The sequence below is a fragment of the Ricinus communis genome, chromosome 8 (assembly GCF_019578655.1).
Source record: "Ricinus communis isolate WT05 ecotype wild-type chromosome 8, ASM1957865v1, whole genome shotgun sequence".
Classification (NCBI taxonomy): Eukaryota; Viridiplantae; Streptophyta; class Magnoliopsida; order Malpighiales; family Euphorbiaceae; genus Ricinus; species Ricinus communis.
Genome location: NC_063263.1, coordinates 3,469,805 through 3,541,893, shown reverse-complemented (window position 1 = coordinate 3,541,893; position 72,089 = coordinate 3,469,805). Strand labels below are relative to the sequence as shown.

General features: G+C 31.2%; 2 protein-coding genes and 1 non-coding gene across 4 annotated transcripts; 2 read left to right on the top strand and 1 right to left on the bottom strand.

Annotated features, from left to right (window-relative positions):
* The first annotated feature begins 43,297 nt into the window (after nucleotides 1–43,297).
* LOC112535232 lies at nucleotides 43,298–43,404 on the top strand. Its single transcript, XR_003079405.1, has one exon. It is a non-coding gene; the product is annotated as a small nucleolar RNA R71 (small nucleolar RNA).
* A 2,076-nt stretch (nucleotides 43,405–45,480) lies between these two features.
* LOC125370899 lies at nucleotides 45,481–47,603 on the bottom strand. Its single transcript, XM_048378328.1, has 3 exons — nucleotides 47,367–47,603; nucleotides 46,961–47,085; nucleotides 45,481–45,763 (listed from the first exon to the last, which is right to left on the bottom strand). Exons 1-3 carry the CDS (start codon nucleotides 47,601–47,603, stop codon nucleotides 45,481–45,483), a joined length of 645 nt encoding a protein of 214 aa, XP_048234285.1.
* Nucleotides 47,604–51,676: 4,073 nt separating this feature from the next.
* LOC8283661 lies at nucleotides 51,677–57,456 on the top strand. Of its 2 annotated transcripts, none has more exons than XM_015720571.3 (13): nucleotides 51,677–52,167; nucleotides 52,278–52,341; nucleotides 52,509–52,615; nucleotides 52,805–52,873; nucleotides 52,987–53,041; nucleotides 53,416–53,463; nucleotides 53,571–53,728; nucleotides 54,930–55,168; nucleotides 55,389–55,479; nucleotides 56,069–56,197; nucleotides 56,310–56,463; nucleotides 56,731–56,912; nucleotides 57,005–57,456. In XM_015720571.3, the coding sequence occupies exons 1-13, from the start codon at nucleotides 51,967–51,969 to the stop codon at nucleotides 57,185–57,187; spliced, it is 1,680 nt and encodes a 559-aa protein (XP_015576057.1). In that variant the 5' UTR covers nucleotides 51,677–51,966; the 3' UTR covers nucleotides 57,188–57,456. The 2 variants fall into 2 exon arrangements, with proteins under 2 accessions (XP_015576057.1, XP_002521265.1); XM_002521219.4 differs by having other exon boundaries at nucleotides 51,680–52,167; nucleotides 56,818–56,912.
* The last annotated feature ends 14,633 nt before the right edge of the window (nucleotides 57,457–72,089 follow it).

Sequence of the window (72,089 nt, the reverse complement as noted above, 5' to 3'; positions counted from 1 at the left end):
CAACTATGTCGTATGCTCAATTGAGGAATCAAACAATATCGACACACTCACAATTGATGAGCTTCAGAGCAGTCTGCTCATTCATGAGAAAAGGATGAAAATTTCTTTGGAGGAAGGACACGCACTCAAGGTCTCACATGATGATAGAAGTTATCGAGGACGAGGGAGAGGAGTATTTCGAGGAGGAAAGAGTCGAGGCAGAGGGAGATTTTCATACGGCTCAAGCAAGGCAATGCTGGAATGCTACAAATGTCATAAATTAGAACATTTTTAGCATGAATGTCCTAGTTGGGAAAGAAGGGCCAACTATGCCGAAATAGAAGAAGAAGATGAGATGCTACTCATGGCTTATGTTAACTCTATAGAAGCTAGCAAAGAAGGGACTTGGTACCTGGACTCGGGGTGCTCAAACCACATGATTGGAAATAAGGGATGGTTTGGCAAGCTTGATGAAAAATTCAAGCATTCTGTGAAGCTTGGCAATGACTACAGAATGGCAGTGCTTGGGAAAGGTAACATTAAAATTGAGGTAGAAGGAATGGCTCGTACCATTAAAGATGTATATTATGTTCCAGATTTGAAGAACAATCTCTTAAGCATGGGGCAACTACAGGAAAAGGGAATGGTCATTATCATTAAGCATGGTGTCTGCAAAGTCTATCACCCACACCATAGATGTATCATTGTGAGCAGAATGACTACTAACAAAATGTTTATGGTGGTAGCCAACATAGTCATCAATGTAGTAGCATGTTACAACATTGAAGCTGAAAATCTGGGAGACTTGTGGCACAGAAGACTCGGGCATTTGAGTTCTCAGGGCATGAAACAAATGATGCAGAAAGATATGGTCAGAGGCATTCCAAAGTCCGTCACATCAAGTGACATATGTGATAGCTGCATGAAGGGAAAACAACACAGAAAGATCATACCAAAAAGGAGCGAATGGAGAGCAAGCAAGCCTCTTCAACTCATCCACTCTGATATTTGTGGACCAGTCTCTCCCAAATCTTACAGCAACAAAAGGTATATCTTGACTTTCATTGATGATTTCAGTAGAAAGTTATGGATTTATATATTGAATGTGAAGAGTGAAGCCTTCACCACATTCAAATGTTTTAAATCACAAGTTGAGAAGGAGAAATGAATGAGCATTGGTGGATTAAGAACAGATAGGGGAGGTGAATTCACTTCAACTGAATTCATGGAGTATTGCAGAATACATGGAATCAAAAGGCTGCTCACCACAACATACACTCCACATCAAAGCGGGGTAGCTGAATGAAAGAATCGTTCAATACTTAAAATGGTGAGATGCATTCTAAAGGAGAAAAAGATGCCAAAGGCTTTCTGGCCAGATGCAGCTAAATGGACCTGCCATGTGCTGAATAGATGTCCAACATCAGCACTGAAAAACAAGACTTCTGAAGAATGCTGGAGTGGATCAAAGCCAAATGTAGAATACTTTAAAGTATTTGGATGCATAGGATATGTTCATGTACCAGAAGCTCAAAGACTAAAGCTGGATGCAAGGAGTAGAAAATGTGTGCTCATTGGATACAGTGATGAATCCAAGGGGTACAAAATGTATGATCCAGCAGAAAGAAAAGCGCTAGTCAGTAAGGATGTGGTATTTGAGGAGAAGAGCTACTGGAATTGGGGAGAAAGTGAATCAGACAGTAGAGAGGAGGCACTAGGTTAGGGAGAAGCAGAAGATGAAGAGGAAATAAAAGTGAACACAAGTTCTAACAGTTCACTATCACCTGGAGAAGAACAAGTTATAGAAGTACCAGAAATGCTTCCACTTGCCACTAGAAGAATCACAAGAGCACCAAGCTATCTACAAGACTATGTCAGTGGTGAAGGACTTTCAGAGGAAGAAGAGGTACAAAATTTTATTTTCTTTACAACTCATGATGATCCAATTTATTTTGAAGATGCTGTAAAGAACAAAAACTAGAGAGATGCCATGGATGCATAAATAGGAGCCATTGTCAAGAACAACACTTGGGAGCTAGGAAAAGCACCAAAAGAAGTTAAAATCATTGAAATAAAGTGGATCTTTCGTACCAAGCTTAATGAAAATGGAAATGTTGACAAATGCAAAGCAAGACTAGTTGCAAAAGGTTATGCACAGGAGAAGGGGGTTGACTACAATGAAGTTTTTGGTCCAATAGCTCGTTAGGATACAATTAGAATAGTAATTGCTCTAGCTGCCAGAAATGGATGGATGTTGTACCAACTGGACGTGAAAAGTGCATTTTTGCATGGAGAACTCATTGAAGATGTCGACATTGTACAACCACAAGGATATGTTGCTAAAGGAGAAGAAGATAAAGTGCACAAACTGAAAAAGGCATTGATGATCTTGTGTTTACTAGTAATGATGATAATATGTTAAGATGTTTTAAAGACTCCATGAAGAAGGAGTTTGAAATGACTAATTTGGGGGAGATGAAATATTTTCTGGGGGTAGAAGTAAATCAAGGTGCAGAAGGAATACATATTTATCAAAGAAAATATGCTGAAGATATTCTGGCTAGATTTGGTATGGCTGAGTGCAATGGTGTAAAGAATCCTATGGTTCCAGGCAACAAACTGTCAAAACAGGAAGAAGGGAGAGAAGCAGACTCTACTTTGTTCAAGCAAATTGTGGGCAATCTTATGTACATCATAGCTACAAGGCCTAACTTGATGTATAGTGTGTATTTGATTAGCAGGTTTATGTCTAAACCTATGGAGATCCATATCTTGCAGCAAAGAGGATATTGAGGTATATAAGGCACACGACCAAGCTGGGAATTTTCTATAAGAAGGGAAGCAAGAATAAGCTCACTGCCTACACTGACAGTGATTATGCAAGGGACAACACAGATTTTAAAAGTACTTCTAGCTACACTTGTATGATGAGTGGTGGAGCAGTAGCTTGGATGTCCAAGAAACAACCCATTGTTACACTTTCAAGCATTGAGGCAGAATATGTTGTAGCTACAACTTGTGCATGTCAATGTGTGTGGATGCGAGCTATCTTAAAGCAAACTGGAGAAGATGATAGCAAGGCAGTTACAGTTCTATGTGATAATTTTTCAACCATTAAGCTTGCCAAAAATCTAGTGTTTCATGGAAGGACTAAACACATTGGTGTTAGGTATCATTTCCTGAGAGATCTTGTTAAGGATGGAGTGGTGTTAATGATTCATTGTGGAACTGATGAGCAAATTGCAGACATCATGACCAAGCCATTGCGACTGGAAGTGTTTGAAAGACTTAGGACACAGCACTTGGAGTTTGTCCTTTAAACTAAAATTTGGCTACGGCCCAAATTTTGGTTTAGGGGAGAGATTGTTAGAAGTAATGGATGATGACAATGTTTTTTATTATTATTTCAAGTTATTCCTCTCAGGTTTATCCTAACGTGTTATCTATTTCTGTTAATAATTGTCCTATGTTTTAGGATATGCATTAGACCTATTCCTATGCAACTACCTCATGATCTTTAGGTCTGTTAGAGACGTGAGGAGTGCTTAGAGTAGTACTACATTGTTGCCGCAGCTTCTGTTTCACATTTGTAAGGCTATTTAATAGCCAAACTTTATCAATTCAAAGTGTGGTTGTCATTCTATACTTCTTTATTCAACACATGAAACATCCTTTAACATACATATCAGAAAATTTAATATATATATATATATATATATATAAAGATAAAATTAGTAAATAATAAGTTCAAAAGAAATTTCTCTCCAATTATTATAATAAAAGTCATGGTATAAATATATAATATAAGATTTATTACAAATATTTAATTATTTTATAGATATTTTATTTTATCGTATAGTAAAAACTCATAAAAATATATAAAAATATATTAACCATATAAAGTAATTTATTTACAATAATTCACTAATAAAGTATTATAATAATAATAAAAATATAAATTATTATATTAATAAAATAAAATTAAAAGTATCATATCTTTTTATTTTTTGACTTCTTGTTTTCTATTTTTATAAAAAATTATATTGAGTTATTTAAATTTCATTATAAGTATATATAAATGTAAGTAATTCATCAATTTCTTATAAGATTAGGAATGTATGTGAACTTATGATATGATTAGGACTTGATTAGGTTAATCACTAATAAATTCTCTAGAATCAAAAAAATAAGAGTTTGGAGCATTAAACAGCTTGTATCCATAAAACATCTGGCGTAACATAGATAATAAATAAATAGGAGTTAATATCATTCCAACTGCCATTCCAAAAGTAATTACTATTTTTGACATTAAAAGATATTTTTGGCTGGTAATTATTCCAAAAAATACTACCAATTTCGTAAAAAAACCGCACATTATAGTACTTGTATGCTTCTAGCCGAAATCTTATAAAAAATAGGGGCATATGGGTTGGTTCGAATCAATATGGAATTATTACCCCATGCTCATTCTATCTTTTCTCCCTGGTTGATAATAGTAGGCGTCATGCAAATAATCTATGCAGTTTCAACGTCTCCTGGTCAACGAAATTTAAAAAAAAGAATAGCCTATTCTTCTGTATCTCATATGGGTTTCATAATTATAGGAATTTGCTTTATAAGTGATATGGGACTCAATGGAGCCATTTTACAAATAATATCACATGGGTTTATTGGCGCTGCACTTTTTTTCTTAGCAAGAACGGGTTATGATAGAATACGTCGTGTGTATCTTGATGAAATGGGCGGAATGGCTACACTAATGCCAAAAATATTCATGACATTCAGTATCTTATCACTAGCTTCCCGTGCTACAAGATCTCGTACATTGGAACCCATGGTTATGGACCCCTATCAATTAGTATTACACAGAAGAAATCAATTATAGACACTAATATAATTAGATCTGCTCTTCATAAACAAACTTGGGATTTGCGATCCCAGGTAAGATCGGTTCAGGATCATGGGATCCTTTTCTATCAGATAGGACGGGCTGTTACACAAAATGTATTTCTAAGTAATTGCCCCATAGATCCTATATCTATCTATATGAAGAAGAAATCTTGTAACGAAGGGGATTCTTATTTGTACAAGCAGTGACAATTGCCTTATGAAGACTCGCTTTCGCTACGGCTCCGGTGGGTTCCCTTAACCAAGCCACTGCCTATGAGTCGCCGGCTCATTCTTCAACAGGGAAATGAAAACTATTCACCCCACACGAGGTTTGTGAATAAGTGGTTGTTTGATAATAAGCAAGGAATATCCGTCTTTCTGCTAAACAGGGTGTATTGAACTCATAATTCATTAGATACTTTTTATGAATGTCAACTAAGTATCGTAAATAAATTGCTCCCAGCTCTTCAATCACTTGATAACCAGAGTCATTCTTTGATAAATGATCACTATGAGTCAGACTCAATAGAATTTGATCAATCCTTTATTTTGTCGTTAAGGTGGAGAACTGAACCAAGAATTCTCTTTCTTTATCATCAATCGAATCACTTTTTTGAGAAATACGAGACAACTAAGTCATACAAGTAAAGAGATTTATTTATTGATAAGAAAAAGAAAAAACGTGAACGGTGATTGGATTGATGATAAAATAGAATCCTTGGTCGCGAACGCCAAGTGGCTCTAGATTCAGGGGTTCCGGCTATAGCCGAACACAAAGGAAAGATAATTTATACTGATATTGACAAGATTATTTTATCGGGCAATGGGGATACTCTACGCATTCCATTAGTTATGTATCAACGTTCCAACAAAAATACTTGTATGCATCAAAAACCCCAGGTTCCGTGGGGTAAATGCATTAAAAAGGCACAAGTTTTAGCGGATGGTGCCGCTACAATTGGTGGCGAACTCGCCTTGGGCAAAAACGTATTAGTGGCTTATATGCCGTGGGAAGGTTACAATTTTGAGGATGCGGTATTTCATTAGCGCATATATATATATATATATATATATATATATATATATATATATATATATATATATATATATATATATATATATATATATATATAAGATGGTTTAATATAACAAGATTTAATTAGATTTTATCCTAATAATAGAATTGTAATTAATTCTAATGACTAATTTAATAAAAATCACAATATTCAATATATACACATTAATATAAATATTTATAATAAGCAATATAATAATAAATTTAAATGCTTAATTGAAAAGAGATAAAACTAAAAGTAAATAAATAAAAATTATCAGATTAATTTAAGAAGCTAATTTAGACAAGAGATAAAAAGGAAAGATACAAAAACTCAGCACACTTTATTTATTTAAAATATACTTACAGAACTAATGATCCACTATTAGTTGGTACAAAGAAAATAAACGCACTGTTTAAAGGTACATTGGAAATTATTCTATAGAGGGAGAGTAGTAGAATATTCTTTCAGAGGTTTTTTCTTGAAAGATGTGTTCTTTTTGTTGTTACAAGAGGAGCCTCTTTAAATTGTGCATTAAGTTTCTTTGACGTGTTTTCTTTTCTTCTTCTTTTTTTTCTTTTTATGAAATGTATCATTGACTATTGTTCTTTTTTTATTTTTTTATTTTCATATTAAAGCTACCTATTTTTTTTTAAAAAGCCACCAAGAGCCATCAATTTAGTATCCAAATATCGAGGCTTGTTTGCTTGGCTTGTCTTTACCTTTCTTCTAACCAAATACCAAAGCCTATATCTTTCTCTTTTTCTCAAAATTTCTTTTCATATATCTTCAAGTGGGATGGTTTTTGCTTCTTGTTTTGTTTTTTTTTCTTTCTCTTTATTTTTGTAATATATAAACTTTATAATTTATATATAATTTATACCTACTAAATAAGTAGGGTTATACTTGCTTCATTGCTAAAATCTTTATCTACAAGTGTACAAGGTAATTATAGTATAAAATAGTGAATCAAGGTCAATATCAATTGATATTTGCTAAAAACTTGTGTAAACTAAAAGAATCAAATTGTAAAGATTGAGAATTGAAATAATAAAATAAATTAATAAAAAGATGGAACTTTAATAATTAAAAACACTAGAAATCCGGATTTCATTTAATGGCAATCATCATGGAAATCATATCAAGTTCTCAATTCTTAAATGCAATTGTTCTTATTTCAAACTATTAGATTATATTCAATTAAGATATTCTTGATTCTCAAGGGTAATAAATATAATCAAACCCATTAAGCAACAATTCAAGCATCATAGTCTATTAGATATATTTCTTTACCTAAAATTACTATGTTTAACCCCTTAGATATAGATCTATACTTCTTCTTTCAGTCTATTGTACAAACCTTAGAATAAAAATATTATAGTGTGATCAATCATAATATCCACAATAAGCACAAGAAGACTAAATCAAGAACTAAATTGAATTATCATTGAAATCCAATTAAAAATCTATTAAACTACTTCCTTCACTCTAGTAGAGAGATTAGTTACTCATACTAGATACAAAATAAATACAATAAATAACTAAAGAAAACATAATTAAAATTGAGAGTTAGAGAAAACACTACTTTAATCTCCAAGGAATTATGAAATCTCCCTTCAATCTTGTGGTAATCTCCACTTTCTCTCTCTAAAACTAATAATAGCCCTCTAATCCTAGGTTATAATGATGTATTTATAGGACATACAAAGAAAACCTAAACATAACTCTTAAGTGTTTCTTTTTCTATGTTTTTATATTTCAGGCTATTTAGGACCTTATATAAATCAAATTAGAACTTGAGTTTCACATAAAAATTGTAGTTTTTGAAGACTAGATCATTTTAGATTTTTGAATCACCTTAATCGAGCCTCTATAGCTCTAGATTAGGTCCAAACACTGAGACTGACCCAAACAGAAACAGACAGCATAATATCTAACTTCGACCTAAATTTTCTCATCCTTAGCAATCTGATATGAAGTTGAACTTTTCATGAGAATCATATCTTAGGAAGTTCTCTATAAAATTTATGAAGACCACTTTTTAATTTTGGACCTTTATGATCACAAAAAATCTCACTGAAGCTAATGCGACCAATATTGAAATTCATCGTTTTCTTCATAAACTCCTTTCTCAACATGAACCGGTACTCCATCCGGTCCTGATCCTTTTTAAGCACCTGAATCAGTCGTAGAACCGGTTCATAATAAAAGATCAAGTGTTCTTCAAGGTTTAATCGGTCCTTCAACCAGTTCTGGCTCTATTTCTTCCTCCGAACCGGCTGGTGAGCCAGTCCAACTTAAAACTTCAATTTTTGTGACTCAAGTCACTCCTCCAGCATTTGAAACTCTCTTAAATCCATCTAAGAGTCAATTTATGTTAGAAAAGGCTTCAGATTCTTGATATTGCTAAAATACCTTAAACACACATAAATAACAATTAAGTAACTAAATTATATTACAACTCTATAAATTATAAGCATATTGCCTAATAAACACACCATAAACCCATAATTATGTGCTTATAAAATAGAGTTATCAAACTCCCCCACACTTGGTTTGTTACTTGTCCTTAAGTAATAATTACCCAAAAAATTAAAATAACTCTAAATATTATTTGAAAATATTAGTCAACCAATTTTTAGAATAACAATCTCATAATTGCCAACCAACAATTGAACAAGAAAAGCGGAAACAATTATCCAAATCAAGTTTAGCAATTGAATTGAGCTCAAAGTGTATGTGTGTGAAACCTTAAAGCACATTCAACATAAAAAAATCAATTCAACTACTTATGAAATCATTCTTCACATTTGCCCAGGTCTTGAATATCATCATTTACTCATGCTCTTCAATTTTCACCTAAGACATTTTTAACTTTATGCTATTTTTTATCTTTTTCTTCATTCATTCTTTGAATAATTCTTTTTCTCACTTCGAATGAACACACTTTTTTTCTATAGTCGTTCACAGCCTTTTGACGCGAATACTAATACTTGTGATGAAAGCACTCGGTTACTCAACTTATAATATACTAAGAAAGGTTTGTTTACTCATAATGCTCAATCACTGTTTGATGCGAAGATCAATAATTTTTATGAAGACTCTCGATTACTAAGCGACTAAAAACTCCAAGAGTATAAAGTTAACTCAAAATCTCATTCAATCACTAGCAATAAATAAAGACATAAGCACAAAACAACAATCAATTTTCCAAAACAACAATCAATTTTTCAAAACCATTGATAAAATGACAACCTATAATTTCCTCAACTATCTATATTAATCATGCCAAGGTCTTATGTACAATAGTTATAAAATTTATGCTACATAATGATGGAAAACTATATCAACCTTCTAGATTAAAAGTTGGCTACAATATGTTCATCATAGATTTTCAAGGGAATCAATTAAGAAGCAATCCGAGTAATAGATAAGATACTTAGAGATAAAAGAAAACAACACAAAATTAAAATCTAGCAAAATTTTAGCTTTGTTTCCCTACCCCTACTTAATATTGACATTGTCCCCAATGTTAAATTATTTAATCATACACAAATAAAATAGAAGAAAACTCCTCTAATTTAAGCACATCCACCTTCATTATATGATCCTTTCCTGTCTTTCGAATCATCATCAAATTACAATTGTGTAGACTTTTCTTAATTTAGGATCTATTGATTGAGTGGACTATTATCTTACCTTGTTTTATTCCTAAGAATGAAGAAAATACTACAAAAATAATAAAAAAATAAAAGAAAATAATACTAAAGTTAAATTAACTAAAAAGAAAAATACTTGGGTTGCCTCCCAAGAAACGCTTGTTTATAATCCATAGCTTGACTTTGGCCTAGCTTTTCCTTTATTCAAGGTGGTTCGTTCAACTTCTTTCATACCTTGCTAACAACTCTTTGAAAGTCCCAAGAACTAGCATTCTATTTTTTTTAGCAATTTATCTTCTTCTGTAATAGTTAACTAAGCAGAAATAATTAAAGCAGAAGAATCATTGGCACCTAAAAGTTTAGATGTAAGATGAGATGAGAGTTGTTAAAATTCAGATTTAGGTGATGTTTTGATTGTATGATATAGTTTTAGTTTCCCTTGACCAAGATTCTCTAATCTCAATTATGCTTTTTCGTTCTAACACCCTCTTCATTTAACCTTAAAACACACTCAATAATCTTTTCATTATCATTTATCTCATTCAAGTTTAATGCTAGACATGCCTCTAATGGTTCTTGATATGATTCATTTTTAAAAATTATTTCAACTAAAGGGTCAATCACATCAATTATAAAATAAGGATCATTTACATAGGGGTTTTTTTAACGTTTTAATAATGTCAAATTCTTCTTTTTCACTCTCTACCTTAAATATCAACTTGCTCATTGGCACATCTATCAAAACCCCTCATGTGGCTAAAAATGGTCTACTCAAGATGATAGACACATCTACTTCATCTTCTATCCAAAACAAGAAAAGAATCAGCAGGCAAACAAAACTTTCCCATTTTCACTAACAAATCCTTAACTATCCATATAGGATATTTAATAGATCTATTAGCCAACTGCAGTAAAACAGTAGTTGGTTTCATTTCAGTTATTTTAAATTTTTTAACAAGTGCTAAAGGAATCAAATTAATACTAACACCTAAATCACATAAGCAATTTTGAATACTAATTTCACCAATAGAACAAAGAATTAAAAAAACTCTTTGGATCCTTCAGCTTAGGAGGTAGCTTCTTTTGTAGGATGGCACTGTATTCCTTTGTCAATAAGATTGTAGCATATTCCTCAAACCTGTTCTTGTTAGAAATAATTTCCTTCAAGAATTTAACATAAGATGGCATTTGAGCAAGAGCTTCAGTAGAAGAAATTAATTTGAATTTTCTTGAAGATGTCAAATTTTTTTGATAGTTATTCTCTTTATTTATCTTTCTAAGCCTTTCTGGGTATAGGATTAGTGGAACATAAGGCTTTACCAAAAATGAATCGTATTCCTTCTTTTCCTTTTCCTTGCTTATCTTTTCTTGCTCTTCGTCTTCACTTGACTTTTTTCATCATCAGCTTTTTTTTTCAACTACTACCTTCTTCTTCTTAACCATAAGTTGAAGTGATAAGTAATGGCCATAAATGTTTCCTTGGTAATCACTTTGGTGTCATTAGGAAGTCTCCCTTGCCCTCTTTCAGCAATTTTCTTAGCCAATTGCTCCACTTGCAACTCTAGATTATGGATCACTGCTTGATTGGTTTGCACAATTTGATCAATCTTTGCATCAAGTTTCTTAAATGTAATATCCTGAGAAGCCATATATTGCATCCTCATGTCCTCCAATGAAGGTTTCTTTTCCTGAGGTTGTTGTTGTTGAAATCGTTATCCATGTTATTGAAATCCAATGTTCTCATAGGCTTTGCAGCTTATTAGTCTCTCCAAGAAAAGTTTAGGTGATTTCTCCATCCTCGATTGTAAGTGTTTGAAGATGGGTCATTCTTTGGTTGCTTATAGATCCCCATGTAATTCACCATTTCATATGCAGCCATTGGCATGTCAATATTTATATATGTATTAGATATATGCCCACACATACCATAATAAGCACATACCTCCCTGTTGGAAGTCTCCTTGTTAAGCAATAACTTCACTTGCTTAGTCAAATCAGCTACTTGCATCGACATATCACTCCAGGCATTAATCTCATAAATTCTTTTCCTTCCTCTAATAGCCTTTTGCTAAGAATTCATTGCTAAAATCTTATAAATTTGTCCCACTGCTTTAGTAGTCTTGTCTCTATAGTAACCATCATAAGCTGTATCAACCAAGGTTTGACAGTTTGCAGTCAGTCCATCATAGTAAAACTGCACCAATAAAGTAAGAGGGAAGTTGTAATGCAGTCATTGAATCAAATAAATCTTGAATCTTTTCTAACCATCATAGAAAGACTCCTTTTTGAGTGAAACTGCATATTCTAGACCTAAAATCCAAGGTCTTCTGAGGTGAATAATATTTCTTCATAAAAGCATCATACACCTCAACCAAGTTAGTTAAGGACCCTTTAGGCAAATTCAGCAACCATGTGCTAGCAGAGTTCTTCACACAGTAAGGAAAATACTTTTTCCTTAGCTCTCCTTCAGTTACATTACTAAGAAGGAAACTCTACACCATACTATAAAATTCCTTCATGAATGATAATGGTCTTCAGTACCCACTCCTTCAAAACATGGTAGCATTGTTAAGTGAATAGTTTTCAACTCATAATTCCTCATATTCATAGACAGTTGAATGTAGGACGGGTCTGCATTGATCTTAGGCCTTTGGAGATCCCTAAACCTAGGGAGAATCCCTTTTGTTGCCACAACTGCATTCCTCTCATTTGCCATCTATTTTTTCTATTTTTCTTATTAGCTTAGATCGTTTCGATCTCAAAATCAAATGGGATGATTATGGCTCGCTCTGCACTCTTAGATCTTCTCAAATGCATAAACTACCTATAAAAGCAAGAGAAAAAGAAAGAAAGAAAAAAAAAAAAAACAAACACAAGATTTGAACAAATAACAATTAGAAACCATTGTCCCCGACAACGACTTTAAAAACTTGATCATGAAAATCTTCACCTGCAAGTTTACGTGGTAATTGTAGTATAGAATAGTGAATCAAGGTCGATCTCATAGGGACAACTCAATTGATATTTGCTAGAAACTTGTGTAAACTAAAAAAAATCAAATTGTAAGGATTGGAAATGAAAATAATAAAAGAAATTCATAAAAGGATGGAACTTTAATAGTTAAAACCACTAGAGATCCATATTTCATTTAATGGCAATCGTCATGGAAGTCAAATCAAATTCTCAATTCTTAAATACATTGTTCTTAAGATATTCCAATACTCTTTCAAGATATTACCGACTCTCAAGGGCAATAAACATAACCAAACCCATTAAGCAACAGTTCAAGCATCATCGTCTATTAGATATATTTCTGAACTAAAATTACTATATTTAACCTTCTAAATTTAGATCTATACTTCTCCTTTCAGTCCATCATACAAACCCTAGAATAAAAATACTATGGTGATTAGTCTTAATATCCATAATAAGCACAACAAGATTAAATCAAGAACTAAAGAGAATTATCATTGAAATCCAATCAAAAATCTATTAAACTACATCCTTCACTCTAGTAGAGAGATTAGTTACTCATACTAGATAAACAATAAACATAATAAATAACTAAAGAAAACATTATTAAGATTGAGAGTTAGAGAAAATACTATTTTAATATATAAGGAATTATGAAATCTCCATTCAATCCTATAACAATCTCCATTTTCTCTCTTTAAAAAGTGTTTTTCTCTCTAAAACTAATACTAGCTTCCTAACCCTAAGTTATAATGATGTATTTATGGAGAAATACAAAGAAAACCTAAACATAACTCTTAAATATGTCTTTTTCTATTTTTTTACATTACAGGCTATTTAGGATCTTATATAATTCAACTTAAAACTTGAGTTGTACATAGAAGTTGTAGTTTTTGAAGAATAGATCATTTTAGGCTTTTAAATCACCTCAATCGGGCCTCTGTAGCTCTAGATAAGATCTAAATACTAAGATTGATCCAAACAAAAAGAGACATCACAATATCTGATTTCGATCTAAGTTTTCTCATCTTTAGCAATTTGATATGAAGTTAAACTCTTCTTGAGAATTATAGCTTAAGAAGTTCTCTACAAAGTTGATGAAGACCACTTTATAATTATGGACCTTTACAATCACGAAAAACCTCATCGAAGCTAATACAACTAATGTTGAAATTTGTCATTTTCTTCATAAACTCCTTTCTCGACATGAATCGGTTCTGCATCCGGTCCTGATCCTTTTTAAGCACATGAACCAGTTTAGAATAGAAGATCAAGTTTTCTTCAAGGTATAACCGGTCCTTCGACCAATTCCGACCCAATTTCTTCCTCTAAATCAGTTTGTGAGCTGGTTCAACTTAAAACTTCAATTTTTACGACTCAAGTCACTCCTCCAATACTTGACACTCTCCTTCCGATCTAATGTCGATTTATATTTAAAAAGGCTTCAGGATATTGCCAAAATATTTTGAAAATACATAAAAAATAATTAAATAACTAAATCATATTATAACTCTATAAATTATAAGCATATTGCTTAATAAATATACTGTAAAGCCATAATTATGTGCTTCTAAAATAAAGTTATCAATGCTCACTATCTGTATGCATATTACCACACATATCTTTATTTTTTTTATGCCAAATCTTGGGATGACACTGAGAATTCTTTCTCAACTGAATCATCATCATGATCAAGGACTGCTAAAATTTATTTTCTGAATTCTTCTGTGATATATTGGAATATTAGTCTTTTATTAAGTTTAATTGAGAATTGATAAGTTTTAGTGGGGATAATGGCGAGGCTGGTATTTCTGATAAGCATATCTTACTATTTAATGATATGGTGGGAATATCCATGCTGGTATGAAATTAGAACACCTCAAATTTTTCTTACCATTTTATCGATATAATTCTTTCTAAATATAGAATATAATAATAATCATAATCCTCTTTGTCTTTTGGTTGGACCGCATAATCCTATCGTACAACCCATGGTATCTAAAAATAAAGTACAAAATATAATATCGCTCCATCCAAGTGATATTTTGATTTATATTATAAAATTTTATAAAATTTCCTTCATAAGGGGGGAAACAATCTCTTTAGATAATCTTCATGTTTGTAACTAGTATTTAAACCAGTTTGGTACTGCTCTAAAATCTCTTAGTTGTATAAACCAAGAGTGAGTATATTTATCATTTTGGCAATATAATACTTGATCCCATGCTTCTTTATAGTAATGGTAGGTGTATACTTAGAGTTACATATTTATATTTTTAAAAGGTCTTATTTTTTGTGGATCTATATCCCAATCTTTATAAGAGATGATATTTAATATAATTATTTTAAAAAATTCTAATATAAAATTTCTAGAGTCTTTGAAATTATGCACTACAAGTGCAGAGTCTGTTTCTATAAGTATGGCTTTGTAATATTTTCTTGTTTTTCTAGTAAGTATTTCTATAGGATGCATGTGATTTATGATGTATTCCTTTAGTATTTGGATAAGATCTTTAGCTAAATCTTCATTTTCATTTTCTATGTATTCCTTCAGTATTTGAAATTAGACCGTACTGGATGCGGGATAATATATAGTGTTATAGTATTATGTTAAGGTTATAGTGTTATAGAATGATATAAATTCTATGGTGTTATATTGTAAGATGACTGCTGGGAAGTTGATGATGATAGTGTGATTAACCTTGGATTATATGTCGGCTTCATTTTTTCCCTGCAAGAATTCTCTAGTTTAGAAAATCAGGCAATGAATAACTTTTACCTTTTTATATATTATGTAGTAAAATCAAATGCTAATAATATGGCTTGCCAACGAGCAAATATTTATTTAGAAGCTAGATTTTTGACATTTTTCTGATACTTTACAATCAATTCTTAATAAGAATTCTTGATTGATTAAATCTCTCTCAAATTTTGTTATTGCTAAAACTATAGCTAGGATTTGTCTTTTTATAGTATAATATTTTTTCTGAGCATCATTCTATATCCTAGAAATGTATCTAACTAACTGTCATATTTTTTTTATCCTTTGTTTTAATATACCACCATAACTTAATTCAGAGGCATCTGTCTCAATTATTTTATATGCAAAAGGATTTGCAATACTTATACAAGGTATTTCTTTAACTTTTCTTTTTATTATTTGTATAGCTTGAGTATGATTGATGATCATCCGTCTATTTTGGAGGATTATTCTGTAACCCGTTATATAGGAGTTTGCAATCATTTGCTAAATTTTTATAAAAATTTGTTATATAAATTAAATTTTCTAAAAATATTTGTAATTTCTTTTTATCAATAATTCTATCAGAAAATTTATCAACAAAAGTAATTGATCTTTCTATTAATATTGTCGTGCCTTTATATATATTGTGACCAAGAAATCTAACTTTTATGGTAAATAGCTCCATTTTTGTAGCAGAAACTACTAATCTAGCTTTAGTGATAATTTTTTTAAATATATTCAAATGTTTCTATCTGTAGAGGATGAGTATCATAGTACATTAACAATATGGATAATTATAAAATCGCTATAAGGATTAAATATAACATTCATAATATTTTGAAATTCATATGGTGCATTAGCAGCAGCGCTTGAAAGAGAGGAAAAATCAGACTGAAACTTCCTGATGCTCCAGCATGGAAAGGATTTCAAATTAAGAGCAAACAATTTCCATCTCCATTTTATTTTTCCTTAATTATCAACCTAGAAAGAGTAGTAGGCCTAGGCTTAACATACGCGCTAAGACAAATCCCCTTGTCCGCCCCAACGTTTATACAAAGGATTACGTCCAAATGGGACATTAAATGCAGTTATATTTATCATTCTTAGCTATCTGAATTTGCCAATGTCCATACATCATATCAAACTTAAAAAATATTGATGCATTATATAAATGACCTATAAGATCTTTTTGATTAAGGATAGGATATCTAACCTATCTTAAAGCTTTATTTAATGGTTTACAATTTATAACAAGTCGAGGAACTCTTCTTCATATTTCTGCATTTTTATTTACATAAAAAGTAGAGAAACTCTAAGAAGAATAATCTTTTCTTATTAATTTTTTACTTTGTAAATATGATATTTCTTTTTTATAATATTCCATTAATTCTTTTTTCATTTGAATAGTTCTTGCTTTAGTAAGAATCATTATTTCATCGTAATTAGCTTCATATGGGAGTTCTACTATGTATCTTTTCCATTTCCAAAAAGTATTCAAAAGATTATCATATATTTCTTTTTCTAGAATAACTTTAAATAATTATATTTCTCTTTGTAATTAGGAACTCTTTAATTTCTCCTCTATAAATTTATGATGTAGTTCTGTTTTAAGAGTCATCACAAAATTTTCTTTTAATGAAAGTTGAGCTTTTAGTTGATTTATGGAGGTTTGTTGTGGTTCGTCTATAAAGTTAAAAATAATAGGTGTTCCAAACTTATTTGTACTTATACTATTTTCATCAAGCCTTTCTATCGGATAAATACTACATAAGAAAGGATTTCCTAATATGATTGCTTGACCAATATCTTTTATCATTATAAACGACTGAGTTATACATATATTATTATTATATAATGCAACACTAGATAATTTATATTTAATTGTTAATTTTTATTGATTAGCTGCTCTAAAGACTTGGGTAATTTTCTCAAAGTAGTTGGAAGGCACTAACCATTTTTGTATGCAATTAAGGCCGGCTTCTGCATCAATAAAGGCTATACATAAAAATATATATTCTTCATTTACAATAATTGTTAAAGGATTATATCACTTATGAGATAGTACCTTAGTTAAAGAATTTAAAATCTTATTATCAAAATCTTATTGTTGCCCTAATAACTCATTAAATTCTTGAGATATTTACTCATCGTCTTGTCATCCTTCTGAATATATTATCTGTAATTCTATAATAAGAATTTTAATTTTAAGTTCTTTAATTTATTTTTTCATTTTATTTACCTCATGTCTTAATTAATGTAAGGTAATATATTTTTTAGAATTATTGCATTTTATTCTGTCTATTATAGTTTTAAAATTATATAGAAAATGCTTTATCATTTTCTCTATTCCCATGTTTTTATCCTTTTTAAAGATTTGAATCATTTCTATATACTTAAAGAAAATATCTTTCTTTTTCAGGATTCTTTATTTTATCTATAGTTTCTAATATGAAATTTTCTTCTCTAGTTAAAACATATAAACTAAGTGAGTGTAGATGTTTAAATTACATTATCACAATGAAAATTTCCATCATATGATACTGTCAGTATCTAATTCTGAACTCTCATCATCAAGTTCAATTTTATTTAATCCTCTATTTTTTTCGAGTTCTTCTTTGGAAGACTCTAACATTATTTTTAGTAATTGTTGTTTGATCCTTCATCTATATTGAGTTTATTTACTTTTTTCTTATTTCTACATTTATTACTGTAATATCATACTTTTCAACATTTAGACTAAATACGTGGTCTTTTCTTAGATTTTGAAGTTTCTGATTTGAAATTCTTATTTTGTAATGAAATCTATTTTGCTTAAAATATCTTTTATAAAGACGTTTTCTAGTAATCCTATTTTGTTTAATTGAAATTTTCTTTCTAGGATAAGAAATTGTACTATTATAATCAAATTGTTCACAAAATTGTCCCAATTCTATTTTATTATTTATATTTTCTTTTTTAATTTATTTTTATAATTTAAAATTTTTACATATTTCTATACCTTCAATATTTATTTCAGATATTAATTCTCCACAAGTATATTTATTCTAACTTTCTCACCAAATAATATAGGTAACCTAGATAATAATTTTTCTTTCCGGAATAGACTATTATAATATGTTCTATTCATTACTCTAGCTAAAAGTATATCTTTACACCATTGAAAATTTATTATAGTTTGACATTTTATATTTAATAATAATTCATTATTTCTATCAATCATAACATTCATGCTTCTTACAAAATGTTAGAATATAGTTATTAATAACGTATTAATTGCATTAGACTCATATTTTTTATATTGCACTTTGCACTTCTCTCGTAGTAGACGATGATGATTCTTATTGTTCATATAGTACTTTCTCCTATTTTTGTCACATTATAAACATGGATGGCTAACAATGTTTGGGTAGTTATAATTTCCTTTTTGGTATTATATTTCTTCCTTCAAGAGTTAAGTAATTGCCCTACCAGCCTCTAAGTTGACTAGTAAATCCTATAGTTGTTGGTTCATATACTTGTTTATTAGTATTGTTTGTGGCTTTTTAAGCCACAAGCGTACATTACCATATATTTTAAAATATTTAAAATTTAGTAATCAGAAAAATCATCTATGTTCTATTCTCTTAAATTGTATCTATCATACTCGGCAAATGTTTCATTTGGATTCCTTTCTAATCTTAAATTTATTGGTGAGGCTCTCATATAATAATTTATTATTGGGTAAATTGGTATAGGCCTAAAATTCTTGTTTTCAAAATTCTTATTATTTCGGAAGTTTGATATTTTATTTAGTTCAATTGTGAACATATTTTTTAATTATTCCCGTTGGTGTTCATCCAATTCTTCTAATTGATTCATATCATCTATTTGTTTAGAGAGAACATTCACTTGAGGTATTTTTTCTGTTATACTTGTCTTAGCTATCTGATTTATCAGTTCTCCTATGAATTCATCTCCATTTCCTAATTTAAAAGGATGATTCTTAGGCCCGTATGGATATAATTTGTCCATTTATTTTTGGATTTATTCGGAATAGTTTTAAATAACATAATTTCTAATTTCTCCATTTTTGATTCAATTCTATTTATTTGTCTCCCTATGGTTTGTAAATGTAAATTAGTATAATTATTCTGGTCTATTAGAGTACCTACAGATTTTAAAGTAATAGTTTATCTAAGGGTCTAGTTTTGAATAAGACTGTTTTAGAATTTTCACTAATTTCTATTGTATTATTGGGAGGATGTATGAATTGTTCTATTCTTCCATTAAAGCATTAATATGGTGTAAATACTTTATCTAGAACATTAATATTTTTATTATCTAAATTATCATATGTGCTTTAATATACTAACTTCTACATATATCTAAGAACTAGTTAAGGAAACTAATATTCACTTTTTAAGTGTTTAAATCTCTGTACTATTTTTATTTAATAATTTTTCTTTCCTTTTCACTAAAAGTCTCAAATAACCATTATCTCTTATTATTATTTTCTTTATAATAGAACTCAATATTAAAACCTATTGTATTTATTGTAAATTCATTTTCTAAAACATTTATCTTATATTCTACATCTGAGAATATGGGTTCATCATCCTGGTATTTTTTGACTGATGTAGGAGTCTCTATTCTATAATATGAATGGCTAATTTGTTTACTAGACTGTCTGATTCCATCAAGAAAAATATTTCTAGGAATTTTCTCATATTTTTTTGAGGTAAGAAAGAGCATGATGTCCTTCTAAGTGTTATTGTTTTGTATGCTATATTTGTTGACGGTTTTTTTTTCTAATTTAGAAATATTAATTTTTAAAAATCTTTGTGATGTAAATCTTATTTCTACCTCTCCATCTACATATTTGATTACCCTATCTAGTACTTTATTTTCTGTTAACTTTAAAGATACTTCGTTATGAAAATCCAATTTTCTAGAAATATTACCTCATTCCATTTTATAGGACGTGGTACGATAATATTACTTTTTCTATATTAGTATGGAATAATATTGTTTGCCCTTTTGTATCTATTATCTTACCATTTAGATTTATTATTGTCATAACTTATAGTAAATGTTATATATTAGTGCTATATTTTGTGACCCATATGTCATATCAAAACCTCGTGTCTATAGATTTAACATCAAAGTCTTTAACATATTTGAATATTTTAATGACACAGTAAAACTTGGAAAGCAGTTAAAATATATTGGTCATTCACGAAGGCTAGATTCTACAACCCTAATAATGAATTAGTGAATTTATTATGTCTGCAGTCTCTAATACATATTATAACTGAATCATTTAAACCAATTCTAGTAAGCGATTTTATGGCCACTTGAACTAATCCTATATGTAAGTAATTAAAACATTTCCTTTTATGTTCTTCTATCACATGAGATGATAATAGTTTGAAAGTATCATCACTTTCCATAACTGATATTATTTTCTCTATAGTTTTTATAGTATAATATGTTTTAAACTCAAAAGTACATTAGTGTAGGAAGATTTAATTATTCTTCAATACTTTATATCTATTAAACTTGACAATCTTATTTAATTTAGCTTATTATTTAGTATTTTTTATGATTTTTGTATAGATGATTTAATCAGATGATTTAAAATAACATTATTAATTAAAGTTTATCCTAACAATAGGATTATAATTAATTATAATGACTAATTTAACAAATTACAATATTCAATACATACATTATTAATATAAATATTTATAATAAGCAACATAATGATAAACTTAAATGCTTAATTAAAAGGAGATATAAAACTAAAAGTAAACAAATAAAAACTGGCAGATTAATTTAAGAAGCTAATTTAGACAAGATATAAACATGGAAGATATAAAAATTTAGTACATTTTATTTATTTAAGGTATATTTACAGAACTGATGATCCACTACTTATTGATACAAATAAAATAAACACATTGTTTAAAAGTACATTGAAAGTTATACTAATTAAGGAGAATAGTAGAATATTTCTTTAAAGGTTTTTTCATGAGAGATGTGCATTTGCTATCTTTGTAAGTTGCTTTGATGTGTAATCTTTTTTTTCCTTTTCTTCTCTTTATATTAAATACACTTTTTTGTCAACCTCCATTCGAGAGAGGAGGTTGATAACCATTTTAGTTATTTGTTGCCTCGTGGTTCATTTCCGGTGTTAGAGGAGGCGCATGATATTCTGAATGAACCGTTTACAAGGGAAGATGTTCGTAAAGCCCTTTTTAATATGGCTCCATTCAAGGCTCCTGGCCCTTATGAACTCAATGCTGGATTCTTTCAAAAATCATGGGATGTGATAGGTGACTCTTTATGTAAGTTTCTTTTAGATTTATTATTCTCAGGTAGCCTTCCAAAAAGGGTGAATGAGACTCTTATAGTTATAATTCCTCCATCCCGAGCATTTGAAGTAGATTAGCCATTGCAATGTTGTTTACAAAGTTATTACCAAAACTTTAGTAAATTGACTTAAGGGTTTTCTTACTAATATTGCAACTCCTACGCAATGTAGCTTTGTGTTTAGCCGCCAGATTACAGATAATACAGTTATTTTTGAAGAAGTGGTCGATGCCCTTCGTAACAAACAATCCAGTGTAGGAACTGTAGAGCATATAGTATAAAGAACAACCATCACAAAAAAATACTGAAAATAAATCTAAACACTCTAAGCCAATGTCTCAAGAATAGTTTAAAATTTATGAAAAAAATTGAATAAATTAGAAAGTAAATATGCAAATGGAATGATTAATATAAACTATATGATGAAATAGTATTTAGTCTAGCCAATACTTAGTAATCCTCTTATTTTTTCTTAAGTCCAAATCTAATAAATGAGATGGTAATATGTCTTTTTCCTAAATCACTCAAACTAACGATGCAACTTAGATTTCTTATACCAATATAGATTAAAGTAAAGATGATGTCTCTAATATATTTAACCTAAAGATTTTCATAACAAATATTATTATTAAATTGATATGATGGTCAACCAACAATAATAGATAAAACTAATGAAGTTATGAAGGTAAAGAAATCATTCATTAAACTCATAAATAAATAAGATTCATACATAAGTAAAAAACCAAACTAAACCCTTATGGAAATTAGCCTAACATATTTAATTCAACTGTCATTGTAATTAAACAGAAAGATACAAAAGACAATACAAAAAGTAAAGGCTCCTTCAAAATCTAAAAATTCTTCAAGGTATAAAGACGATTGATCCTCACTCTCCACTTCTTGAAAAAACTTCTTAGATCTCCAAAGAGTAATGTAAAAGCTAACTAAGTGTTTGTAAAAGATGAACTATAGAGAATTTGCAGAGAGAAGAATGATAGACAGATATAGACTGAACTCCTTTTGTTTAACTGATCTCCACTACTTGTAGAGATTCCTTTTGCGGAGTCCTTTAAGCACAACACTTTTATAGTTATCCTCTTAACTATCCTAAATGAAATAAACAACTTTAAAAGTAATTATCCTTAATTATATAATAATTAATTAATTTTTTCTTGTGGGCTTTGTATTTTACAGCTAGGCTGCAAAATTAGTAGTCCACGCGTCTTTATTCTGAACTTCAGTAGCGGCAGTCTACCTTTAAGCCTATTTATGTATATTTAGCTCATATTCTTCCTTTTTGGCTATTAACACTTGAAATTAGACAATAAAGATAAAATGAGGTAATAAGCACACAATTCTACATACTATGTATATAAAACATATACTACAAAACAAACAGCAAATTAGAGACCACTTTTAGTTACTACACTAAAGTGGTTGCTATTTAGCTACCACATAGCGACCACTTTACTTCTACTTGGAGATCAAATTTATTTTTTTCTAAATTTGTGATCACATTACGACTATATAGTGACCACCAGATTTGGTCTCTAAGTGATCGCTAACTTCCCGCCAAAAAATGGCGGGAATAGTAGCGACCACTTTAGAGACTACATGAGTTATGTCTCTAATCTGGGCGTCAATTAATAGTAGAGAAAATATCGACCACTATCATGGTCTCTAAGTTAAAGACCATGGATTATGGTTGCTAACCTGGGCGCCAATCAATAGCGTGAGTTTTCAGCTACCGCATAGAGACCAACTGTGTGGTCTCTAAGTTAGAGATCAACAATGTGGTCTTTATTTTAATTTTTAGAATTATATTCTAATAATAATAATGTAATAAGATTAATTAAATTGAGGATAATAATACTACAATAAATAATATAATTTAATAAGGATAATTAAATTAAATTATGATCATATTATTTAGATTAATTATAATATTTGTTATATTGTATTCATTTTTATTTTATTAATAAATTTTATTATTCATTAAGTATATTTATTTATGTTTATTGATTTTAATTTTTTATTTATATTGTTTGAGTTTTATAATTATTTATATGAAATATTATATATAATTATTAAATTAATAAATAAAAATAATAAAAATTAAAAATAATATATAAATAAATAAATAGTTAAATTAAAATAGCAATACACTTAGGAATAAGGTTCGGATAGGCCACTGAACTTTACGGGCGGGGCCAAATAGGCCCTTTTAACCTTTTATGGCCATTTAAGTCCAAGACTTACCAATAACAGCTCAGTTTAATCATTTTTTGTACTTCATGGAGCTCGTCCCTTACACGCTATATATAATCATAAAAAATTTTAAAATAAAGTAAAAAAACAAAATTCAATAGACAATTAATATAATAACGTTTATTTTGTTACTTAGAATCTCCAATTTGTTAACCCTAATTTATCAATTCGATTTTCACATCCTTCAATTCTCCAAAATATACTCAAATTCTTCATCTTATCATTTTTTTCCTTCATCTTATCGTTCGCCATGGTCTAATGGATCTAGATTCGACTATGGTGTGCCTGAAAAGAAATATAAATGTCATCCCCATCCTATGTAGGCGCCAATGTGGGTTTCTTGGACGAATCTAAATCTAGAAGGAGATTCTTCACATGTCCTAAGGGCGAGGTAAAGTGATTTAGTTTTGTAATTTATGAGATTGGAATTGGTATTATTAGGTGTTGATATTATCTATACTGGTTTGCAGGGATAAGGAAAATGTCACTACTTTGAGTGGAAAGATATTGAGTTTACTGAGAGATCAGTTGAGATGATTAATGGAATGAGGAGAGAAAGGAAAGATCTCAAAGAACAGTTGAAATGGTTTCAAAAGTATAGATGTGATAAATGTATAGATATGAGTGAGGTGGAGTGTGAAATGAAGAAACTCAGAAGTAAGCTAATTGAGTTTGAGTTTGAAGTTGGAAATCTAAGGAGGATGAATAGATGGCTAAAGAATGTGCTTGGATTTATTAGCATTATAATTGTGCTTGTTGTAGCTTGCAAGTTTTAAAGAAATTAGCTAGTTTAAGTAATGTTGTTGTATATTTGTTAGTTGAACTACCTATTGGCATTTTATGGTATTTTAATGGAAAAATGCTACCTTTGTATTTGAACTAAATCTTAAAGATGATATTTTATGTGTAGATTATGTTAATATTCAATTGCAAAAATATTGTAAAATGTACAAAAAATGGATAAATTCTATAGAATATGGTGTAAACTGCAGAAATTACAGAACTAAGTTGTTCCTGTTGAAAAAACATTATGCATATAAAGTAACATGTATGTTACTTGTTTAAAGAATAAAATGGTAATATAAATATGAATTAAAGAGTATCACAAAGCAGACAATGAAATAAGTGGTTTGATATACTAATAGATGCAATATTTACATCCGCTAATAGGAAATGGCATATACACAAAGCTACAAACCCAAAAAGTTACCTAAACCTTTCTATCTGCACTTTCTATGCCATGTACATATAGCTTTTCCTATGGCATTTATAATTTTCTAAAAATACAAAGAGATTCCATTGACAATTTAAACCTTGTATGCCATTTACATCCAAAATCAAAAACCTAAACAACTATGCAATTATGTCACTTGCAATGCAAAAAGAAGATCAAGTGACATCTATCAACCAAAAAGAACTGTCAAATGTTAGTTTCTCCAAGGAGGCCTTCTCTACAAAGCTGGCCTCTCATAATTTTGTGTCCTCTGTGTTGGTTGTGTATTTGTCACTGTGGATGTTGGTGGACTAGTTGCTGTTGATGATTCCTGTGAGTTTGCAACTGGTGGAGCACCATTGAAATTGATCCCTTCTTCTACATTCATATTATTTCTATTTAAGTTTCATGTATGACTCTATCTTTGTGCCTCTAAGTGACTGACAGTAACTAAACGTGAGCCCCCCTCCATTTTAGGCCTGGTGCTTGAAATTGTCCATAAAATGGATTCCCTTCAACTCCGTCAAGTACTGTATAATGCCTAATGATCCTCTGATTTTGTAGTCTTAGTAAATATTACTCTTTCACTTATTAATCCAAGCTATATAACAGAATATAATTATAAGTAGTATAATACATCTTAACCAAATCTAATAAGAAGAAAACTTACATTTAAAGTAGCTTTTCATGTAACATCATCAATCAGCAGTCCATATCTAGTTTGTTTGCTACTAACTCCTCTGTGCTTGTTTTAATTAGGTTGTTTTAGTGCTTTTGTTGGTATTTCTTTCACAGTCCTAGTAGCAACTCCTTTAGCTTTAAGTGCCTTAGCCTCTCTCAAATGCCTAATCCCTTCCCGGTGACCAAGTTAAGCTATTGAATGATCATACTTATATATACATACATATATATATATATATATATATATATATATATATATATATATATATATATATATATTTATGGAATTCATGACTGCAAAATATTACTATCAACTCTGTAGCAAGTTCAACATCTTCTGGTGCATTTGGGAGTGTTTCAAATGAAGTATTGGTTTGAGATGTGGCAGCTCCTTTAACTTGAAATGGCTGCCCATTAATTAAAATAGATAAATATCCTAAAAACATACTTTATATAAACACTAAATGAAATTCTCCATCACTTATAGTTCTACCTTTGAATGGGCAGCCCTTTTTGTTATGCTCCTTTTGCTTACACAAACTGCAAGTCATCTCTACACCTCTTCTTGATATTTTTCCTTGCTTTTCTGGTTCATCAATATCCTATTTTCTTTATTTTTTGGGCGTACCAGGCATGATCTTAAATTCAGGTGTCTCTAATGGGGTTTATTTGTGGCCACATAAGCCTGCCTTTGCACGGGTTCATAACATAGCTGTAGCTACTCTTGTAAGTTTCCTTGCTATACCATCTGCTAACATAGTCTTCAACACATTTCTCACTACGGTATATGGCATAGATAGCATGGGGCAGGGAATGCCTGTGAGATCTGATGATCTGCCCTCTAAGTCAATTGTGTGCCTATCTATCCCCTCAGTTATCTTATACCTATATGCACCATTGAACTCAACTTGGCATTTAAAAAACTCTGTCCATGTGCTTCTCAATCTTCTCCATTGCACTTGGACTTATATTATATCTCCACTTCTCAGCTTCTCTATACCTCTCCTTTATCCTATTCATCATCCTAATTCTAATATGTTCTAACATTTTCACCATATGCCAGCACCTTACATCTAAATTGGTTCCATTAAAGGCCTAACATATATTATTATCAACTACATCAGACTTACATGTAGTCCTCTGGTAAGCCCTGCACCATGCAATTGGAGGGTGTTATAGCATATCCTCCACTGAACCTGTGACCACAACATCTAATTTTTCCAATTGGTCTATAAAATACTATTTGTAGCTACTTTTGGCACATTTCTAGAAATGATTTTGTAACTTTAAGCCCCTCCACCTCTTCTGCCATCTTGACCATATGTGCATAGCACACCATCGATGCTCAACAAATTGATTCAATAATATTTTCTATTATAATAAAAACAAACATTAAATTAAAAAAAAATAATGAGCACTAATCTTTTGCATATCGCTAATAAGTGTTAGTCCACTACCAGCCTCTAATTCAAGATCTTCCTTCAGCATTTGAAAGAACCAAAGCCAATCTGCTTTGTTTTCCACACTTACAATAGCCCAGACAATGGGCAACATTTGATTGTTCCCATCTCTGCCAATTGCTATAAGCAACTCACCCTTGCAACATGTCTTCAAAAAGCACCCATCTATACCAATTAGAGGCCTGCAGCCTGTCACAACCCAATCTGTGGCCCGTGACTGGCTCTAGGGAATGGGTAGGCTTAAGGCCACCAAATCCCATAGTAAGCCTGACTATTCATTATCTCAATCAAATTGAAATCCGGACTTAAACCAAAGCACTTTTTCCATAATTTAACCTTAAATCAACGGGTACTATAAATTAAATTCGATCGGCCAGCATAATTAGGTGAGACTTGAATTTATATAAAATTACAAACTGATAAGTCTAAAATTTCTACTACAGAGAATATAGAATTTTAAAAGTCAAACATACCAAATTCAATTACATCAACCCAATAATGAATGAGTCGGGTTGCTAGATAAGAACTGTAGGAAGACTAACAATCACCTAAAAAAAATAATGAAATTGAGACTGTCAGTCTCGAGAGTGAGTTAAAATCATATATTCCAAAACGAAAATAAATACCTCAATAGAATATTTGTTTAATTAAAATAAAGTTTTTTTCATGTTATGCTTCTGTAAAATAAAATAAATTTTATTTCATACAACGGGACGGAGTTTCTCAGTAGAATCCTAGTCCCAACACTAACATCTCGACTCTCTGATTCCAACAGAACTGGCGCCTAGAGAGCGAAGCTTGACCAAGGTCCTTAAATCAAGTCCAGTCACTTAAGTTCTCACTAACAGTCTTAGCCTTTTGGCTCTCTTACTCCAATAAGACTGTCGCCCAGAGAGCGAAACTCGACCAGGGTCCTTAAGTCTAGTCTGGTCACTTAGGTTTCCAATAAAGCCGGCGCCCAGAGAGCATTACTCGACCAGGGACCTTTACTCCGGCAAACTCACTCTACTCAGCCCAGAGAGTTAAACTCGACCAGGGCAAGTCCTAAACTTACCTTTTTAAATATACCAACCTTTACCCTTTTATTTTCTGTCTTTGATTCATACCGGTGCGCACATGGTCCTGATGCAACCCATCAGGTGGCAAGTTCTACTGCCGTCTCATCCTGAGTCAACACGACAACATAAAATCATAATGCAGTAAATGAAACATACATGAATAGTGATTAAATAAATAATTAAAATATTAAATTATTTAATCAGAAGTATTACGTAAAAATCTTAGCATGACAGGTGAACAAATATATGATTTTAACTCACAGTTCTGATGACCTCCTAGCTCTGCTCCGATGGCTAGGGTAGAGCGAGCCGAACTGACGGATTTATTTAATCATAGGAACAATTTAATCAGAAAAAGTAAAACACTTGACAATTAAATCTAGGTTTAGACTCCTAGGAATGACTGTTTAAAATTTTTTGACTTGGGTAAATTCTACAAAAAATCCACAGAACGTCCCCTAAATACGGACGTCTACCCCCCGTCTTACGGGTTCAGGACCTGCCAGAAAACACTTCAAATATTCCAAAAATTTATTTAACGGGAGTCGGGCCACCACACTACATTATTTTTTCCGACTCCGCCACACAACACAAAACACAATTATTGGCAGACAGTCCGACAAACTATTTATTTTAACTAATAAACTTCGCATAACTTTTCTAATATTCAACATAATAATTAAACACATAATTTTTATCACTGAATTCTAAAATCAACGGACCATAATTACCAAGACACTTGATCGCTTGGTCGACTCGCCTCCAGTTGCCGGAGTCCGATCGACGATCTGAATGTGCCTACGGACTCAGGACAGTGCGCTGATGATGATGCTAGCTTCCGATCTTCCGATTCAACCCCCGATCAATCGGAGAAATTTACGGACGACCTCGACCGTCGATTTTCAAATGGCGTCCGGTCGCCACAAAATCGGTGCCATTGGAAAGCTTGAGCTGAGGAGAGTCCATATATGTCCTCTCAGCGGCCATCCCTCACCGGAACTCACCGGAAAAGCCAAACCCCCATTTTCTCTCTTCACCGTGAACTTCCAACTCTAGCCACCATTTGAGACACTACCATCGCCAAAATAAAGCTCAGGTCGAGGGGAATCATTTGCCACCAAGAACAGCGGCTACCGATGCCGGGAACGCCATGCACGGTGGCAAGAAAAGCTACGGCTGCCTTCCTTGCCCCCGCACCTGCCGTCGCCGTTTACATCTGCCACCGACACCCACGATCTCGTCGACGCATGCACCCCCCACCGCGTGACCCGATCACAAGCACCCTTCACGCCATCGAAACCGACGCCCCCTTCCCTTTCTTCTTCTCTTCTTCCTTCCTTCTTTATTTCCTTCTTTCTTTTCTTTCCTTTTTCTCTCCATATCGACTTTTGGTCCCTGAACTTTTCTTCTTTACGATTTAGTCCCTCAACTTTTTAATTACTAACAACTTCACCCTGTAAAATTTTCAATTAACCCTTAAAGTTTTCTTTAACTTTTCAATTAAGCCCCTAACTATTTAATTTGAGCCAAATTAAAATTATTGAAAATGGAGAATTTCTTAATTACCCTTACTTTTAAAAGTAAAATTATCAAAATACCCTTACCGACATATTTAATTAGAAAAATACTAAACATACAAATTTTCATTAAAATCTCATATTAATAAAATTATATTTTAAATCCTTATTCCAAGATAAATTTTCAATTTAATCCTAACACACAGTTAATTTACTTAATTAATTTCTCAAAAATCAAACAAATTAGATATACAAAATAACTCCCTTATTTTTTCTAGCATTAAAATTCTATTTAAATCATTCCAATTAAATGAAATAAAAATAAAGTAAAATAAATTTAAATAAAAACTCATTTATTAACTATTACTAATATTATTATTATTAAAAAAAAATTGGGTATTACACAGCCTACCTTCCATTCTTTTTTAAGTGCATCAAGGCATATGTAAAGCTTATCGTACCTATTTGTATCTTTGATGGGAAGAACTACAACAGTTATAACAGGATTGGTTGCTTTTAGTTCTTCTATATAATCCCATAAACCACTATACTCTTCAATATAGTTGCCCATCACTTCTGTTAAAACATCTCTATTTGCTCTTTTCCATATTGTAAATGAGACTTTATACTTTAACTGCTCACCTACAAGAGTTTGAAAATCCTTTATCTTCATTTTAGATTCTCTCATAATTTTGTCTTTATAATAAGTTTCAAAAAATTTCTTGCTCAATCTATTATTCTTATGCACCCAATGACACTTGTATTGAGGGTTATAAATCTTGATTACAAAATCACCTGTTTGGCTTTGAGTACTAGCCCATATCATCCAAGGGCAGCCTTTTTTACTATAAATAGCTTTTACTCTAGCATTTTCATTTTTAGCCAATTCAATTTCACACTTTTTCAAAACTGAATACTTTGTTATCCCATCCCTAAACTGTTGAACTGATTCAAACACCATGCCAACAACAAATGAAGGAATGGCACAGTTTGGATCATATATAACTCTTTTAGATTTCTTCCTTCTAATACTTAGACCTTGTTTATCTCCTGAATCATTCTCTATGCTGTAGTTGTCATACTCAGAATCTGTCCTAAGCTCTTTTTGCATAATATTTGTTATATTTTCAGTACGTACCTCATCATCCCTAGCTGCATCTCCTTCATCCTTTTCAAGATCATCTACATTTTCATTTTCCAAATGCTCTTCATCTTGTGGTAACACATGCTCTGTACTCTGATAATGATTTCTCTTTTTTTTCCCTAGCCTCCTCCAACTCATTATCACACCCATCTGAAACAACACCATCATCCGTATGAAAATCTGTTATTGCTTCTATGATTTTAAATTTTTTATAATTTTCCCCACTTCCATCTGTTAGTGCATCAACACCTGATGTTGCCTCTGTCACACCATTACCCAATTCTACTTCAATACTGTTACTCACTGTCCACTCCAATAGTGGAAGATCTAATACAATGTCAAGCTCATCCAATTTGTGTTTGTAGTAGCACTCAATCTCATCTATACCATCCAAATAACTAAATATTTCATAAATACTATAGTCATCTTTAAGTAACCTCAAACCGTTATATAGTCTATTTCTAGGTGCTGACCAATATGTAATTGGCATTTGAGCATAATCCAAACTCTTCACATACTTTTCTAACCTAAAATAATGTAACCTATCTCTATTTACAACGAACAATACAGTTTCTTCACCATTTTCATATTTTAATTCAGGATCTTCTATAAACTTTCCTCCATGGTGAAACTTAAAAGAAATTCCAGTCGCATACATCCTATATCAACATACATAAAAGCTCTAAAACATCATCAAACCAAAAAGGATTAAAATCGAAACCCTTCCTCATTCCTACTCTATCTTCTAAGATAAAAATAAATTTCATTTCAACATTCTTTAAGTGCATCAAATATTAAAAACCAAAGTTAAAAGAAGAAAACTTGAGGTTATCGTACCTTACAAATTCGTTCAATGGAAGAGTAGCTTCTTGTTATACTCTAGCATCTCATATTTCTTGTCATTGTAAGCATTTCAGTTCTTTTTGGTTTTGAAGTCCCTAATCTTTTTCCCAATTTTTCCAATTCTACAACATTTAAAACCTACTATCCACTTTATTCATAAGCCATCATTCAGCTGACATGTGCCTTCAATACCCGCTCATTTTCTTGGTAAAATAACCATAATAAAACTATGTAATATTATTAAAAATATCTAATTTTTAAATCTTTCCTTAGTTAACTCATGCTTCTTAGTTTAAATGTGCAAGGGACGCATTCCATGAACTACAAAAAGGATTAAACTAAGCTGTTATTGGTAAGTTTTTGAACTTAAATAGCCATAAAAAGTCAAAAGAGCCTATTTAGCCCCGCTTCCAAAGTTCAGTGGCCTATAAGAATAATTAAATTAAATTATGATCGTATTAGTTAGATTAATTACAATAGTTGTTATATTGTATTTATTTTTATTATATTTTTTATTTTATTAATAAATTTTTTATTCTTTAAGTATATTTATTTATATTTATTGATTTAACTTTTTATTTATATTATTTGAGTTTTATAATTATTTATATGAAATATTATATATAATTATTAAATTAATAAATATAAATAATAATAATTAAAAATAATTAACAATGATATATAAATAAATAAATATTTAAATTAAAATAGTAATACACTTAAATTAATAATGTAAATTAAAATAATAATTAAATAATATTGTTAATCATGTGACAGCTTGGCCTAGAAAAGTGGTCCGATGAGGACGGGAAGTGGACGCTAGGGCAAGGATAGAATGTCTGAACAAGAAGAAGCTTCTGGCAAGCTTCTAGGATGGCAGCACTATAAGGTACGGGGATACATGAATGAATCAAATTGCACATCGAAACAGGGCAGGGAATAGTTGACGGCATATATGTAAAGAGTTGGAACTAATCACATGAGGCGTCTTTTGGTTATTTGGCTGTGGAGTTATAGGAACTCCAAAGTTAAACGTGCTTGGTTTGGGAAAATCTCAAGACGGGTGACCTCCTAGAAAGTTCTCGAATCCGCCAAGGGGATAAAACCATGAGGCTAGTAGGGCTAAAGCAGATAATATACTCATGTGATATGGTTTCGAGTCATTACAAATAGTATCAAAGCAGGACCTCTCTAGTAGATGTATAGTTCGAGGACATACCAGGCGAAAGCTGGTAGGCATAGGCATGTGATAACCTAGCCTAAAAAAGTGGTCCAATAAGGGTAGGAAGTAGACACCGGGGCAATGATAGGATGCTTGGATAAGGAGCAACTTCTGGCAGGCTTCTAGGATGACAACATCCTAAGGTACGAGGGTACATGAATGAATCAAATTACACATCGAAATGGGACGGAGAATGGTTGAAGCTTATATATAAAGAGTTGGAGCTAATCATATGAAGTACTATTTTTTTGTTTGGTTGTGGAGTTATATGAACTCCAAACTTAAACGTGCTTAGTTCGAAAAATTTCAGGATGGGTGACTTCTTGAGAAGTTGTCAAATCCGCTAAGGAGACAAAACCGTAAGGCCAGTAGGGGCCAAAGTAGACAATATCTCATGTGATCTGATTACGAATCGTTACAAATTTAATAAGTGGTTTCTAAATAGAGACCACTTTCAGGGTAGCTGATTAGCGATCACTTTTTATGGTCGCTATTTTTAGAGACCACTCTGATATTGGGTCGCTATTTTCGTTAGCAACGAAGGTTGTAGAAACTACCATCTGTGGTCTCTAAGTGGTCGCTACTTGACTTCAATGACAGTGGTCTTTAAGTAGCTACCACTTTAGTGACCATATACAAGTGGTCTCTACATGTCAGTGCATTAGCAACCAATAGGAGACCAGATAGAGACCACTTTCAGGGTAGCTGATTAGCGACCATTTTGTGTTGTTGTGATTTCTAAAGACCACTCTAATTTTGGGTCGTTATTTTCATTAGGAACAAAGGTTTTAGAGACTACCGTCTGTGATCTCTAAGTGGTCGTTATTTGGCTTTAGCGACCACAACTGATGGTCTCTAAACTGCTATTTTTTTTGTAGTGATACCAATGAATCGCTAAAATACCTTAAATATATATGCATAATATGAATCTATCAAATACCCCACACTTAAACCTTTACTTGTCCTCAAGTAAATAGCAACTTAAGAATTAACTCTTGCAAAAACATTAAAGAATATTCATACTTAGCTTAAAAATATTACTCAAAAGAATCTCATTAGTACAGAAATTATACCAACCAAAGAAAACTTGAATTATAAGAATATTTTTTTTGAAAAAAATGTAAACTCAATCATAGTTAGTCAAAAGATTCAAGCATCCATTATCTACACATGTTTCATAACAAATAGCCTAACTCATTATCTACACATGCTTTGCATACTCATAATTTTAATTGCATTTTTATGCGAAAATCAACATTGGTCATGAAGATCTACGGTTACTAAGCAACTAAAAAAAGATTAGTAGATTATAGGATTTAGAGTTTTAACTTACCCTATCATATCTTACAAACTTAGGCAAACCAATATAATAACAAGAAAATAATAACTTAAATCATACATTTCTAATTACACCCATCTCATATTTGCCAAACTGCTTATCATGTCCATAGGAAAAAGATGAACACTTGATCATTTAAGTGCAAATAACTTATGAGTTCATATTTATACATATTTTAAAAATAAATTCAAGAACTCATGGGTCAACATAATAGCATTCTTTCATTGATTCTTTGTTATAGAATAATAACAAAAAGCTGCGTAGAAAATTCAAAATTTTATAAAAATAAATTAAAAGTTACTAAATACATGGCATATCTAAATAAAAATAAAAGAATTATTCTAATTCTCCTTCCCCGCACTTACTTTTGACATTGCCCTCAATGTCTTAAGTATATAAGAATAAACAAATAATGGAGAAAAACGATAGAATACTTCCTTGGAAAATTGGAATGCCACTTGGTTGCCATTGTACACAAAGAACATAATCTCATAGATGCCTTAAATAATCTTAAAGAACCATCATTGATAATCAACATATTAGTTAAAATAACATATTGAAATTAAAACAGAATTATAAAGTTACACTTATAAAACAAAGTCGTAAAATAAACTCTAATTGGTTGGAAAGCATAGAAATCCTAAGATAACTAAAAATAAAAAGAAATTTCCTACAATAGTTAGCTACCTAAGTCCTAAAAATATCCTAATGTAGAAAGTAAAAACAATGATAAGGTGGGAATAATGGTGGTGATGGAGCATCAAGTCAACTGATTCGAAATAGCAATCGAGCTTGTATGCTTGTTCGCATTGGACTCCTCTCCACATTAGCCAAGCGAGAGTCGAATGCATCGAGCCTTTGGTTAATATTGGTGTTCATTGTGTACAGTTGATTCAATACTTGGTGTCAACCTTGACTACCCTATTCTTGCCTTCTACTCCCTTCATTATTTGAATCCTCCTCCCTCTCTTTTCTTTGTGGCTCGTCTCTAGCCACACTACTACTGCCTTAACTTGATTCGTGCTTAAAAGTAATATGACCACCATGGTAATTAACTAAATTAGCTCTAATCAAAGCATTAATATCCAAATTTCCCATGGAGGGTAATGCCTCATATTGAGAAGACTCCATATCAAAACTACAAAGATACATAGCCACAACCTGTAACAATATGCCCCAATCCAATATAGTTCTTAGGTCTAGCCGGTGTCTTTAGTAAACTTTGCTTAATAAAGTATGTCGAAGAAATAGATTTATGGGTATCTAAACACCATAAAAAATTGAGTTCTTTTTTCGTTATCTTATTTGTCTCTTTCCTACCAAATATGCCTCCACACATAAACTTTGAAATAAGCAAATAAAAATTATATTAAAGACATTATTTGGCATGCTATTAACATAATGTTTGTCTTGACTCGTGAGTTTCTTTTAAAAATTTTCAATATCAAACTTATGATGTTGCTCACAAATACCTCCTTTCTTTAATCCAAAAGCTTGTACAATAGTATCACAAATAATTATGCCCAAATAATCTCGCTTTTATCTCCTTATCGTTGGAAGAATCGTATTGTAGAATTGTGAAGAACTCTATGGTTAATTTACTATATGAGGGTAATGCTTTGAAAAGCAAAATCCTTCCATCTTAATCTATTCAAAAGGATCACCATTCTCTTAAAAATATTTAACTTAACTAGAGAAGATGCATCCAAAAACTTACATGAAATATGCTCTCTTGCGGCAAGGCTAAGGAATCTATTACCCTCTTCATGGGTGTAGATGTCAAAAGGTGCTCCATAAGTTGCCATTAAACTTGATTCTTCTTCATGAAAGCATGAAATTATTTTCTTTTCCTTGTCTTTTCTTGTTCTTGTTTTTTGAGCCATTTTTAACTTTTGGATTATGTGTAGTAAAGATTTTGAGGTAGAAGCTCTCAAATATGGGAAGAAGAGTTGAGGTTTTTGTAGAGAGAGAAAGAAAAAAGAGGAGAGAGAAAATAAAAAGTGATGTTAACGGAGGAAGGTGATAAGAGAGAGAGAAAATAATGTACTTATATAGAAGAATTAGGATTTGGTAATAATATGTTTGAAATGGAATAAATAAATTTTATTTTGTTATTTGTTTGTGTAAAGATTAACAACATTTATCACTAATATAATTCTTATTAATTTATCTTTTTTATTTTTTCAAAAATAATTAAAAAATTAAAGAAAAAAGGTCAAATTTTTGGAAGTGGCAGCGCCTAGCGGCTCCTTCGTGACCACGCAACGTGTTTGATGGTGAAGCTATTGTGCACCCTGCCACCTCGTCCACGTCTCGCTGTTCCTTCTCCTGCATATGGTCTATGACCTCGTGGCTGGTCCGCGACCTCGCGACTAGCGATGTTAGTCTCATTAGTGGCTTGCGTCTGCCTCCCTCGTAGGAGTTGCTGCGCCTCACATTGCTTGTGTCAAGCGGCCTACGCCTCACGGAGGACGTTGTCTTGCCTTGCCTGCTGCGTCTGCCACGCTTGCGGGGACTCCTATGGCTCGCGGATGTTGTTGTTCCTGGCTGTTGTTGCTAGGCTGCTACGGTCCCATGACGTTCCTATCGTGCCTCTACTTCGGGCCTATATGATTCTTACGCTGCTGCAATGTGGCTTTCTCCAAAAGTAATTTTCCTAAGTACTTTAAACGACTTTAACTAATTTATATATTTTCAAGGGTCATAAATTAATGTTAATTATATAATTAAGTGCTATAAATTTAAAAATATAAATGAAATAACTTTAATAAAGGGAATTATGCAAATTGAACTAAAAATTAAACTTTATTAATAATGTAAACAAAAATAATACAAAGAAAATCAAATTTAAAAATCTAAATCCTAACTAAAATGACTAAAAATTAAAAACAAATTCGAATTGAAGACAAACAACTAATAGAAAATCGCTAAATCCTAAACTAGTTATATTTCCTTAGGCGTCCTCTCTCTCTTTTTGTTGTTGGAGGTGTGCCATCCTTCCTTGGGCGTCCACAGCCTCTTTTAAGTGTGATTGGTTCAAGTGTTACATATTCATATTTTCTTGGACGCACTCAACCCCGTTTTAGGTAGATAGCTATGTCCCGCTCACTCCCACATTCACTCTCACTATGCTCCTTCAAATCTTCGCCTTCCGAAGAGATTTCATCAATTAAATATTTCTCTTGATACTTTCTTTTCAGATTCTTCAATTTCTATTATTTTTTCAAGAGTGAGTGGCCTTTCCATTGATCTTGGGTAAGCTCTATGATAGGTATAAAAGGCGATGATCTCTTCAGGCCTAAGGTCATACTCCATTCTAGGCCTTTTCCTTGGGTGCCAATTTTAAAAAACCCAGGTGGAGGGAATATTGTAGGTGTAGTCCTTCTAGCCCTTTTCTCATGCCTTGAAATTCTTCTTGAGCTAGATGGAATTGATGGTGAAGAGAATGGTATAGGTGCCCTCCTTCTAATATTTTCAGATTTCAGAGAAGCTAGTCTTCAGCTTAGTGGCTTAGACTTTGGTGTAGAGTGATTTGGTGGTGGTGAAGGTGGTGGAGAATTTACCTCCTCCTTGACGCTTCCTTGCTAGAGTTCATGATTATGAAGAGCTTATGAGAAGAAAAGAAAGTTTTTAAAGTAGCTCTTAATGAAGATAGGAGGGTCTATATATAGTGTTTTTCTAAATCCTAGATTGTTTAGGATTTTTTTATTTCTATTCTTTATAAATTAAAATCCTTATTTCCTCCTTAATTGCTTGTCCTAATCCTAAAAGGAAACCTAAATCCTAGTCCTAAATAATTCTATATGTTTATATGCTCTAAATTAACAATTATGAAAATAAATAATACTCATCTAATACATAAAATTTCATGAACATTAAAAGCACAATATTAACTATTAAATTTAGTGTTACCACATGAAGTTCCTCTTTTGTACTTGATGATCCATTTGGGTGCTAGGATGTTTGAATATCCTGCAGATTCCTAAAAAAAATAAAAGTACTTTTAATTAAAACTTAAAACATATAATAAGAAAAATACTAAAGAGGTAATATACAAGTGCTAAATTTATTGTCTATAGCTAGACATTGTCGAGTTGAGTTCAAATTGATAGTGCATTAATGCACTCCACTTCATGTCCATAAGCTATTCCTTCATAGTATAGCTTTAAACGATGGTCATTTACTTTGAAATATTTCTGCATTTTATTGTTGCGTAATTCTACCGCACCATGGGGGAATACCGTTACTACTTCGAAGAGGTCATTCCATCTTGATCTAGGCTTTTCTAGAAAAAGTTTAAAACGCGAGTTAAATAATAGAACTTTCATTCCTGGGATGAAAAACTTATGAAGTAAATTCTTTTCGTGTTGCCTCTTAGTCCTTTCTTTACATGGTTTGTCATTCTCATATGCCTTACTACGTATTTCTTTTATCTCGTTTAAGTGCAATAGGCATTCTTCATCTGTCTTGGTTAAGTCCATATTAAGCTCTTTAATAGCCTAGTAGACTTTATATTATAATTCGACTGGAAAATGGCAAGCCTTACCATAAACTAGTCTATAAGGACTCATTCCAATTTGTATTTTATAGGCCGTGCGATGTGCCCAAAGGGCATTGTTTAAGTGTATAACCTAATCTTTTCTAGATGAGCACACTGATTTCTTAAGTACTGACTTAATTTGCCTATTACTAACCTCCACTTGTCCTGATATTTATGGGTGATAAGGAGTTGCAACTATATGAGTTACTCCATATTTCTTAAGTAAGGCGCTAAATGCCTTGTTGCAAAAATAGGTCCCCTCATTACTATTGATTGTTCTAGGGTTCTAAACCTGCTAAAAATATTTTTCTCTATAGATTTGCGTACAATATTAGCATCATTAGTGTGGGTAGCAATTACTTTTACCCATTTAGACACATAGTCAACAGCAACAAGTATATATTCATAACCATGAGAAGGTGAAAATGTTTCCATAAAATCAATGCCTTACATATTAAACAATTCGACCATAAGACTAAAAGTTTGAGACATTTTATTTCTTTTACTCCCACTTCTTTGGCATCTATTACATTTAGCACAAAAAATATGAGCATCTTTAAATAACGAAGGCCAAAAGAAACCTGAGTGAAGAACCTTGTAGGTTGTTTTCTTACCACCAAAATGACCTTCATAATGCATCTCATGGCAAAAAGCAAGAATGCTTTGTTGCTCATCCTTAGAACACATCTTCTAATCGTTTGATCCGAACAATATTTAAACAAATAGGGGTCATCCCAATAATAATGCCTACAAATAGATAAAAATATTTTCTTTTCTTGTCATGTTAAATCAGGTCTCATAATACCACAAGCCAAGTAATTTACAATGTCAGCATACTATAGCTTATGATTCATAACAAATAATTGTTCATCAGGAAAGGTCTCATTAATTACTTTTTTAGAATTAAGGTTATCAAAATCGGAAATCAATCTAGAAAGGTGATCAACAACCATATTTTCACTACCCTTTTTATCCTTTATTTCCATATCAAATTCTTGCAATAAGAGCACCCACCTAATAAGTCGTGGTTTAGTATTTAGTTTAGTTAAAAGATATCTCAAAGCTGCATGATCTAAATGCACAATAAATTTAGATCCCACCAAGTAAGATATAAATTTATCTAATGAAAACACAACAGCTAGAAATTCTTTTTCAGTTGTTGAATAGTTCATTTGGGCATCATCAAGAATTTTGCTAGCATAATATATGACATGTAAAGCTTTATCACCTATTTGGCCTAGAATTGCTCCTATATCATAATCAGACGCATCACACATTATTTCAAAGGGAAGAGACCAATTAGGTGCCATAATAACAGGTGCACTAGTCAATTTTTATTTCAAAGTATTAAAAGTAGAATGGCATGCATCATTAAAAAAAGTTAACATTCTTAGCCAGCAGCTCAGCTAAAGGACGAGCAATTTTAGAAAAATCTTTAATAAAATACCTATAAAATCCCGCATGACGAAGAAAATTTCAAATGCCCTTTACTGAAGTAGGCATGGGCAATTTAGCAATTAAATCAATCTTTACCTTGTCGACTTCAATACCTTTACTAGAAACCACATGTCCAAGCACAACACCATATTTAACCATAAAATGACTCTTTTCCCAACTTAAAGTCAAATTACACTCAATGCATCTTTCAAGTACACGAGTTAGATTACTAAGACATGTATCAAATAATGAGCCAAAAACTGAAAAATTATCCATACATACCTCGATGCAGTCTTCTAACATATCAGAGAAAATAAAAAGCATACATCTCTGAAATGTTTCAGGTGAGTTGCAAAGTCAAATAACATCCTTCTAAATACAAAAGTTCCAAAAGGACATGTGAAAGGTGTCTTCTCTTAATCTTCAGGTGCAATGGGTACCTAATAATATCCTAAAAGTCCATCAAGAAAATTGTAAATCCCATGTCCTGCTAAATGCTCTAAAATTTGATCAATAAAAGGAAGGAAAAAATAATCCTTCTTTGTTGCATTGTTTAGCTTCCTATAATCAATGTACATTCTCCACTCAATAGTTATTCTTGTGGGAAGTAAGTTTCCTTTTTCATTCTTAACGACTGTAGTACTTGAATTTTTTACACTACATGAACATGGCTTACCCAATTACTATCAACTATAGGATATGTAATACCTTCATCCAATAGTTTTTGGACTTTCTTTTTCACCACCTCTTTCATGTTAGGACTAAGCCTTCTTTGGGTATCTCTAACAGCCTTGGCATTATCCTCTAAGATAATCTTATGAATACACATCATTGGACTAATACCCTTAATGTCAGAAATCCCCCACCCAATGGCTTTTTTAAGTCTTCTTAATTCTCTTATAGTTGCCTCTTCTTTTGAAGGAGAAAGATCAAAAGCTATAGTTACTGGGTATGTATTCCCTTCTCCTATAATGACATATTTAGGTGTGTTAGAAAACTCTTTAAGCTCAAATTTAGGTGGTTCATTAATAATTTCTAATTCATTTCCAATAAGAGAATCTAAAGGCTCCATGGTGCTTTCACTAAGTGACAATGGAATAGCTTCATCTAACTTATCATGAAAGTCTAAGACTTCCTCTTTTAAGTTCTCTTCTATTTTTTCAATGTTAATGCAACCTCTAACTTATCATCCTTATCTTGTAAATACATTTCATAAACAAAATAATCCAAACAACCAACATATAAACATTCATCAATGAAAGTGCTAGGAGATAGAGTTAGAGAATCAAACAATTTAAATTCTACAGTTTCTCCCAAGACTGTCATAGTTAGCTTCCCATTGTGCACATCAATAACTATTTTAGTAGGTGCCATGAAAGGTCTATCAAGGAGTACTGTTTGCTCCTTATCCCTTGCTGGTGTATTTTCCATGTTAAGAACCACAAAGTCAGTAGGGAGTCAGTTTTCCTACTTGAATTAGCAAATCCTCCACTATGCTTCTTAGATACTTAAATTGATCTATCTGCAAGTTGTAGAGACATGGTAGTTGGTTTCAATTCTCCCAAGCCAAGTTGTGCGTATATTGACTATGGCATCAAGTTGATGCTTGCTCCTAAATCCAACATAGCTTTTGCAATTTTCTTATCCCCCATTATAATATCAAAAGTAAAGCTCCCAGGGTCTTTCATCTTAAAGGGTAAATATTGTTGGAGAATAACACTTGTTGTTTCAAAGACCATAACTTTCTCATTATTTTCATTTCTCCTTTTGTTGGAGTTAAGCTCCTTGAATAACTTAGTATAAGCTAGAATACTTCTAATAACATCCAACAAAGGCAAATTAATGTTAACTTTAGAAAAAGCATATCAAAGATTTTAGAAAATTATTTATCTCGTTTGCTTTCTTTCAATCTTTTAGGGAATAGAATGGGAGGTTTGTAACGCGCAACTGCCATATGGAACTCAGGTCCTGAAAACTTCTCCTTATCTTTCTTATTTTGCCTAAGGTTTGGACTCTACCGATCATTCTTTTTATACATCTACTTTAGTTATTCCCACATCAACTAACTCATCTTCTTTTGATATACTTGCATAAGAAGAATCTTTCTCAATTATAATTTTAATACTATTATCAAATAACTCACTATCCTTTATAATAGTGATAGTTTTAGCTTGCTCAGGCTGACTTGGCAATTTTTTTTCTTTCTTGTTTTCTTGTACAGCTTTAGCAATTTGCCCAATTTGAGTTTTCAATCGCTTCATTAAAGTTTCAATAGAATCAGTTTTCTTTTCCATTTATTTCCATTCTATCATGGATAGTTGTCATAAAAGATTGAAGTGTTTCCTCTAAGCTTGGTTTTCTTTGAGGGATTTTGGAATTGAGGGTTTTGATTTCTTGTGTATTCAGGCTCTTAATTTTGATATTGGGGCTCCTTTTGGTTCCTCAATAACTATGATGAATAATTCTCCAAAAATAATTTGGATGGTTTCTCCAACTTGAATTATAAGTGTTGGAATACTGATTATTCCTAGGTTGCCTAGGCTGATAAGATTCCATCAAGTTGACATGTTCATCATTTCCTCCATAATTCTCATAAGATGAGCAAACATTAGCACCATGACCATAAACACCACATATACCACAAACCTTATTGCTTGGTACATTCTTAGTTGAAGCAAGTAATTTAATTTGTTTAGTTAACTCAGCTATTTGTATAGCCATCTCATTATTAGACATAACTTCATCCACTCCTACTCTTTTTGTTCTGACACTCTTCTGTTATGAATTAGCTCCTAACATCTTAAAGATATCATAAATCTCATTAGCAGCTTTTTCTAACATAGCTCCCCAGCTGGATTATTAACCATACATTGATATTGTTGTGTTAAACCTTCATAGAATGATTAATTAATTACAGGAAGTAGGTATCTATGGTGTGGGCATTGCAATAAAAGTGACTTGAAGTAATTCCATGCTTCATGAAAGGATTTAGTATCCTTTTGATAAAAATTAGAAATTTCAGCTCTTAAATCTTTGGTCTTTTGATGTGGGTAAAATTTACTCATAAATTTTTGATATACTTCATTCCAAGTTCTTAAAGAATTAGGAGGCAAGGTCATTAACCAAGCTGCATTTTCTTTTAATGAGTAAGGAAAACATCTTTTGATCCTTAATTGGTCCTTATTTAGTCCATATAATAAAAAAGTATGACTTATAGCATAAAATTTCCTAATAAATGCTAATGCATCTTCACTAGACATACCATAGAATAAAAAGAGTATATTAAAATGGATGTTCTTAAATTCATAAGTTTTAGATGCATCACCTAGAACTATCCATAAAACAGTGTTGCCAATTATAGGCTGAGCACAATCCTTTATAGCCAATTGCCTTTCAGCAGCTACTTGTCTTTGATCATTAGCTATTATTTCAACCTCTTTTTCAAATTTTTCTTCTAGCTTTTCTTCAAATTTTTCTTCTTTTCTTGGAGTACAACTTGTTGAAAATGGTTTTCAATTTTACTAATTATCTTTTCTAAAATACACGTTTCCCTATATATATATATATACAATACTACCAACTATGGAAAGAGACAACTAGTTTACACAAGTTTAGGCTAGAATAATGGTAATACATGATTTTAGAGATTGATTGATTCTTATTCTATAATTACAGCAATCAGTCCTAGTGATAATAAGAGACAGCTAATGCTAACACCCCCCCTCAAGTTGGTGCATGGATATCTTCAATGCCCAACTTGTCTAGAGAACTATGGAACACCTTACTTGAAACAGCTTTTGTAAGTATATCTGTGAGTTGCTCTTCAGATTTTATGAATGGGAACTGAACTATCTTTGTCTCAAGCTTTTCTTTGATAAAATATCGATCTACTTCAACATGTTTGGTCCTATCATGTTGAACGGGATTTTGTGCAATTTGTATAGCTGCTTTATTATCACAAAATAATCTCATAGTTGGACCAAATGAGTGACCAATTTCTTTTAACAGTTCCCTTAACCAAAGAAGTTCACAAAGTCCTTTGGTCATACCACAAAATTCAGCCTCTGCACTAGATAGTGCAACCACCTTCTATTTTTTACTTCTCCAAGTGACCAAGTTACCTCCAACAAAAGTGAAATATCCAGATGTAGACCTTCTATCGATAATGCTACCAGCCCAATCTGTATAAGTGTAACCTTCAATATTCAAGTGGTTGTGTTTCCTAAACATGAGCCCTCTACTTGGAGATGATTTTGGAGAATCCAAAATACAGCTTCCATATGCTCATTACTTGGATTGTGCATAAATTGACTTACCAAACTAACAGCATATGCAATATCTGGCCTTGTGTGTGATAAGTAAATCAATTCTCCTACAAGACGCTGATATCTTTCTTTATTGGTAGGTATATGGTCTGGATATTCTCCCAACTTGTGATTGTGGACTATTGGTGTGTCTGCAGGCTTATAGTTTAGCATTCTTATCTCAGCTAACAAGTCAAGAACATATTTTTTCTGTGAGAGAAAAATTCCTTGACTTGATCAAGCCACTTCAATTTCTAAAAAATATTTAAGACCTCCAAGATTTTTCATCTCGAATTTAATGGCTAAATGCTCTTGGAGTCTTGCAATTTCTTTATCATCATTTCCTGTAATTATCATATCATCGACATAGATCAAAAGAGCGGTTACCAACTTTCCTCGATGCTTTAAAAATAAAGTATGGTCTGAGTTACTTTCCTTGAAACCACATCTTTTTATAGCCAAAGAAAATCGTCCAAACCAAGCCCTTGATGATTGCTTCAACCCATATAACGCCTTTTGTAACCTGCACACAACATTTTCAGGTGCAATAAAGTATGGTGGAATATCCATGTACACCTCTTCCTCAAGGTTCCCATGAAGGAATTCATTTTTCACATCATATTAATTAAACGGCCAGTCCAAATTTGTAGTGATTGACAATAGTACCCTGACTGTATTCAATTTTTCCACCGGTGAGAATGTTTTTTTATAATCTAAGCCGTATGATTTTGTGTATCCTTTCACAACGAGCCTTGCCTTGTACCAATCTATTGTTCCATCAGCTTTGTGTTTGATTAAGAATACCTATTTGCATCCTATCGTTCTTCTTTCCTTGGGCAAAGGAACAAGTTTCCACGTATTGTTCTTCTCTAGAGCTGCCATTTCTTCATTGATTGCTTGGGTCCATTTGAGATTATGTAGAGCTTCTTGCACTGTATTTGGAATGTGCTCAGAAAAAAGCTTATGAACAAAGGTCTTTACGGAATGTGATAGTTTTTTGGTACTGACATGATTAGCAATAGGATACTTATTTCTCCCCTCCTTAAGCTCCGGTGAATACCGATTTGGTGGCTTACCACGATTATGCCTGAAAGGTAAGTTGTATCTAATCAAAATATTTTCAATATTGTTAAGAGAGGGAACTGAACATTTTACCTCAGAATTATTCTCAAGAGGCTGGTCCGTTATTAAATCGAGAAGAGGTTATTTTTGTCCTTGCTCATTCTCCTCTTCATCACTTTTTTCTTCTTCTATTACTGGAGATATGTCTTTAGTTATCAATATTTCTTCTTTTTCAGCTCTACTTATCTCCATATTTTTTTAAAACATGGCCAATTCTCCCAATGATTCAGATTCCAATCTTCATTTGTCATCTCCCCCTGAAGAGAGGAATGAGAACTTGGTTCTGAAAAAAAACATTCAGATTCAAGGAAAATAACATCCATGGTGACGTAAAGGCAGCTGGTGGTGGGATCGTAGCACCGGTTCCCCTTCTTATATGTATCATAACCCAAAATAATGCACCGAACTGCACATGGATCTGTTTTGTTCTTTGATTTTTATGAAGATGGACATATGCTACACAACCAAATATTTTTGGTGAAAGCATAAGGATGGAAGGAAGTGCCACATGATACGAGAGAGCCTGTAGTAGGGTCTTAAAATTTAATACTCTTGAAGGCATCTAATTCGATAAGTAAACAGCTGTTGCAACTGCGTCTATCCAATATTGTTTGGGTGCGATTGCTGCAATCAAAATAGCCCGAGTTATTTCTAGAATATGTCTATTCTTCTTTTCTACAACACTATTCTAATGTGGTGTTTGAGAACATGTTGTCTCATGATTCATCCTATAGCTTCGAAAATAGTCCCGCATGTCCCAGTTGTCAAATTCTTCTCCATTATCTGAGTGAAAGATTTGAACTTTTGTAGAAAATTGAGTTTGGATTATAGCATGAAAGGCTTGAAAAATTCCAACTACTTCATTTTTATATTTTTTTTTATCAAGCACAGCCAAGTCATACTTGTGCAATCATCCACAAAAATTACAAACCATCTAATTCCTGAGGAAATTGACAGAGGGGCTGGTCCCCAAACATCATAGTGGATTAGCTGAAATGGTGTCTCATACCTTTTTGAATTTATTGGATAATTAACTCGATGACTTTTAGCTAAGATGTAAGTCTTACATTTAAATACTCTATCATCTAAGTTGAAAAACAAACTTGGAAATAAGTGTCTCAAGTAGGAAAATGATGGGTGACCCAATCGACGATGCCATAACCAAACTTCTCGTTCTTTATCACTATTTCGACCAACATTATTTGTCCGGCCAATGCTAAAGTCATCCATGTAGTACAACCCTCCTCGTTTAGTACCACGACCAATAATCTCCTTTGTGAGAATATCCTGAAACAAGCAAAATTGAGGATAGATTAGTGCACAACAATTCAGTTCTTCAGTGGCTTGTCCTACCGATAATAATTTATTTGAAAGAGCAGGAACAAGCAAAATATTTGATAAAGAAAAGGCAAGAGAGAAGGCCATTGTTCCAGCCCCTATAACTGGATATCATGCACCATTTGCATTGGTAATGTGTGTTCTCCTCGGTTGAGTTGTTTCAGTGAAATCTTTTGGATCAAAAGTCATGTGATCGGTTGCCCCCGAATCAATGATCCAACATAGATTACCTGATTTATTTCTGGCAAAAGAACAATTTGTTGCAGCTGATGAAGATTCATTTTGAGGTATAAGAGAGAGGTGAGGTTCAATGGTGGCACTATTTTTAGTGTTAGCAAGAGCAACGTGTCCATCATCACGCTTTTTCTTTTCCTTGAGTTCATGTCACCAATCTGGGTATCCATGAAGCTTGAAGTAAGTTTCTTTATTGTGCTTCGTGTTCCCACAATGTGTGCAGCCTCCTTCATCAGCTTGATTCTTTGGCTTCGTTAAATTAACTTTCCATTTGACATTATTTGAAGAGAAGTGGCTGAGATCTCTGTCCTCCTTTTGATACCATTGTCATGGTTGGTATTGTCTATGCTTTTGCTAACATCACCATTTGCCGTAAGTCTTCTCGACGAACATGGGCATAGGCTTGTTCAATTGTAGGAAAAGGCTGTAGTTGAAGCACATCAGCTCAAATCTTATTTAAGCGATCATCAAGTCCATCTAGAAAAGTATAAACTCTATCTTCTTGAGTCATAGAGTTATATTTCTGTATATCGACTTCGTACTTCATAGGATTTGAATGCCGAAAACTGATTTCTCTCCAAAGGCCTTGAAGAGTATTGTAATACGTCTCAATTGGTCCACAACCTTGTTTGAGTCTTGTCACTTTTCTCTTGAGATCATAGACTTGTGAAGTGTCTGCACCATCAAAATATGTTGTTGCAATAGCATCCCATACTGCCTTGGCCGTTGGAAATCTGATGTAGCTTCCAATCAGTTTTGGATCCATATAATTAATTAGCCATCCTTTTACCACCGCATTTTCAGTTCTCCATTTTCTGAAATTGAGATCTGATTCTGATGGTTGTAAGAAATCTCCATTTATGTATCCCCACTTGTCTTTTCGGGAGATGTACATCTCTACAACTTGTGACCAAAGACCATAGTTTGTGTCATCCAATTTAATACCAGTTGGAACAGTAACAGGTTCATGGATCGTTGGAGTTGGTGCCTGACTCAACATCTGTGATATCTTGGTCGTGAAGTCCTCAAGCACAGAGGGGTCTGTTTGGGAACTTTTTGTTGAAGGAGTACGATCTCCCATTCTTCCCTCCTATTTCTTTCCTTCTTTACACAGGTCCTAGAGTCTCTTGCTCTGATACCATGTTGAAAATGATTTTTCAATTTTATTAATGATCTTTTCTAAAATACACATTTCCCAATTTATATATATACAATACCACCAACTATGGAAAGAGACAACTAGTTTACACAAGTTTGTGCTAGAATAATGGTAATACATAATTTTAGAGACTCATTGATTCTTATTCCATAATTATAAACATAACTCACTCTCTACTTCTTTATCCTTTTTTGCCTTTTTAATAGCTGATCTTAAGTTCTAGAAATTTTGAGTTGATTAATCACCTAATTTTGTTTTTCTGTTAAGCATACAAAATTAAAAGAAAAACTGCAGATATAAAAACTAAAAGAAAAAAATTTTAAAACAAAATAAACAACACATAAAAATACAAGAAATAAAACTTGACAATTAATCAATATAATATTAACAAAGTTTTCCGGCAACGGCGCTGAAAACTTGATGTCTTAAATTTAGTACTCGCAAGTGACGAATCGAATGATAGTACAGGCAAGTTCACCGCGAGGTCAATCTCATAAAAAATTGTATGTGTTTGGTTGATAAGATCAGTTGGTTGAAGTCTTATTTCAGTCAAATTACTGATGCAATGGAAACTTGTTTGTCTGGGCTTTATCATGAGCCTAGAATGCAGGTGATTTTGGTTGGTTGGGACCCTCCACTTGAGAATTGGATTAAGTTTAACATTGATGGGTGTAGCAAAGGGAATCCTGGCTCAGCTGCTGGAGGAGGTGTTTTTCGTGATTACAGAGGAAGATGTGTCGTTGGTTTTATGTGTAATATTGGCTATTGCTCTGCCATTGGTGCAGAACTTTGGGCAGCGTTTCATGGTCTTACAATTGCTTGGAATAAAGGACTTAGAAAGCTGGTTTTGGCAATGGATTCGACTTTGGCTCTATACTGGTTGTCTAAGCGGTCCATTTGTAATAGTCATTTGTCCAATCTAGTTCACTCTTGTTCGGCCATCCTTAGTTACGAATTGGATGCTAAGCTAGTGCATGTCCATAGAGAGAAGGGAACGGAGTTGCTGATTGCTTAGCTAATAAAGATTTGAATTTGTCTCGTGGCTGCCATATTGTGGAAGAGCTTCCTTATTTTGTGGCCCATTTGATTTCAAGAGATAGCCTTGGAGTTGCCTGGCCAAGGAATATTAGAATGTAATATTTTCCACTTTGTTTGTTGTTTTTGGCTTTTTAGCCTCGTTTTTATTAAAAAAGAAAGAGTCAGGTTTTCACGTGAGAATCTACTTGATAGCCACGTCATATACAGTTTCAAAAAATATATATATGGTTTTAATATGTTTATATAATAATTTATTATAACATTAAATACTAATCAACTAAAATTATAACATTAAATGTATTCTAATATTAAATTTTAATTAATTAAAATGATATAATTAAGTGTTTAGTAAAATAAAATGATAGCCAAATATAATTAAAAAATTAGTGATTATATAATACTACTAATTTATTATATATATCTATTTATCTTTTTATTAAATTTTAACGTTATTAAAGTCAAATGGTCATATTAAATACTTATTGAAGTAAAATATAGCTACATATAACTAGTTTCTTATAATATAATATATTTATAATTAAAATAAGATTCATTAAATAAAAAATTTAAATTATAAGAATACTAATAATTGTGCACTAGCACAAGTAAATAAAATGATATTACTAAATGTTTATTAAAATAAAAAAATAGCTAAATATAATAAAAAATTTAGTACTTAATAACACTTTATTATATATCTATTATGAATTTTCTAATTATTTTTTATAACTATTAAATTTAAAATTATTTAATAATATTATGTGCTATTAAAATTAAATATTAACTAAAAGAGATTCTTTTTTATAATGCAATATTTTTTATTAAAATAAAATATTTCAAACTAATAATTTATATCATAAACTTATCAATAATTATAATTATGTATTAGCATAAACATTTTGCTAGTGTTATGTAATTTCTATATTTTAAACTTCATTGGTTATAAATATCTTTTATTTTTATCTTATTAAACAAAGAATTACAATCTTCGATTTTCATTTTAACCAAAGTTCAATTGATGAACGAAACGGGTCTTGACATAGACCATGTGGTAACACCATTTATATAAGTTAATAACTTATTAGGTTTAATTATATTGTTTTAAATAAGTATTCTAGTTAGTCTAAATTTATGCGTCAAAAATTTTATATATATATATATTAAAAAATTTAGATATCAGAAACTTTATATATATATTGTCAAACCAATTTTTACATGAAATAAATAGTATTACTAAGAGTTCATAAAGAGTAGGACTGTAAAATGAAATCAACAGTTCGGGCTTGATTGAGATTCAACTCGTCTTTTAACTCGTTCAAGCTCATTTAAAAAATATAACAACCTGAACTTTATCTTATTTTTAAGCTCGTTAAATATATGAATCGAGCTTGAGAAGATAAAAGCTCGGCTCAGCATGGTCGTGAACTTTCAAGCTCATTATATATAATTTAAATTATAAATAATAATATACTAAGATATATATATTTTTAAAATTAATTTTTTTATATAATAATAAAGATAAAGTTAAAGACATCTCTTATAAGTCAAAATAGAAATTTTATACTTAATTATGATATAATTTTTATAAATTTATATTGATATATAGATTTATAATCTCTTTTTATGAGTTAAAGTTTGAAAAGAATAGGTAGCATGCATTTACGAGCTAAAATTTTTTTATTTTATTTTCATTATACAAAATACTGTTATTTAATTTTTAATTTTCTTTAAGTTTATTATTTTTTATAGTTCTTTTTCATGTTAATTAGTTTTATTATTGATAAATTTTATTTTTTATTATTTTTATTTATATAATTAAAAACAAGTAAAATATTAAAAAAAATTACTATTATAAATAGTTCAAACTTAACTCATATTTGACTTATTTTTTAACTCATTCGAGCTCATACAAAATATTTTAAACTCGAATTGATTTTGATCACTAATATAATTTTATGGAATAGAATTTAAACAATGATGTATTTAGATCGGTTCGACTCGTTTTTACTCGGATGGATGAATGGTTTAAAGTTTACCAGGATTTATTTTTAAATAAAATCTAAGATTTTGAAAATATAATTTAAGAAAAATCTTGAAACGCCAAACTAATTTCTGGCTATGCATCCAGGCAGGTCTGTCAAAGGAAGGAAGGAAAAAAAAGAAACCCAGAAAATATCAGATAAACATGTGGAAATGAAGAATTTTGCATCAGCCCAGTTAAGAATTAAAATGGCACCATATATATGTGAAAAGGACCCTGTTCACAAATTCATAAATGGTAAAGAGCTAAGGGCATCAGTGTAGCGTTGAAACCGTACCTCGACATTTATAAGTCTTGCCAGAGCAAATTTTGAGTGGCAGTTGGAAAAGAAAAACAGTTAAAAAGAGAGGGAAAAGAAATGTTGAGTTGTTGGAGGTTTACACTCACACCTTCAACTGTAAATAGAAGATACAAAAATGGGCTTTCTTGCAAAGCTGCTGAAACCCAACAAATTCATGTCAATAATAGAGACTACAAACACAGCAACAAGAAAAAGAAAGTAGTCATTGTTGGCTCTGGCTGGGCTGGCCTTGGTGCTGCTCATCACCTTTGTAACCAGGTTCTCTCTTTTTCTTTTTTCTATCTTGATTCTTAAATCTTCACACCGTTCTTTTTGGTGTAATCTGTGTTGGTTATACAATCTGATATCTGGTTTTGGATTCTTTTCAGGGTTTTAATGTTACTGTTCTTGAAGATGATGTTTTTGGCAGTCCAGATGATGTTGGTATTCAAGGTAAATTATGGGTTTTGCTTTTGTCTTCTTTAAAAGAAATCGAATGATTTGTATCTGATCTCTAATTGCAGTTCTGTAACATATATATAAGCCTAAGCATATTATTATTTTTCTTAATTTGAGTCTAATCTTTAATCTCTCCTTTTCTTATTTTGTTTTTTATTTAGGTTTTTGGAATCCGTATCAAAATATATTTAGCCTTGTCAATGAATTGGGCATAACACCCTTCACTAATAGAATTCGGTCGGCACTTTATTCCTCAGAAGGATTGGAGGTAACTAAATAAATTTATTTGAAAGCTATGGTGAAGAATTAAGAAGAAAAAAAAAGATCTCTATGGACATGCTTGCCTGAACAATGCTTTAAGAAAATTAAAAATGCACAATTTTCTTTTTATTAAAATTATGGAGGTAAAGTAAGGTGGCTTTGACATGTCTTAACATATCTGAGGATCGTTTTGCAGGTCGAATTTCCAGTATTCCAAGATCAGCCTCAACTGCCTACCCCACTAGGAACCTTATACTATACTCAGGTATGCATTGAAGTGTATCTCTATGTCCTATTTATTAATGGAAAATTTCCTATTTATTAATGGAAAGAATCTATTACAACTGGCAAAAACAATCTTTACTACCTTTTGTGCAGTTCACAAGGCTCCCATTGGTGGACCGGTTAACGTCCCTTCCTCTAATGGCTGCTGGTACACATTTTATCTGGATATGCATTCCATCTTTATTGAGCTACTATTTTTACCGGTTATATTATTAGCTTTGTGTAATTGTTCTGAAACTCAGTGCTTGTGTCCTGCAACATTATCACTTAAGGCATATTATTGTCTAATGTTCTCCTTCATAAATATTCCTTTTTGCTGCTTACCTGTGTCAACATTTTTGCAATTTCTTGACTGTGTATTGTCTGGCATTCATTTATTTGCCAAAGGAACACAAATAGATTGCCATGTCCAAGTTATATGTTTCCTTCTATATAGCTGATAGTGAATGTATTTGCAAAGTTAATTTTGTGTGCTTTTTGTAATTTCTGCACTTGTTATCCACCTCTACCTTCTTTTTGCAGTAATTGATTTTGACAACACAGACACAGCTTGGAGAAAATATGATTCAAGTAAGGATCCTGTTACACTGAGGATTTCCTGCTTTAAAAGTTTACTTGTTACCTCTATTTTACTTGACACATGTGGTTGAAGTGTCTTATTTGGAGGTTTCTGATAGTTACTGCGAGGGAACTCTTTAAACAGTTTGGCTGCTCAGAAAAGCTGTATCGGAATGTGTTTGGTCCATTGCTTCAAGTCGGTTTATTTGCCCCAGCAGAGCAATGTAGTGCGGCTGCAACACTTGGAATACTATATTATATCTCCCTTGCTCATCAGGTATGCTAGCATAGTTTCCTTTTCATTTATAGCTACTAAAATTAATAATAAAGTCTTAAGATACATCGGTATGGTTTGTAATTGTACACTTCTTTACTGTGCTATATTGAACAAAGATATGTTGGCTCTTAAATCATCAAACTTTCACATTCTACACGATATCAATGACATCAATTTTAAAGTCCATATAAAAGACCTAATATGGATGAATTTCTATTGCACGTTGAAGGTTGTAATTGGCAACTATCATAATAACAATGGTTAGATCAAGCCATGTAAAAGAACAAATCAAAACATGTAAAGAAAATAATCTATATTAATTAAGAAAAGAAAGAAACTGATGTTGGCTTTTCTTTTTCCTATACACCTCAGGCCAAATTTACACAACTATTATCATAGACTTATAGCTAAAACTTGTGTCTCGAAGATAAATTTTTCTTGAGACTTGTATTTAACAATGCTAGAATACAGTGTTTTAGTTCTTTCTCTCAAAGGGACCAAAAAAGAACAGAACAAACTGTAGTCTATTAAACTTTTGAAGTTCCATAGTGGAGTTTGCAGTAGTGCATCACTGTTTTCCATTTTTTAATGTGAATGAGAGAGATTTTTACCTAGACTTGGTGTATATATCATGACTAATAGGAGAGTTACACGTATGTATGAGTGTTTTACACTTTGGTACTGGATGATTGACACATACTTCATCATTTAAAACTAATGAATATGTGTCAATCATCTATCGATTTGGTGTATAGGTGGGAACATACACCAAGCCTAGGCAAGAATTTTCCTGTGAAATAACTTGGGAACACATTCAATAGCGTCAAGAATGCTTGTGAACCAAATGCAGGTTCTTCTAGCTCTTTAGGGACATTATATTGAGAAGATTGAGTACCTATGGAAATAGATTATGAGCATTGATCTCATATGAAATTTTATTAATATCAACTTCTAGCCTTGAATCATATCTTTTTAGGATGCTTAAATTTTTTGTTTGAAATATAATATGAGTGGAAGCTCCTTTGTTCAAGGAGTCTTAATGTAAACAAATGGTATAAGATATTTCATAGATCAATTCTGGAATCTCCAAGAGGTTTAGTTATAATTTACGGTCATCTATATAACACAATCAGGCATTCTTTGTGTAGTTTTTGAGTTTACTCAATTTATACTTACAGGTATATCTTGTCAATTATTGCAGAAAGATTTTGATATGGTATGGTGCCGTGGGACCATCAGAGAAAAGATTTTCAGTCCATGGATGGACTCGCTGAGGACCAAAGGCTGTCGATTTCTGGATGGTGAAAAAGTGATAGATTTCATCATTAATGAAGAAACAAGTTGCATTGAAGAAGTGGTTTGTAGCAATGAGACCATCAATGCTGATGCAGTAATTTTGGCTGTTGGGATCTCCAAAGTTCAAGAACTTGTTAAGAATAGGTTTGATGTTCCAAAACCCAGTTTGCATAATTTTCTTTCCTCTCTTTCATTAATCTGAAAGTTGTTCTCCTTTTTGAGTCAAACATTTAAATGTCTTACATAATTTGTGCTGAAAAGTTCAATAAAGAAGAATTAATGGATTATGGGTGCACTTCAAGCACAAAGTAATAAAGTTTCCATTGAAAAATCTTATTTTAACTGGCAGTTAGTTTCTTTGTAGTGCAGCATTATCTACACGGGAGGAGTTTCTGAAAGTGTTGAACCTGGCTGGCATTGACATCCTCACCTGTAAACTTCAGCTTGACAGAAAGGTTTGTTCAGGAACTTTTTCATTTCTGCAGATAGGAATAAAGAAAACTTATAATATTGCCAGCCAACTAGACCGCAAATACTATAAATAGCAAGCAATTTGTTTTCTTGAAGTAAATTTCCAATGAAGTGAAGAACCGAAGTTTACAGAAATTTTAATTCTAGATAGTACAATGGCCTCTAGAATGTTCCAGCATGACAAACACACAACACATCTTTAAAGAGCTACATTTCTGAGGGAGGAGCAAGTCCCTTGCATCTTGTCCCACCTATAAAGAGAAATCTTTCATAAGAACAAAACATCAGTATGATGTCAATTACGAGGGGAGCAAGGCTAGTGATCTTACCATGAACTCAAATTAACATGATCACGTCCACTAACTTTGAGCTAGTGGATTACTGTTTAGAGCCTAAATTTCTGTTTGTTCCTGTCCTATGACATCAATTGTTTTACCACTGTAGTCATCACTTCTTTTCCAGATACTAATTTATGTCTGTTAAAAGAATGATAATCATTGATGCTGCGGGTTGTGTAAGAACTTATCATAATGATTTGATGAATTTTGCTTCATAAACTTCCTATGATACCAGGTCAACCTTGCCCATGCAAGCAATGCTTGCTCTGGATTTGATGACTCATTTTCTTGGACCTTTTTTGACCTGAATGCACTTCACGATGAGCATAAAGACAATCAGGTGACAACACTACAGGCTGATTTTGTGAGTACTGTTTCCTTTTGCTTTTTCTCCTTCCACAAATTAGATAAAGTTTACCACCTTCACTCTGATAGTATATTTATCTTTGCTTCTTCTGAATTAACTCTGTTTGCAGTATCATGCCAATGAGTTGTTACCACTTACAGATGAACTTGTAGTCACAAAAACGATGTCTTATCTCTCAAAATGCATTAAAGACTTTGAGAATGCTGTGGTGATTGATAAGGAGATCTCGAGATTTCCAAAATCCTTGACTCACTTCTTTCCAGGTAGTGTTTATAAGAGCTTGTTCAGCTAAGAGTGCAATTAGCTTATAGACAGCAGACCCTTGTGCAATTGCTTGGACATGATTGATTTACTCAGGAAATGACACATGCATTAGCATGTTTTGATAGACATTTAGATTACAATTACGAGTGACTTAAGGAATTAGTTTTCTCAGATACATTGGTTACATCTTGATCACTAAGGAACCGAGTTTCATTCATTGGACTCATTTCTGTGTCTAATCCACTCGTTTCTTCTTTGTTACTTAGATTCAAGTCTGGTCTCCACAAGCATCAAGTCTACTCATCCAATTTCTGTATTAGTTTCTTATATCGTATGCTATTTGTCTCTCCAAGGTTCATACAAACATATGATGCGCGGGTCTACATCTTTCCCAAACTTGTTCATGGCTGGTGATTGGATTATAACCCGGCATGGATCATGGTCACAGGTAGCATTCATTTCCCTCTGTTGATTATGTATATAGATATATATATATATATATATAGAATGATCTTATGTTTTAGCATATTCACTTAACAGGAAAAGTCTTATGTTACCGGATTGGAGGCTGCAAACCGGGTAGTAGACTTTCTTGAAGAAGGAAGCTTTGCGAAAATAATAGCAGTGGAGGAAGATGAGCCTCATGTTCAAGCTCTTCGGAGTGTTAACAGAAGATTCAATGAGATCAGCGATCAAATTCCTTTATTTGGTTACTTCCTCTAGAGTCCTGCTACTTGAATTTCTGCTGTAAATGCATTGCACCCTCTCAAAGTTTTAAGCCAATGCTGAATCTCCAACCCTTTTACTGCGATTTTACTACACTCATTGAACACAAATGATAGGCCTTCTTCCCTCAAGGAGCTGGCATATGTATGTATCTATCTATAGTGTGCAAATACAAGCAATTTTATTATTTTGTAGCACAAGATTCAAATGTAAAATTATATAGTATTTAAAATATTTTTAATGGAAATTCCAAAATCTATTATATCTATTATTTAAATTAGTGCCAGCCTTGTGGTGGGAAAGACACTTTTAAAACTATTCTTTCTTTTTATAAAAACAAAATATCAATATATTAAAATATAAAATTCTAAATTTACTATTTAATACTCAATAATATTTCCAAACAAACCCTTACTAGTGAACTAGTCAGGTGCATTAAATGGTTGTTTCACTAACTGAAATATTAAACTTAAAGTATATTTATTATTATTTGAAATTAAAAATATTTGTATTTTGATTAATATTTTTCTGATAATAATGCTGATAACAAAAATTAAAGTCTATTAACTTCATCATTTTTTCTAAATAAAAGTCTTGAAAAATATATATTTCATTCATGAATTTTAAATTGTACTTTTTTCATTTATTATAATTACAATTAAAAAATATAAAAAGAAAAAAGACTTGCTGAAATATTTAAACCTATTGATAGAGATTTATGAGTGGCAAATAATACTCTACGCAGACAATTTTGTCATTTTTCGATGAGCCATATTGTTTGACGCTTATTATTTCAAAACTTTTATATTAGAAAATCAGAAATATCCTAGGAATAAAAAACACTTCTACAAAAAAGATCTATGAATTTTTACCTAAATTAACAAAAGAAACTACACATCACCAATTAAATAAATTAATGCAATAAACTGAATATCAACAATTATAAAAATCTATTATTAAATACATAAGAACAAATAATAAAGAAAAAGAATAAATAAATATGAAGGAATATGATAGATTAAAATTATATATAGTTATTTATGATATTTTAGAGCTTTAATGATATATTTTTATATATAATATTGTGAAAATATGTGTTTTTACCTCATTTAAATTTCACTATCCAATTTCAGATATCAAAAGTTAAAAAAGGAAAAATATGAGCTAAATACTTACAAATGGATTTAAATAGAATTACTGCTTCCAAGACTCAAATCAATAGTTAAAAAGGAAAAATATAAGCTAAATACTCACAAATGGATTTAAATAGAGTTACTGCTTCTAAGACTCAAAATTAATGACACCTGGACTACTAGATTCACAGGTCTAGTCAAATATATCAAGATCCAAGAGGGATAATTAAATCTTTTATATAATTATGGACTATTATCAGTTATTTACTTAAGTTAGGATAGTTAAGAGTTGTAGAAGATAACTGTTAGAAGTTTTGTACTTGGAGGAGGACTCTGCAAGCAGAATCTCTATAAGTAGTGAAAATTAAATACGTAACCAGGAGATACACATTCAGTATGCATCTATCCATTATTTCGCTATCTGTAATTCTCTACAGTTCATCTTTCACAACACTTTAGTTTAGTTTTTCATTATTCTTTTAAGATTTAAGGAGCTTCCCAATAAGTGGAGAGTGAAGACTAATTATCGTCCTGCTTGAAAGATTTTGGATTTCAAGGGAGCTTTTACTTTTTGTCTTGCTTTTATGTCTTTCTATTTAATTACAATAATCATTAGATTAAATATGTTAGGCTAGTTTCAAAAGTGTTTAGTTTAGCCTTTTTACTTATGTATGAACTTTTTTATTTATTTATTTGATAAATGATTTCTTTACCTTTATATATTTATTAGTTTCAATTATTGTTGTTACTTGACCATCATATTAATTTAATAATAATACTTATTATGAAAATATCTACGTTGAATGTGTTAGAAATACCATATTTACTTCAATTTATGTTGGTACAAAAAAATTTAGTTGCATCATTAGTTTGAGCAATTAAAGAAAAATGCATATCATCATCTCATTCACCAGACCTAGGCTTAAAATAAAATAAGAAAATTATAAAGTAAATAACTAAGCTAAATACTAGTTTTATCATATAATTTTCATATATTATAGTCATTGCATATTTATTTTATAGTTTATTATATTTATTTTATGAATATTTTATTTCTCTAAAATATTGATTTAGAGTATTTAGATTTATTTTCAGTAATTTTGTGTGATAGTCTTTATAATAACGTTTTGCAGTTCCTTGTGAGATCGACCTCGTGGTGAACTTATCCTTACTATAAAAATGATTAGTATACTTGCGAGTACATATTGATTGACATCAAGTTCTTAGTGTCGTTGTAGGGAAACTATGTTAATATTATATTGATAATTGTGAAGTTTTGTTTTTAGTGTTTTAGTTTTATTTTTATATTTTTTTTAATTTTAAATATGAAATTTTTCTTTAATTTGTATGCCTAGCAGAAAAACTAAATCAGGTGATTTATCAACTCAAAATCCTTATAACTTAAGATCAACTATTAAAAAGAAAGAAGAAAATCAAAAAGTAGAAAGTGAGTTTGTACCTCCAAGGCTAGAAGAAGAAGAAGAATTTGAAGAAAAGTTTGAAGAAGAATATGAAGAAGAGGTTGAAATAATGGCTAATGAATAAATACATGTAGCAGCTGAAAGGCAAATGGCAATAAAGGATTATGCTCGGCCTACAATTGGTAACACTACTTCATGCATAGTTATAAGTGATGCATATAGGAGTTATGAACTTAACAACATTCGTTTTAATATGCTTCCTTCATTCTATGAAATGCTTAATGAAGATGCATTAATATTTATTAGAGAGTTCTATGTTATAGTTCGTACATTTCCATTATTAGGATTAAATGAATTTCAATTAATGATGAGATGTTTTTCTTATTTATTGAAGGAAAAAGCCAAGAGTTGGTTAATAACGGTGCCTCCTAATTCTTTGATAACTTGAGTAAAGTTTACAAAAAAATTTATGAGTAAATTTTACTCACATCAAAGACCAAAGAATTAAGGATTGAAATCTCTAATTTTTACCAAACTGAGTCCTTTCATGATGGGATCACTTCAAATTACTTTTATTTTCCTCGGTCTAGAATCACTTCAATGTCCACACTATGGATACTCACTTTCTATAACTAATCAATCATTCTGTGATGGGTTAATATAAGAATATCAATTAATAATGCAGCTGAGGGTGCTATGTTAGAAAAAACTGCTAATAGGTTTATGATATCTTTGAGATATTAGGAGTCAATTCACAACAAAAGAGTATAAGAATAAAAAGCGTAAGAGTGAATGATGTTATGTCTGATAATGAGATAGTTATGCAAATAGTTGAAATTACTAAACAAGTTAAAATACTTGTTTTAACTAAAAATGTACCAAGCAATGAGGTTTATAGTATATGTGGTGTTTATGGTCGTAATGCTAATGTTTGTTCATCTTATGAGAATTATGCAGGTAATAATTATGAATTGATTAATTTGATAGAATTTTATCAACCTAGGCAATTTAGGAATAACCCATATTCCACACTTATAATCCTAGTTGGAGAAACTATCCAAATTTTTCTTAGAGAAAAAATGACTAAAACCTACCACAATTACTGAGAAATCAAAATCACCCTAATATCAAAACCAATAGCCTTAATACTAAGGAAATCAAAACTCTCAATTCTAAAATCAAGGACAAGCCCTTCAAAGAAAATCAAGCTTGGAGAAAACACTTCAATCTTTTATAACAACTACCCATGATAGGATGGAGTGGAATAAAAAGAAAATTGATTCTATTAAAGCTTCAATAAAGCGATTAGAAATCCGAATTGGGTAAATTATTAAAGCTATATAAGAAAATAAAAAAGAAAATTTGTCAAGTCAACTTGAGCAAGCCAAGGCTTCCAATTTATGGCCCACCATACGATCAGGTACACCAAAAGAAGATGGGTATTGATGTGAACATAACTGAAGAAGGTGTACAAAAAGAAGGAAGAGTAGAATCTAATCTTGAGCAAAAGAAGAAAGAGAATGAGGCATTTTCAAGACCTGAATTCTATAAGACAACTGAGTCTTACAAACCTCCTATTCCATTCCCTAATAGATTAAAAGAAAACAAACAGGATAAATAACTTTTTAAAATTTTTTATATGCTTTCTAAAGTTAAATTTTAAATATTAATTATTTAGGAATTAAAATTAACGAATTAATGATGAGATTTATTATCATTTTTTGCATGTCCTTGGAAATTTAGAGTAGCTGCAAATTCTCTCAATTTATGGTCCACCATACGATCTGTTATATAGATAGGTAAATGCTCCTTTCCATTATGGATAGCAATAGTATGGTCGATCCTTGTTGCGCACTTGTGCTTCGACTTAGTTTACTTTTTTACCATAAATCCTGTAGGTAGGTTGGGGTTCAAGGAGGAAGGGAAGGCGCTGGGAAGGTGCGGGTTTTCGCTATTCCCAACGGCCTTCCCTCTGCCTGACAAATCCCTAGCGATCATTCTCTCGTCCAGATGCATCCATACAGAAAAGTCACTGTTGTCCCTGTAATTAGATCTACTGCCTTTGTTGGATGTTATCAAAAGTATACCAGCTTATGCTAAATTTTTCAAGGAATTTAATCCTAATAAAAAGAGATATGAAAATAATGGAAAATTTATAGTTTCTAAAACAACAAGTGTTGTTCTTTAACAATAATTACTCTATAAGATGAGAAACCTTGGGAGTTTTACCGTTGATATCAGATTTTTCATTTTTGTTAGTTAAACTTTGTTTTTGTTTAAGTTATTAATAAATTTTAAATTTTAGTTAAATTTTCTAAATTATTTTACTTTAAATTATTTAATTATTTTATATTTTTTTATTAAAGGCACTTAATTACATAATTATCATCAACTTAGGATCCATTGATTGTATATAAATTAGTTTAAAAAATTTAAAATTTACTTTAAAAAATATGTTTGGAGTGAGCCGCATTGCGGTAATGAAATTTCTCACGGGCCTACAGCAGAGGCACGGCAAGAAGGTCACAGGACTGTAGCAGCCAGCAACAGTAAGCCATAAGGCGTGGATGCTTCCACGACCAAGGAAAATGCTACAACATAACACAAGCCGCATGGTCGCGGAGGAGCCATCAGGTCGGGGACCACTCGACGCAACTGGCGAGCTTGCGGAAGCCAGCAACGAGCAACACAAGCACTGGGAAGACAGAAGATGCGTCGCCATCCACAAGGTTATGGACCAACCACGTGGTCATAGACCACACGAAGAAGGGACAACAGCACACCGTGGATGCGGCCACGAGGTGGACAACAGCTACACCATCACATACGTCGCGAGCTCGCGGAGGAGCTGCCAGGCGAGGGAGGCGTTGCCACTTGTAACGGTGTGCAAAGATCGGTTCAGTCTGGAATGAGGCTGAACCGAGCAAACCGAATAGTTTAGCTAAGAAAACTAAACTGAACCAAACACAGATAGTTAACCGATTCTAAATCGAACCGAACTATTCGGTTTGATTCGGTTTGGCGGTTTGATTTGGGCTTTAAATGGGCTTTCATTAAATTGAGTTTTTGAAGTTAATTATTGAGATTTTACTTTGATCTTTGAATGGACTTTGATTAAATTGGACTTTTAAAGTTAATTGCTAGCCTTAATTGATATAAAAATCTATAAAAATACACCACTCTATTAAATTAAAAACATAAATCATCCTATTGAATATTTAAATCTTAGTTACAACAACAAAGCTTAACAAATTCAATACTTTGCACCACTTAAAAACAATATAATTGTTCCAAAAATAAAAATACGATAGCAATGAGTTCCAAATTCGACATTTTCAAATTGCACATAAGCATTCCAAATTATCCATAACTTTTCAACTAACCACCTGTAATGCAAGACATCACCACCACTTAAAGACATAGTAACACCTGAAGACGTAAACTAACTTATATAACAATTCATATTATAATAAATATAATGAAATAATATAAATTGCTCCAAATGTAGCATCCACATTTGTTCAACCAACCACCTACAATGCAAGACAACATCACCACCACCTGAAGACATAAACCAACATACAAAAATTCAGATTATAATCAATGTAATGAAATAGTATACACCATCTTAAAGACAACTACAAACCAAAGGCAGTACCTAAAATTACAGTTACAAAAATGTCAAGTCAGAGCTAGTTTGTGCTTAATAATGTTGGACCAATATTTGGTAAATCTAAAATCAATACAAAAATATTAGAATAGAAATAAACACTCAAAATATAAATAGAAGAAGATAGACAAATTGAATCACCAATCATACCTTTTTCAAAGTTTTCAAGTTCCTCTAATGTTCTTCTACACATATTTATTCTCGAGTTACTTGAAGCCAATCTTGTGCACATATTAAAGCTTCACAATTTTGGGGGTTAAAGAACTTCTAAATACATCTAGTACTCTTCCACTAGTACTAAATACAGACTCCAAAGCAACATTTGAAATAGAGACTACCAAAAATATCTCGAGCCATTCGTGAAAGGATAGAAAATCTTTTCTGAATTGAGCTTCCATCATTTTAATAGATCAAGATCCTCCATATCCTCTATTATGCTCTCATTTAGATAAATTTCTAGTTCACTTTTCTTATTTCCACCACCCCTATTCTATTTTTTTGTTTTTTAAACCTAGACTTTAAGACAGATGTGTGGCTTTTTACTTATTCCTTCACTCTCTCTAATGGTTGAACATGAATTTGAGAGGATGTTGTCACTTGTAGTTTTATTATTAGGCTGATACATATTTATATACTCCATAAATAACTCAGAAAGCTCTTCTTTCACACTTTTAAATAAATTTATACCCTTTTTAGCATCATACATTTCACAAAATAAATACTCCATAAACTTAAATTTGTCACGAGGGTCACGAACATTAGCAAAAAATATGAGTTTATTCATTTTTCATGAATCCCCTAATGCTTGCCAAAACTTAATTTTCATCGAATCATCCAAAGATTTTAACTCGAAATCTATACTACTTTTCCATTCATTCAAAATACAAGATAAATCACTAATCTCATTGAAAAATGAATTAGAAGTAACATATTAATGAACCTAAAATCTGCAATGTGAGCTCATAAAAATGATGCAATAATGCTGTCATTTTTCTAACACAAGACCAATCAACGAAAGTGGGCACCCCATGCTCCCTCAAATCATTCTTGAAACTTGATTAGGTTTCTGCACACCTATCAAATGCTTTTTCAAGATTTTCAGCAACTTTTAACATTAAATGGATGGAATTTCACCTAATAGGCACATCTAAACAAGATAAATAAATAAATAAATATATTAGTGACATTTATATTTGTCCCACTTGCGAAAAATTAACATTTTTTTGTGTTTTTAGTTTTTCTAGAAAGATAATAAGATAAATAAATAAAAGTATATTAATGAGTAAATATTGTTAATCCATAATATATGATGAAAATAAGTCATCTATTTAATTTAGAACACACTACTAAAAAATTATAACCCATTCCATATAAATACATATTTTTTTTCTCACATATCATTTTCCTTCTTTAACATCACCTTCAATTTTCTCTCCTTGTTTTCCTTTCTCTTTACAAAAACCTCAGCATTTCTTTCAACTTTTAAGAGTTTCTCACTCAAAATCTCTACTACATCTACTCTAAAACTCAAAAATAGCCCCAAGAACAAGAACAAGAAAAGAAAAGGGAAAGAAATAGCATTAAGCTCTTATGAAGAAAAATCAAGTTCAATGGCAACTTATGGAGCTCTTTTAACATTTATACCCATGAGGGTAATAGATTCCTTAGTCTTGCTACAAAAGAGCAAATTTCATGTAATTTTTTGGATGTTCCTACTCTAATTAAATTTGGAATTTTTGGGAGAATGATGATTCTTTTAGATAGATTAGGATTGAAGGATTTTTCTTTCAAAGCATTACCCTAATTGAATTTGGAGTTTTTTACAATTCTATAATACAATCCTTCCAATGACAAAGAGATTAAAGTTAGATTATTTGGACATTATTATACTATTACGTGTGATATAATTATGCAAGCTTTTGATTGAAGAAGGGAAGTATTTGTAAACAACATCATGGATTTGATATTAAGAAATTTTGAAAAAAAAAAAGCTCATGAAGCAAGACAATTATAATGTTAATAATATGCTAAATACTGTTTTTAATGATTATTGTTATTTATTTATTTTAAAATTTATATGTGGAGGTATATTTTATGGGAAAGAGACAAATAATGTGACTAAAAAAGAGCTAAATTTCTTATGGTGTTTAAATACCCACAAATCAATCTCTTCGGCATATTTTATTTTGCAAAGCTTACTAAAGACACCAGCTAGACCTAAGAATTATATTGGTTTAAGGCAATATTGTTACGGTTTGGCTATGTATCTTTGTGGCTTTGATCCAAAATCTTCTGCATTTGAGGAATTACTCTGTACGGAAAATTTGGAGATCAATGTTTTGATTATAGCTAATTTAACCAATTGTCGTGGTGGTCCTATTACTTTTAAGACCGGATCAAGTGGAGAAGGTAATAATAGTGTGGCTAGAGAAGAGCCACTAAGAGAAAAGAGAGAGAAAGAATCAGATAATGAAGAAAAAAGAGAGTAAGAATAGGATAGTCAAGGTTGGCACCAAGTATTGAATCAATTGTATACTATGAATACCAACCTTAACCAAAGGCTTGACGCATTTAACTCCTGTTGGCTAATGTGGAGAAAAGCCAACACTGACAAGTATATAAACTAGATTACTATTTCAAATTGATTGATTTTGATGCACCTTCACTTTCACCATCTCCATCCCAACCTCATCATTGATTTCAGATATTTGTACTAGAAATTTTTATTTTTTTTTATATTTTTAGGACTTAGCTACCTAGTTACCTTAGGAATTTTGTTTTGTTTAACTACCTTAGGGTCTGTATGCTTTCTAGCCATTTAGAATTTTTTTATGCTTTTGTTTTGTAATCATGAATTTTTTTATTATTTTTTAATTTCAGCATTTTAACTTTTATTCTAGTTTTCTTTTAGTCAATGATGGTTCTTTAAGTTTTATTTAAGGTGGATTTGGGATGGTAATTACTTGACTGATTATGGCAAACAAGTTGTACTCCAAAATATTAAGAAAGTATTCTATCTTTTTCTCCCTTATTTGATTGTTCGTATATGCCTATGACATTGAGAACAATGTCAATAATAAGTGTGAGGAAGGAGAATTAGAATTTTTATTTTATTTTATTTTATTTAATATGTAATGTATTTAGTAACTTTTGATTAATCTTTTGTAAAATTCTAAAATTTTTCTACTCAACTTTTTATTATTATTCTATATCTAGAATTAATGAATGAATGCTATTATGTCAAGTTTCTTAAACTTTTGAGTTGATTTTAATATGTATAAATGTGAAATTATAAGTTATTTGTATTTAAATGATCAAGTGTTCATTCTTTGCATATGGATATGATGAGTAGTTTGACAAGTTTGAGTTAGATATAATTAGAAGTGTATAATTTAGATTAATATTTTCTTGTTATTAAATTTGGCTTGCCTAGATTTGTGAGATATGATGTAGGCAAGCAAAAGCTCTAAGTTATTATAACCTACTCTACTTATTTTAGTTGCTTAGTAACTGGGGATCAATATTGATTTTTACGTAAAAAGGCAATAAAGATTATGAGTATGCAAAGCATTTTGATATATGTTTTATTGCGTAACCAGGTGCATTCGTTATCTATGTTTGTATTTGCATAAAAATACTTGACATCTCAAGAAAGAAAATAATCCCCAAATATCTAAATGAAAATCTAATGGGGTATAAGCAAAAAGAAGGAAAAAAAGTAATAAATGAGCTTAAAAGCAAGTGTTATGAAATATGCCTATTGATCTCTTGTTATGAATGAAGGTTTGCCTTTTTAAATAAGGTTATCATGATTTGAATAATAGTTATATCATTGATGATGAGTTAAGTTATTTGTTATGAAACATGTGCAAAATGTTGAATGATTGAATCTTTTGACTAACAATGATTGAGTTTTCTCTTTTTAAAAAAACCTTTTATGATTCAAGTTATTCTTGGATTGGTATAATCTTTACATTAGTAAGATTCTTTTGAGTAATATCTCTAAGCTCGGTATGGATGTTCTTCATAATTTTATCACCATCGTTATACTGTCCTCGCTATATTTTTATCATTTTTTTAAAGAAATCTTTATCCAACTTTGAGTGATACTTTATCTTTTTCAACCCATCACTATAAATTAGAGCTGAGCACGGATCATATTATACCAATTTTTACGGTTAAATACAGTTCGGTTCGGTGCTATTTTCAGTTCTAAAAAATTAAAAAAAAATATAACTTTAATCTCATTTTTAATCAAATACATTTAGAGAAAATACGATTACCAACCTAAAGAAAGTAGCATGAAAATCTAAATAAAAATTGCAATAATATTCTTAACAACCTGTTTTGCAATTTAGTCATTTGCAAGTATAACAATTCATTCAATGTTCAAATACAAACCATTAAAATATATGTTACTGCTAGCATAAAAATATTTTGCAGATGGCAATCATTAAAATAAAATATTTTTCATAGTTGCAGCCAACAATCTACTCATCAAAAATAAAAATAAAAAAATAAAAAAGAAAATAAAAATATCCGGGACTGAACAACGACGGCACAGTTATGGGAAGAAAGAGCGTTAAAGAGGAAGACGTCTACGCGAGCAAATTCTTGCTTCTGCATTTTTGCGAGCCAATTATGCATGGTGGTAAAGAGGAAGACGTCTAGGTGAGCTAATTTCTTCATTCTTCCTTTTGATTTTCTGTCTAGAAATTTGCCTTAGGTATTTTGTCTTTCTAAATTAAAAATTGAGAGGTGCGGCTGTGTTTTCTAAAGAGAAAGACGTCTACGCGAGCGAATTTCTTCCTTCTTCCTTTTGATTTTCTATTCAGAAATTTGCCTTAAGGATTTTGTCTTTCTGAATTGCAAAATGGGAGGTGCGGCGGTGTATTCTAAAGAGGAAGACAGTGTGTTCAAATTGTTAGGTGTATGCTTGTAGTATGTGATAAGAAAATGTATTAGGGTTAAGTTAGTAGATAATAAATTATAAATTTAGTATTAGAGTATGTATATTAGTATCAGTATACTATATGATATATTAATATAAAACTTATATTTTTTTATAGAGTATAAAGTACATTATAATATTATAGTTATTTTAAATATATAGTATTTTTTTATTTTGATAATAATTGCTTGAATTATATAAAATGATAAATATAAAATAATTTCTTTTATATAATATAAAGTATTTTATAATATTATAGTTATTTTTAATAGGTATTATTTATATAATATAAATAATTATTAATAAATATATGTAAAAAATTTGGTTCTACGGCTTGGTCCGGATCAGTACAAGACGGATCGGTTATGGTACGGTTATGGTACGGTTTTTACTAAAGAACCAGTACCATACCGTAATAGAAAAAAAAATTTCGGATCAGTTCAATTCGGTTATAAAAAATTTTGCTTATTTCGGTACGGTTATTCGGTTCGGGCGGGAATCACCGAGATCTATGCTCAGCCCTACTATAAATATCTAAAATAAAATCGATCATTATTGAGGATGATAATTTTAACTATAACGTTAAATAATAATACATCTCCTTATGACATGTATATTATTTATTTATATATTTTTTATCAATTTTTGTAATTTTTATTGTGTACATGAAAAATTTACCCTCTTTCATGTAAATATTATCTTTCACTATAAAAATATAATAGAATTTCTTTTGTCTACAAGTTAATAATTTTTAATTTTACATACTAAATTATAACTTTTAAAAGTTTAAACACTTGATTATTAAATTTTAATAAGTTGACACACTATTTTGTAATAAGCTAATACAGATAACATGTAACCTGTTGTTGATTTGTTATATACACTCAATTGTAAATATTTATTAAATTCACATACCAAATTAAAATTTTTAAAATTTTAAATACTTAATTGTCAAATTTTTAACAAGTTTGTATATTATTTTTGTAAAATATTCAATTTTATATATATAGATTACCAGTTTCATAGATGTAAATATCAATAATTTTCAGTTTCATATATTAAATTATAACTTTAAAAAATTTAAACACTTAATTGTTAAATCTTAACAAGTTTATATACAATAGAACCTCGATAAATTAATATTCGATGAATTAATAATCTCGACTAAATAATAAATTTTTCCAGTCCCAACTTGGGCTAATGGGATAAAATAATAATTTTGATAAATTTATAAGCTAATAATTTTTAAAAATTCCTTAAGGCCCATTGAAAATATATAATAATAATTCATTAAATACATATGAAAATTACATTTACTGTGTAAATTCATAAAATAAACCACTTTCTAGATAACTTCTATTTTTAAATTTTATTCTATTTATAGTCAATTGTTTCTTCTTTGCAAGTGAACTAAATTCAATCTTATCTTTAACCTTTTGCAAAGCGTAGACCACATATGGTATTTTTTTTCATATTGAAGCAAGTAATTTTTCAAGGTCTCCACCGTAAGAAAAGTCTCTTTTGGAGAAACATGTGGTAAAATATTACTATCATCTGGATCTTGATCATCATTAGTTGGCACAGCTATTACTTATTCAATAATTTTTTTATACGTTGGTGATTCCATTAAAACTTCATTTTCACTAGGATAATTCAAAATCTGCTCCATGTTCATGGCATTTCTATAGTGCATATTAGAAATAACTTCTTCAAGTCCATGAGTCCCTTCAACGTCATTAATTTCTTGTTCTAGAGGCACACCTTCCTCAGATCGAATTTTGCAATGTTTGAAATAATTTGCAATAGTTGTTGTCTTCATATCAATATTCCAAGTAACATTAATAAAATTGATAGCATCTAGCACATTAATTTTTTCAGAATTTATTGCTCCCATCTCATAGCCTTCCAAAATGCTAGAATAAAAATGACGTCGATAATAAACCTTAAGTGTTCAAATAATTCCAGTATCACATGGTTGAATTTGATGTTGTATTTGGAGGCAAAAAGAATAATTCAACATTTTTCAAGCCTCCGATAACCTTGGGATGGGCTGGACAATTGTCTAAGATAAGCAGCACCTTTCTACCGGTCATTCTATTATCAAACCAACGAACAAATTCTTGAAAAAGTAATCCAATCATCTATGCTTTCTTATTGGCTCTATAATGACAATTAAGATTGCCAATATTCACATTTTTAAAGCATATGGGATTAACAAACTTATTAATAATCCACATAGGTACTTTATCTGAACCATCCCCATTGCAACAAACAGCAATAGTTAAGTCTTTCCTTGTCCTTTTTCCGTCCTTCTAATCGCTTTGTAGCTAGTGAATGATCAGCTTGCAAAAGATAAAATAATTATGTTTCATCCATATTATAAATATCCTTCCAATGAAACTTGTCCAATTTAGTTTGAATTTTAGGTAAAGTATTTTTAATATTTTCCATAACAACTGAACCACTTTCACCGAACTTTCTATAAGACTTAATCCCATGTCTCGCCTTGAAGCGCTCTAGCCATACATTTTCTATAGAAAGTCTTTTACTTTAGTTTGAATAATTTATCCGGTCATGTTATTTTCTCTTGATATTGGAGAAACCACTTATACAATACATTTTCTAATTCGGGATATGTGGCTGATTTGTGCCTTTTAACATTGCAATTTGTTATCTCTTTTAACAAATATTTTGCTGACCTTTTGAGAGTATTTGATATTATTTCTTGGTTGAACCCATTGTTGCATATCTTTTTTAATTGAAGAAGGATGCTTATTTTTGTACTCATATAATGCTTTTCGCATTTTATCTGTTAGTGTAGATTTTTTTACACCTTTCAAATAATAAGCCATAGAAGAGAAAATATATATGAATTTTTATATTTTGATATATGAAATTAAAGTGCATAATTCTATTTATAAATATTTTATTGTGCACTTGAAACACTTTATATTCTAATATATGTACATTCATGCATTATATTTTAAACCACATCATTCTCAAAATTAGCTCTGATACAATGCACCATCGTCTATTATGCATCTAGAATATCAAATATTATTTCTAAATTTTTTAATTTTTTTATTAATTTTATATAAATTTAATAAAAATTGATATATAAAATATTAACTATTTTTAAAATAATAAATATTAATTTATCGATAAAATAATATCTTATCTGAGATAATAGTTTTTTCTGATTTTAAAGTTATTATTTTATAAAGACTTTATTGTACTATTTTGACAATTATTTCTTTTTCAATTAACTGGGCAAAGGACGCGGAGACCATCGGATAAGATCATAGATAGATAAACGGCAGGCAAAGCTTTGACATTGAATATTTGGAAGGTAAAATCAACGGTCAGATGGTGTTGTGTACCAACTGGTTAAATCCACTTGGTCAAGTTTGTTCCATGTGATGATGTTGTTGGCGATATCTGTCAAACACGACAAAACAATATATGACGACGCACATGAAAGGGCCTTAGTTTTCTTTGGACTATTACCATAAATACTATTAATTACCTATAGGTTTTGCTTTTATTTTATTATTCTTTTATTGATAAAAAAAACTTAACGGGCGGTTAAATACACAGTTAAAAATAATTATTTTTATATATTATTATAAGAATAATAATATATCCCTAAGACTTTAATTATTTAATTTATGACCTCGCTTATAATTTTTTTAATGTTGTATTCTCTTTTTTATTTATAAATAAT

Excerpts from the sequence above, each read along its gene's own strand:
- LOC125370899 (XM_048378328.1), bottom strand. The coding sequence starts at position 47,603 with ATGAAGGAGGCTGCACACATTGTGGGAACACGAAGCACAATAAAGAAA. Across the intron at positions 47,086-47,366 it reads TTTTGCCAGAAATAAATCAG|GATATTCTCACAAAGGAGAT; the intron begins GTAATCTATGTT and ends TGCTTGTTTCAG. Across the intron at positions 45,764-46,960 it reads GATAAAGAACGAGAAGTTTG|GCATAATCGTGGTAAGCCAC; the intron begins GTTATGGCATCG and ends CTTACCTTTCAG.
- LOC8283661 (XM_015720571.3), top strand. The coding sequence starts at position 51,967 with ATGTTGAGTTGTTGGAGGTTTACACTCACACCTTCAACTGTAAATAGA. Across the intron at positions 52,342-52,508 it reads AGATGATGTTGGTATTCAAG|GTTTTTGGAATCCGTATCAA; the intron begins GTAAATTATGGG and ends TTTTTTATTTAG. Across the intron at positions 56,198-56,309 it reads CAACACTACAGGCTGATTTT|TATCATGCCAATGAGTTGTT; the intron begins GTGAGTACTGTT and ends CTCTGTTTGCAG.